Here is a 72,089-nt window from a genome sequence, read left to right as displayed (position 1 = left end):
CTTTCGTCAAAGAATCCTCCATTTGCAGCAATTACAGCATTGCAGACCTTTGGCATTCTAGCTGTTAATTTGTTGAGGTAATCTGGAGAAATTGCACCCCACGCTTCCAGAAGCAGCTCCCACAAGTTGGATTGGTTGGATGGGCACTTCTTTGAGCAGATTGAGTTTCTGGAGCATCACATTTGTGGGGTCAATTAAACGCTCAAATGGCCAGAAAAAGAGAACTTTCATCTGAAACTCGACAGTCTATTCTTGTTCTTAGAAATGAAGGCTATTCCATGCGAGAAATTGCTAAGAAATTGAAGATTTCCTACACCGGTGTGTACTACTCCCTTCAGAGGACAGCACAAACAGGCTCTAACAGGTACTATTTAATGAAGATGCCAGTTGGGGACCTGTGAGGCGTCTGTTTCTCAAACTAGAGACTCTAATGTACTTATCTTCTTGCTCAGTTGTGCAACGCGGCCTCCCACTTCTTTTTCTACTCTGGTTAGAGCCTGTTTGTGCTGTCCTCTGAAGGGAGTAGTACACACCGGTGTAGGAAATCTTCAATTTCTTAGCAATTTCTCGCATGGAATAGCCTTCATTTCTAAGAACAAGAATAGACTGTCGAGTTTCAGATGAAAGTTCTCTTTTTCTGGCCATTTTGAGCGTTTAATTGACCCCACAAATGTGATGCTCCAGAAACTCAATCTGCTCAAAGAAGTGCCCATCCAACCAATCCAACTTGTGGGAGCTGCTTCTGGAAGCGTGGGGTGCAATTTCTCCAGATTACCTCAACAAATTAACAGCTAGAATGCCAAAGGTCTGCAATGCTGTAATTGCTGCAAATGGAGGATTCTTTGACGAAAGCAAAGTTTGATGTAAAAAAAATCTTATTTCAAATACAAATCATTATTTCTAACCTTGTCAATGTCTTGACTCTATTTTCTATTCATTTCACAACATATGGTGGTGAATAAGTGTGACTTTTCATGGAAAAACACAAAATTGTTTGGGTGATCCCAAACTTTTTGAACGGTAGTGTATATATATATATACACACAGGAATCTTCCACGGTGGAGGGGAGTGATCATGTCAAGGTTGATAAAACCAGTTTAAACCAGTATAACAACCAGTAAGACACTCTGAGCTGCAGGACGCTGGTTCTACTCATGTGCAGTAAGACGTCTGGGTGTGGGATGTGATGGAGGCAGTAAGACGTCTGGGTGTGGGATGTGGAGGCAGTAAGACGTCTGGGTGTGGGATGTGATGGAGGCAGTAAGACGTCTGGGTGTGGGATGTGATGGAGGCAGTAAGACGTCTGGGTGTGGGATGTGATGGAGGCAGTAAGACGTCTGGGTGTGGGATGTGATGGAGGCAGTAAGACGTCTGGGTGTGGGATGTGATGGAGGCAGTAAGACGTCTGGGTGTGGGATGTGATGGAGGCAGTAAGACGTCTGGGTGTGGGATGTGATGGAGGCAGTAAGACGTCTGGGTGTGGGATGTGATGGAGGCAGTAAGATGTCTGGGTGCAGGATGTGATGGAGGCAGTAAGACGTCTGGGTGCGGGATGTGATGGAGGCAGTAAGACGTCTGGGTGCGGGATGTGATGGAGGCAGTAAGACGTCTGGGTGTGGGATGTGATGGAGGCAGTAAGACATCTGGGTGCGGGATGTGATGGCGGCAGTAAGACGTCTGGGTGTGGGATGTGATGGAGGCAGTAAGACGTCTGGGTGTGGGATGTGATGGAGGACAACTGCTCAGCTTCAGTGCAGGTTTGCATGTTATCCATGTCTTGCATGTTCCCTCCACTTGGTGCACAGATGGAGGGGGGAGGAGAATGGGGGGAGGTAGAGAGAGGTAGAGAGAAAGAGTGAGAGGTAGAAAGAGGTAGAGAGAGGAAGAGAGAGAAGATGTAGAGAGAGAGGTACAGAGGTAGAGAGAGAGAAAGAGGTAGAGAGAGAGAGAGAGAACGAGAGAGGTGGAGAGGTAGAGAGATAGAGAGAGAGCGAGAAAGGTTGAGAGAGAGAAAGAGGTAGAGAGAGGTGGAGGTAGAGAGAGAGAGATAGAGAGGTAGAGAGAGGTGGAGGTAGAGAGAGAGAGAGAGAGAGAGAGAGAAAGAGGTAGAGAGAGGTGGAGGTAGAGAGAGAGCGAGAGAACGAGAGAGGTGGAGAGAGATGGAGAGGTAGAGAGAGGTGGAGGTAGAGAGAGGTGGAGGTAGAGAGAGAGAGAGAGAGAAAGAGGTAGAGAGAGGTGGAGGTAGAGAGAGAGCGAGAGAACGAGAGAGGTGGAGAGAGATGGAGAGGTAGAGAGAGCGAGAAAGGTTGAGAGAGAGAAAGAGGTAGAGAGAGGTGGAGGTAGAGAGAGAGAGATAGAGAGGTAGAGAGAGGTGGAGGTAGAGAGAGAGAGAGAGAGAGAGAGAGAGAGAGGGAAAGAGGTAGAGAGAGAGAGATGGAGAGGTAGAGGTAGAGAGAGACAGCTCTGTCCACAGAGACCGGTGGAGACAAAGCAACAGTTCCTGCTACAATGTAACACATACGAAGTTCTAAAACAACGTTGTTTACAACAATGACATGTAAACTCCCAGATGTTGATACATTGTGTGAGCAGATTGAACACAACATGTCTGTGAATGAGAACATTCACAGACATTGAACACAACATGTACTTGGGGAAAAGAGTGTCAGCATCACAGAGGCAGCAAGCTATGTCAGGTGATGTCACATCCTGAGAGACAGCCAGCACAACACATGACAGCTGTAGTCTCCTCACAACTCATGCTCCACCTTCTGATCTACTTCTCTTTCTTTATTGTCGTTGCTGTTTTGATGTTTCTCTGTTGATCAGTGTGGTGTTGATGTTTATTATCAGTGTCATTGTGTACTGTCCATGTAGTTGAACAAACTTTGACACTTTGATGCTTTGGCAACATTGTTTGTAAAACTTTCATGCCAATAAAGCCCTTTGAATTTGAGTTTGAGTTTGAATTTGAGAGCGAGAGCGAGAGCGAGAGAGAGAGAGAGAGAGAGAGAGAGAGAGAGAGAGAGAGAGAGAGAGAGAGAGAGAGAGAGAAAAGAGAGAGAGCAGTCATGATTCAGATATCAGCTGCTCCTTCTGCCCACCCCAACTAATCCTTCACATGTCAATTACAAATGAACATCTGATGGTCACACACACACACACACACACACACACACACACACACACACACACACACACACACACACACAGATACACACACTGTGAGAGAAGGCCAATGGAGAGGCAGCCACCCTGGTTTCACAAAATGGCTGCTTTGTGTGCTTCACCTCTTGGACTCTGTCCAAAGGATCGGACAATTTCTCTTCAAATATGCAGAGTGTTCAACCCTTCCTGCACTCTGGGGGCTCTGGGATGGACTCTCTCTCTCTCTCTCTCTCTCTCTCTCTCTCTCTCTCTCTCTCTCTCTCTCTCTCTCTCTCTCTCTCTCTCCGTCTCATTCTTCTACTCTCACTCACTTTCTCTCTCTCCCACACACTCCCTGTCCCCTGAAAAAAGAACAGGCATCTGGTTCAAACTAATGATTACCATCCTCATCCCAAACAGCTTTTCCTCCCTCCTTCTCTCTCTCTCTCTCTCTCTCTCTCTCTCTCTCTCTCGCTATCTCTCTGAGCTGAGCTGAGGAGGTGCAGGGCATCCTAGAGGGAGAAACGGTGGAATATCCCTCAGAGAGGAGACAGATAGTTTTTTTTTGGGGGGGGGGGGATTTTCCCCCTCTTTTTCTCCCCACTTGTATGCGGCCAATCACACCACTCTTCTGAGCCGTCCCGGTCTCTGCTCCACCCTCTCTGCTGATCCAGGAGGACTGCAGACTACCACATGTCTCCTCCCATACATGTGGAGTCACCAGCCGCTTCTTTTCACCTGACAGTGAGGAGTTTCACCAGGGGGACGTAGCGCATGGGAGGGTCACACTATTCCCACTGAACAGGTGCCCCAACTGACCAGAGGAGGCGCTAGTGCAGCGACCACGACACATACCCACATCCGGCTTCCCACCCACAGACATGGCCAATTGTGTCTGTAGGGACGCCCGACCAAGCCGGAGATAACGGGGATTCGAACTAACAATCCCCGTGTTGGTAGGCAACAGAATAGACCGCCACGCCACCTGGACGCCCGGAGAGAGGAGGTTTAGTGGAGGAAACGGTGGGATCTCCCCCAGAGAGGAGGAGAGAGGACGTTTATGGGTGAAACTCATGAAGAGATCAGAGATTAGCTCACTGCAGCATCACTGCTTTATACCGCCCAACCATAGACCAGACCACAGTGCACACACACACACACACACACACACACACACACACACACACACACTCTCTGTGGAGGTGAGAAGAGAGGAGACCAGGAGAGGTAGGTAGACGTGAAGGAGGTAGAGGAGTAGCAGACCTCTGCCTGGTTCGCCCACCATTCACATGGGGTCCGGCTCACAGCAGCCCGGCTGTCGGTGTGAAGGCCGGGCGGGGAGCTGCAGCACAATGGGACTCTTGTTGACATGCGTACAAAGAGCTCTTTCTCCGTAGCTACCACAAGACAAGCCTCAACGGCCGGACGAGGAGACCGCCATCCCTGCCCAGCGGCCTCTGCCGGGTTCGACAGCAGAGGGCGGTGGCTCCTCTCGTGCTGCTGAACAAGGCCTGATGGGAAAACACAACGCTGTGTCTGCATCTGCCGCCTCACATCTTCCTGAGCAGGAATCACACCGACAACCCAGCACGGGAAGACCAAGCTGCTGTTGGTTTGCTTACCGCGTCACAACGCCTCCTAGAGCCGCAGCTGGTCTGACAGATTTAACTCTCGACAGGCAGAACGCCAGAAACGCCGCCCACCAAGACAAGACACAAAACCTTCTCTTCAAAGAACTCCATGCTGACCTCCTACTCCCCTTTCTCCTCGTCCTCTTCCTCTCTACAGACCTCCACTTGTTATCAGGTCATCAATGCAAATTAACGACCACCTCAACCATCAACACCGGCCCAAACCACCCGGCCCGACAGCGAGGAGCAGCCCAGCAACCAGGAGCCATCACATGAGGAGGACGCCAATCCTCAAACCTTTTTTATGATTTTTTTTTTAACTGAATTCTTTTTATTTTACTGTGAAACATCGAATATAAAAAAGATTTATGTCTAAATAAAGATTTATCCAACCTGAAGTGATGTTCCATCAGTCACATGGCAATGAAATCACCCAACCTTGTCCTAAAATACACATTTACCTACATGGACAGCAAGCGAGAGAGACAGAGAGAGAGATGTTTGACTTTTAAAATAACTTTTATTTACACCATATTATAAAAATTTTACATTCCCATCATTTCAATATAAACTGGTAAGACAATAAATTCTCAGGTATCCTTCCAGTGGCTCCATCAAGTCATTTCCACAAAAAACTTCCCTGTCACACACCGACACACACACACACGCGACCATGATAAATCTAGAACTAAGAACACGTGACCCATCTTGTCTTGGTGAACAGAAAACCTGTCCTAACCCCCACAGAGCCCTGACAGAGTCCAGGTTACTGGTCAGGGTGTAGAAAGCGTGCTCTATCCTCAGATGAGCCACCACCAAAACCTTCAGACTCTGCACCACATCAGTCCAGCCTGACCTAGCATCTGATTCTTCCTGGTCTTCCAGATCACTAGCTTAGCAGTTCCAAACAGAAAGTTCACTAGGACCAGAAGCAGTCTTTTTCTTGCCGTGTATTTGGGCCCAAAAACCAACAAGGGGGCAGAGAAATCCTCTCCCAAAGCTTCCACCCATCCCTGCAGTACCCTAAATAATCCCACTATTCGAGGACAAGAGACCACTAAATGCTCTAATGTTTCCCTTTGTGTACAGAAAGGACAGTCCTCCCCAGTGCTCGGATCCAGGTGAGCTCTGTGTTTGTCCGTAGCTATTGCTCCATGTATAATCATCCACTGGAGGTCAGCCACCCATTTCTCAACAGGAGGCTTACACAGGACCCTCCACCTACCTTTAGCGGTACAGTCTGAAGCAAAAACCTCAGTCCACCTCGACTGCTTGACTTCAGCCAGAGAGCGAAGGTTGAGCACCTTCATACAGCTGTAGTAAAGCTGCTTCTTCCCACAAGAGCTGGAACTACCCAGCACTGGTGTATTCAGGGAAAGAAGTAGTCCGCTCCCCCCTCGTCCCTCCTCAACAGCAGGACCGATGCTCAAGGAGGGGAAAACCTACTCATTGTCATCATTCCATTGGTCAGCTAGAGCGTGATTTTTGGTTAACGCTCTCAGTGGCCCAGACAAGGACTGGCAAACTTCCGCCACAACCCTCCTCAGCGCTCTGAAGTTGATGATGCCACCAAGTGTTTCCACTGATGTTTTTGTAAGATGGCCCAGTTTAGTGATGCCAGCCTCAACAAACTTAGTCCTTACTGCAGTGGAGGAAAAGGTGGTATTCACAAGGAAGTCATTATAAAACAGCAGCTCCCCAAAAAGCCACATCCCAGTCTAGGTTCAGGAGTCCATGTGACCTTCAGCATCTGCCGGGCATCAACTACCGAGTTGTAAAAGGTTGTAAGTCCAGTCAGGTCAGCTTCAGATGATCTCAGCAGAAATAGCTGTTTGTCCAACCCAAGCCAACCAGATTTCCTAAGAAGCAGCTGAGCAGGAGCCAACCAGCAGTGACCGCAGCTGTACAGCAGCCTCTGTGCTGTCTGTAGTCTGAAGGCCGCAGTTCTGGATAGAATGTCTATAAGTCCTTGTCCTCCCGCTTCTTTTTTTTATACAATGAAATGTTTGACAGTTTAAAAAAACAAACGGCTTGTTGCAACAGCTTTCCTTTCAAGAACCTAAATACAACATAGCTTACCAAGCAATTCAGTCCGTTTCTTCACAACAGGTGCTACAAACTAAATTCTTCACTTTTTTTCAACAGATATTGTAACACTTTCTTAAAGATCGTTATAAAACAAAAGCACAACACTCCAAGGCAAAATCAAAGTTAAAACTCAAACTTGATAGCACTGAAACAGGGCTATGTGGTATTGCCAACAGATCCACCCACCAAATCAAAGAAACCGAGCAAAAAATACTCACACACCATCCCCCCTACATCCTACTCCACACACCACACCATTCAACCAAAATCCAACATCTCCCTCCCTCCCAGATCACAATAAAAGTGCTCCCCTCCACAAATCCACTAATAACTCTTCTTCACTAACTATACAACACACTAACATCTCTTTCCATTATACTTTTAAAAGTATTCCACACCTCAGCTTTCCTCTTTCCTCTGCCACAGGGAGACACAGGGCCAACGCCCTCAGCCAGTGTTGATCAGACCAGAAAATATTCACCAGGAGCCTCTGCATCTCTTCCACAAGACCTAGCTTTGGCACTAAAACAATGAGTCTGTGCCATAGAGATGATGCAACCAGGTTATTAACTATCAGAGCTCGTCCCATGTAGGACAGCTGGGGTAGCAACCATTTACATTTAAGACAACTTGGATTGTACCTTCTTCAGCACTGCCTCCCAGTTCTACCTGTGAAAATCCTCACTTCCCAAGTATACTCCTAGGATTTTAACACCTCTTTCTCCTCACCTAAGGTTCCCAGGAAGACCAACAGTGCTCCCCAAGCCCCACTGACCCGCCAAAAAAGCCTCACTTTCCCCGCAGTTAACCTCGGCTGAAGAAGCAGTTCATATAGGACAAGGCTTTCTTTTAATTCCTGGACATCTCCCTGTCCCTGGACAAACACACTAACGTCATCAGCATATGCTGATACAACAACAGAAGGGTGCTGAGCTAGCTCTGGCAGAGAGAGACCCCTCAGGCTCCTCCTCAACCTGCACAGGAGAGACTCAATGGTGATGCTGTAAAGCTGGCCTGAGAAGGGGCAGCCCTGCCAGATCCCTCTCCTAACCAGCACAGGACAGCTTAACCCTCCCCCCACCTTCACTACACAACAAGCACCACTATACAACAGCTTTATCCAGGACAGGAACCCCTCCCCAACACCACAAGCCTACAAGGCAGAGAAAATAAAATGATGATCTACACGGTCAAAAGCCTTTTCTTGGTCAATGGAAAAAATAACATTTATATTATATAATTTACAGATATAAAAACGCATCTCTCATTAAAAACGAATTATCCAACATAGACCTGTCTGGAACACAATAAGATTGATCTACATCAATAAACAATTCAATAAATATTTTCAGTCTGTTTGATATAACTGTGGAGAGAATTTTATAGTTTGTGCATAAAAGAGCTACTGGTCTCCAGTTTTTTTAAAGGGCTAAATCTCCTTTCTCAGGTAGCAGAGAGAGAGAACTGCAAGCCTGCAAGAAGGTGGGAGTGTCCCTTTTTTAAACACTCTTTAAAAATGTCCGGAAGATCCTGTCCCAAAACACTCCAGGAGTGTTTCAAAAAGTCAGCTGGTAAGCTGTCTAATTCCTGGAGCCTTGCCTGATGCCACCTGAGACACAGCAGAGTCCATTCATTCAGAGTCATGTCCAAGCTCAAAGTATCCTGTTCTTCTGGACTCAACTGAGGAAGGCCATGTAGAAGCTCTGCAGCCGAGTGCACGTCACAGCTGTCTGCCCTGAACAAGTCTGTGTAGAAATCTACTGCATGTTTCCTCATCTCAGCTGAATCTGTGCTCTCTTTTCTATCAGGGAGATGAAGACGCACCATTTGTTTTTATTTTAAACACCGACTTCTCTAAATTAATAATCCTGGAGTCTGGTGAAGCGTACTTGGACTAAAGCTCCTTTAGCTGTCGTTAGCAGGAAGGAGCTCAGCTGCTGTATTTTACAGTGTAACATATAATTATTCTGCTGATCAGTTAGTTTGTGAGACAGACACATCTTCCACATCTCTTCTTCTAACTCCTGTACAGCCCTCTTAACATTAGCTGTGGAACTGTATGTGTATAAATGGCAAAACACACTCCCACCATAAGAGAAAGAAAATTGTCTTTCGTAGATCTCCAATAATCTGAAAACAATTTAAAAATTTCACCAAAATTTAATCATGTACCAAAACAATTTGGTATTCCAGTGGTGATAAAATCAGCTAAATGATGGTCTGTGAAAGCAACAGGGTGGCTCTGATCATTAAGAACTCGAGCAGTAAAAGAATTAGATATGTACAACTTGTCTAATCTAGCTGCACTAACTCTACTACTACTACTACTACTACCACCACCACTACTACTACTACTTTCGGCTGCTCCTGTTAGGGGGCGCCACAGCGGATCATCCGTTTCCATCTCTTCCTGTCCTCTGCATCTTCCTCTGTCACACCAGCCACCTGCATGTCCTCCCTCACCACCTCCATAAACCTCCTCTTTGGCCTTCCTCTTCTCCTCTTCCCTGGCAGCTCCATATTCAGCATCCTTCTCCCAGTATACCCAGCATCTCTCCTCCACACATGTCCAAACCATCTCAATCTTGTCCCCCTTGCTTTGTCTCCAAACCGTCCAACCTGAGCTGTCCCTCTAATATACTCGTTCCTAATCCTGTCCTTCTTCATCACTCCCAGTGAAAATCTTAGCACTAATTCTACCATCTGATATTCTGACCCAAGTGTACTGCCTACCTGAAGGGTGTTTCATCCTCCACACATCACCCAAACCAGATTTCTTTCAGACATGGGACGAGGCAGAGGATGACAGAAGGTGCGGCTCCTCTCCAGTCCTATCTAAAGTAAAATCAGTGTAAAAATTCCAGTCTCCACCCAATACAATGCACCCTCCTGGATCAATGCCACTTAATTTTTCTTTCAATATTTTAAAAAGCCCTTCATGCTCAGACACTTGGTTTGGTGCATAAACATTAATAAAACTGAACCTAAACTCTTCTATTTCAGCTGTCACCATAAGGACTCTGCCCTTCACAGTCTCTGTGCTGGATAAAATGTTTGCACTTAAGATAGAAGAAAATAAAATAGCAACTCTTGCACTAAAATGTGTCCCATGGCTAAGGACCTGCTGCCCTGCCCACCACAAGCCCCAGTCTATGTCATGTGTACTGTCACACAAACTACATCCGGTCTTTTCTGCTGGATTACCTCTGTTATTAAAGCTCTTTTCTGTGCACCTCGACCCACATTCATATTTAATGAAGCCACCCTTAAACCCGGTATATGAGGAGACGAGAGACAGACCAGTAAGAAGCCAGACAGAAAAAGACAGCAGAGATGAATCACCCAGTTTGTATGATCATGGTATGTTTAAAATAAGAGTTTCATTTTCTTCACCATTTTAGGCACTTTTGAATCTCTCCTTACACCAGTGACACGCTCCTGGAGACAATAAAAGTTTTTGCTGTCCGGCAAATCTAACCCAACAACTTTTTGAAGTGAAGTAACTGACCGAATAAATCTGTCAACATCAGGAAAGTAATCTTTGACATTAGCTGATTTACCAAATGTGTCATCCAGAAAACTATTCATCTCCTCCAGTGAATATAAGTTTCGATTCTGAGAAATACTGTCCGCTACAGAAACACTCTCAGGGTCTTCAGCTTCACACTCCATGTCAGTCACATTATCATGGCAACCAGAAGCCTTCATCTCCTGCTCCTCTGCCTCACTGTCCAGTCTGACCTGCAGCACCTCAGCTTCCTGTACTGCAAACTGCTCCGACCTCACCATGTCGTCCTCCCTCTGCACTGTCCTGACCACAGGTCCAGCCTCCACCTCCCCACCGGTGGCTCCAAGCCACCAGCCTCACTCCACACAGGGGAGCAGCCTCGGGCAACGTCCGTCACCTGCCCCTCCCCTCCCCGCTGTCACACACATCAGCCCCAGCAGACCCCGCTGAGTGCTGTCTATGTGGACAAGCAATCTACTTGTGACTTGCATCTCCACACTCACAACACTTCATACTGCCGGAGCCAGCATATACAATATAGAACCCCCTCCTCACACTCACAACACTTCATACTGCCAGAGTTAGCATATACCACATAGAAACCCTCCTCACACTCACAACACTTCATACTGCCAGAGCTAGCATATACCATATAGAACCCTCCTCACACTCACAAAACTCCATACTGCCAGAGCTAGCATATACCATATAGAACCCTCCTCACACTCACAACACTTCATACTGCCGGAGTTAGCATATACCATATACAAACCCTCCTCACACTCACAACACTCCATACTGCCGGAGCTAGCATATACCATATAGAACCCTCCTCACACTCACAACACTTCATACTGCCGGAGTTAGCATATACCATATAGAAACCCTCCTCACACTCACAACACTTCATACTGCCGGAGCTAGCATATACCATATAGAAACCCTCCTCACACACACGACACTTCATACTGCCAGAGTTAGCATATACCATATAGAACCCTCCTCACAATCACAACAAACACTTCATACTGCCAGAGCTAGCATATACCATATAGAACCCTCCTCACACTCACAACACTCCATACTGCCGGAGCTAGCATATACCATATAGAACCCCCTCCTCACACTCACAACACTTCATACTGCCAGAGCTAGCATATACCATATAGAAACCCTCCTCACACACACGACACTTCATACTGCCAGAGCTAGCATATACCATATAGAACCCCCCCTCACACTCACAACACTTCATACTGCCGGAGCTAGCATATACCATATAGAAACCCTCCTCACACTCACAACACTTCATACTGCCGGAGCTAGCATATACTATATAGAAACCCTCCTCACACTCACAACACTCCATACTGCCGGAGCTAGCATATACTATATAGAAACCCTCCTCACACTCACAACACTTCATACTGCCGGAGCTAGCATATACTATATAGAAACCCTCCTCACACTCACAACACTCCATACTGCCGGAGTTAGCATATACCATATAGAACCCCCTCCTCACACTCACAACACTTCATACTGCCGGAGCTAGCATATACCATATAGAACCCCCTCCTCACACTCACAACACTTCATACTGCCAGAGCTAGCATATACCATATAGAAACCCCCCTCACACACACGACACTTCATACTGCCAGAGCTAGCATATACCATATAGAACCCCCTCCTCACACTCACAACACTTCATACTGCCAGAGCTAGCATATACCATATAGAAACCCCCCTCACACACACGACACTTCATACTGCCAGAGCTAGCATATACCATATAGAACCCCCCCTCACACTCACAACAAACACTTCATACTGCCGGAGTTAGCATATACCATATAGAACCCCCTCCTCACACTCACAACACTCCATACTGCCGGAGCTAGCATATACCATATAGAAACCCTCCTCACACTCACAACAAACACTCCATACTGCCGGAGTTAGCATATACCATATAGAACCCCCTCCTCACACTCACAACACTCCATACTGCCGGAGCTAGCATATACCCCATAGAACCCTCCTCGTGCTTAACACGGAAAGACACATTCAGTGTTTGGGTCGGAGAGTCCAAATACATGAACACTTGTCTCCGCGGAGACTGAACATGCTTCATTTTGGTGTCCTCACAACCCAGATTCACCATCCAGAATCCACTCACAAACCTCCCGAAGCGCCTCAGTTCTTGGCCGAGGCCTCGTTGGAAGTAAAAGGAGGGGCCTCTGGACACGGTGATCCGGGTCGGAGGCACCACCAGCAGGGGAACCGAGTGTAAACTCATCGTTTACGAGCAAGCTGTTTTCTGTCAGCTGGTTAACAAACCCCTGGTCCTTCATAAACACCACCACCGCTTTATTCATTCTTGAGGCAAACGAGAGGTTTCCATGCCCCACCTGTTCTCCTACCACCACCCGCACCTGCTGCACTGTGGTACTGGGCCGCGGTGCGACCCTCCCTCTGTGCCTCAAAGGCAGGGACGGCGTCCCTATGGACGCCATGCCCCGCAAGAAGCACGGCTCACCCTCCACCAAACACAACCACCCGCCCCACACCAAACTACACTAAGAACAACCACAACTACACAACATCCATCCATCCATTATCCAAACGGCTGATCCTGCTCTCTGCTGGGATAGCATCCAGCATCCCCGCCACCCGAGAGCAACTGCAACGCAATCATACGCTACACACAGGAGGAAGAAAGAAGAACAATCGAGAAAAAGCCACAGACTCTCCACCACCAAACTCCCAGCATGCACTCAGAGAGGGAGAGGGAGAGAGAGGGGGAGGGAGAGAGAGGGAGAGAGAGAGGGAGAGAGAGAGGGAGAGAGAGAGAGAGAGTATGAGGAGGTCTTGGTGGTGGCGGTGGAAGTGATAGAGGTGTGGTGTGTGTGTGTCTGTGAGGCACTCGGTGGGTCGGTGGTGTCTGAACGCTCTCGCCACGCAGCAGGAAGTGGAGAGCGGCGTTCCAAATGGGAACATGTGAGGATTCCTTTGAGATACACGCACTTTAACCGGATTACCTGAGCACGCTGCGCGGAGGAGGCCAGCCTCAACCAAATGCCAACACACACAAACAACAGGATTCCCCACCACGCCGCTCCGCTCCGCGCCACACTAACACCGAACACACAAACACACACACACACACACACACACACACACACACACACACACACACGCTCAGGCTAGAAACAGGCCATCACACACCAGCAGGAGGGGCTGTCTGTAGTCTACCACAACGCACAATACATTCAGTTTTATGAGTGGCCCAAAACCTCATTTGTAATAAATGGTATAGTATGGTACATGTGTGTGTGTCTCACTATGACACACACACCGTCTCTCTCCATATATATATATACACACACACACACACACACACACACACACACATATTCATATAAATATACATTCATATATCATATTCTTATATATACTATATATATATATATATGCATATATATTATATATTATATTCATATGTGCATGTGTGTGTGTGTGCGTGTGTGGGTGTGTGTGTGTGTGTGGGTGTGTGTGCGGGGTCCCAGCGACAGTGTGGGCTCTAGTAACCACAACAAAGGCTGTGGTTTACCCACAATCTCCTTAAATAGCTCCAGACGATTGTTATTGGCCGGCCAGTGGAAGAGGGGGAAGCACAGTGTGTGTAACAGGAGACAGGCCAAAAGTCACCACACACATTCTGTTTCTCTCAGCACACACACACACACACACACACACACACACACACACACACACACACACACACACACACACACACACACACACACACTGGGCGGCTGGCATCTTTAGGTGTGTAGAGCAGGTTGGGCATTTCCTCATTCCTCACCTTTACCTATAACACATCTACTGACACATACTGCCGTGTGTGTTTGTTTGTTTGTTTGTTTATGTGTTTGTTTGTATGTGTGTGTGTTTGTGTGTGAGTATGTGACTTTGTGAGTGTGTGTGTCTGTGAGTGTTTGTGTGTTCATGTGTTTGTGTGTGTTTGTGTTTGTTTGTGTTTATGGGTTTTTGTGTGTGTGTGTGTGTGTTAGTGTGTGTGCACATGTGTGTGTGAGTGTGTGTTAGTGTGTGTGCATATGTGTGATAGAGAGAGTGTGTGTGAGTGTGTGTGTGTGTGCATATGTGTGTGTGAGAGAGTGTGTGTGTGTGTTTGTGAGTGTGTTTGTGAGCGTGTGTGTGTATTTGTGTGTTTGTCAGGGCGTGTGAGTGTGTTTGTGAGTGAGTGTGTGTCTGTGTGTGCATGAGCGTTTGTGACTGTGTGAGAGTGTGTGTGTGTGTATGTGCGTTTGTGAGCATGTGTTTGTGTGTGTTTGTGAGTGTGTGTGTGCGTTTTTGAGTGTGAGTGTGTGTGTTTGTTTTTGAGTGTGTGTTTGAGTGTGTTTGTTTATGAGTTTGGGTATGTGTGTGTTTGAGAGAGAGAGTGTGTGTGCGTGTGTGAGTGAGTGTGTGTGTTTGTGTTTGTGAGAGTGTGGGTGTGAGTGTGTGCGCGTTTGTGTTTGTGAGTGCGCGTGTGAGTGTGTGTGTGTGTGCGTGTTTGTGAGTGTATTTGTGAGTGTGTGTGAGTGTGTGTGTTTGTGTGTGTGTGTGTGTGAGTGTGTGTTTTTGTGAGAGTGTGAGTGTGTGTGTGTGTGAGTGTGTGTTTGTGAGTGCATGTGTGTGTGTGTGCGTGCATGTGTTTGTGAGTGTGAGTGTGTGTGATTGTGAGTGAGTGTGTGTGTGCGTGCGTGTGCGTATGTGTGTGTGCTCTCAGCAGCAGATGGTCAGTCAGTAAAAGAGGTAGCAGGACAGTAAAACAAGATGGCGTCAGTGTGGAGTTTCCTCAGCAGTGTAGGGGGGGGGGGGTGAGCAGCTCCCATCAGCGGTAACTGGTCTGGGGGGGTGAGGGTGAGGGTGAGGGGGTGAGGGGGGTGAGCAGCTCTCATCAGAGGTAACTGGTCTGGGGGGGGTGAGGGTGAGGGTGAGGGGGTGAGGAGGGGTGAGCAGCTCTCATCAGAGGTAACTGGTCTGGGGGGTGAGGGTGAGGGGGTGAGGGTGAGGGGGGTGAGCAGCTCTCATCAGAGGTAACTGGTCTGGGGGGGGTGAGGGTGAGGGTGAGGGGGTGAGGAGGGGGGTGAGCAGCTCTCATCAGAGGTAACTGGTCTGGGGGGTGAGGGTGAGGGGGTGAGGGGGGTGAGCAGCTCTCATCAGAGGTAACTGGTCTGGGGGGGTGAGGGTGAGGGGGTGAGGGGGGTGAGCAGCTCTCATCAGAGGTAACTGGTCTGGGGGGGTGAGGGTGAGGGGATGAGGGGGGTGAGCAGCTCTCATCAGAGGTAACTGGTCTGGGGGGGGTGAGGGTGAGGGTGAGGGGGTGAGGAGGGGGGTGAGCAGCTCTCATCAGAGGTAACTGGTCTGGGGGGTGAGGGTGAGGGGGTGAGGGGGGTGAGCAGCTCTCATCAGCGGTAACTGGTCTGGGGGGGTGAGGGTGAGGGGGTGAGGGGGGTGAGCAGCTCTCATCAGAGGTAACTGGTCTGGGGGGGTGAGGGTGAGGGGGTGAGGGGGGTGAGCAGCTCTCATCAGAGGTAACTGGTCTGGGGGGGTGAGGGTGAGGGTGAGGAGGGGGGTGAGCAGCTCTCATCAGAGGTAACTGGTCTGGGGGGTGAGGGTGAGGGGGTGAGGGGGGTGAGCAGCTCTCATCAGAGGTAACTGGTCTGGGGGGGTGAGGATGAGGGGGTGAGGGGGGTGAGCAGCTCTCATCAGAGGTAACTGGTCTGGGGGGGTGAGGGTGAGGGTGAGGGGGTGAGGAGGGGGGTGAGCAGCTCTCATCAGAGGTAACTGGTCTGGGGGGGTGAGGGTGAGGGGGTGAGGAGGGGGGTGAGCAGCTCTCATCAGAGGTAACTGGTCTGGGGGGGTGAGGGTGAGGGGGTGAGGAGGGGGATGAGCAGCTCTCATCAGAGGTAACTGGTCTGGGGGGGTGAGGTTGAGGGGGTGAGGAGGGGGGTGAGCAGCTCTCATCAGAGGTAACTGGTCTGGGGGGGTGAGGGTGAGGGTGAGGGGGTGAGGAGGGGGGTGAGCAGCTCTCATCAGCGGTAACTGGTCTGGGGGGGTGAGGGTGAGGGTGAGGGGGTGAGGGGGGTGAGCAGCTCTCATCAGAGGTAACTGGTCTGGGGGGGTGAGGGTGAGGGGGTGAGGGGGGTGAGCAGCTCTCATCAGAGGTAACTGGTCTGGGGGGGTGAGGGTGAGGGGGTGAGGAGGGGGGTGAGCAGCTCTCATCAGAGGTAACTGGTCTGGGGGGGTGAGGGTGAGGGGGTGAGGAGGGGGGTGAGCAGCTCTCATCAGAGGTAACTGGTCTGGGGGGGTGAGGGTGAGGGGGTGAGGAGGGGGATGAGCAGCTCTCATCAGAGGTAACTGGTCTGGGGGGGTGAGGGTGAGGGGGTGAGGAGGGGGGTGAGCAGCTCTCATCAGAGGTAACTGGTCTGGGGGGGTGAGGGTGAGGGTGAGGGGGTGAGGAGGGGGGTGAGCAGCTCTCATCAGAGGTAACTGGTCTGGGGGGGTGAGGGTGAGGGTGAGGGGGTGAGGAGGGGGGTGAGCAGCTCTCATCAGAGGTAACTGGTCTGGGGGGGTGAGGGTGAGGGGGTGAGGAGGGGGGTGAGCAGCTCTCATCAGCGGTAACTGGTCTGGGGGGGTGAGGGTGAGGGGGTGAGGGGGGTGAGCAGCTCTCATCAGAGGTAACTGGTCTGGGGGGGTGAGGGTGAGGGTGAGGGGGTGAGGAGGGGGGTGAGCAGCTCTCATCAGAGGTAACTGGTCTGGGGGGGTGAGGCTGAGGGGGTGAGGAGGGGGGTGAGCAGCTCTCATCAGAGGTAACTGGTCTGGGGGGGTGAGGGTGAGGGTGAGGGGGTGAGGAGGGGGGTGAGCAGCTCTCATCAGAGGTAACTGGTCTGGGGGGGTGAGGGTGAGGGGGTGAGGAGGGGGGTGAGCAGCTCTCATCAGAGGTAACTGGTCTGGGGGGGTGAGGGTGAGGGTGAGGGGGTGAGGAGGGGGGTGAGCAGCTCTCATCAGAGGTAACTGGTCTGGGGGGGTGAGGGTGAGGGTGAGGGTGAGGGGGTGAGGACGGGGGTGAGCAGCTCTCATCAGAGGTAACTGGTCTGGGGGGGTGAGGGTGAGGGGATGAGGGGGGTGAGCAGCTCTCATCAGAGGTAACTGGTCTGGGGGGGTGAGGGTGAGGGTGAGGGGGTGAGGAGGGGGGTGAGCAGCTCTCATCAGAGGTAACTGGTCTGGGGGGGTGAGGGTGAGGGGGTGAGGGGGGTGAGCAGCTCTCATCAGAGGTAACTGGTCTGGGGGGGTGAGGGTGAGGGGGTGAGGGGGGTGAGCAGCTCTCATCAGAGGTAACTGGTCTGGGGGGGTGAGGGTGAGGGGGTGAGGAGGGGGGTGAGCAGCTCTCATCAGAGGTAACTGGTCTGGGGGGATGAGGGTGAGGGTGAGGGGGTGAGGAGGGGGGTGAGCAGCTCTCATCAGAGGTAACTGGTCTGGGGGGGTGAGGGTGAGGGTGAGGGTGAGGGTGAGGGGGGTGAGCAGCTCTCATCAGAGGTAACTGGTCTGGGGGGGTGAGGGTGAGGGTGAGGGTGAGGGGGTGAGGGGGTGAGGAGGGGGGTGAGCAGCTCTCATCAGAGGTAACTGGTCTGGAGAGCAAATCTCTTTAAGAGCTCAGGGGGAACTGGGTCACACGTCTTTCCAGACATTCGACACACGCACACTGTTTGTTGGTGTGGGCAGCAGGGTCGTATAAGGTAAGAGGCATATAAATATCTACCGGCAGACACCCTGGAACCTGTCCCCTCTCTCACCACTGCCCCTTATCTGCCCCACGCAGAGATATCCTCCAATTGTACTGCGAGCGGCTCCTCGCATTCTGTGCATGTGACTGGAGGCCCTGACTGGAGGAGCTGAATGGAGGACCTGACTGGAGGCCCTGACTGGAGGACCTGACTGGAGGAGCTGACTGGAGGAGCTGACTGGAGGCCCTGACTGGAGGAGCTGACTGGAGGAGCTGACTGGAGGACCTGACTGGAGGAGCTGAATGGAGGACCTGACTGGAGGCCCTGACTGGAGGAGCTGACTGGAGGAGCTGACTGGAGGCCCTGACTGGAGGAGCTGACTGGAGGAGCTGACTGGAGGCCCTGACTGGAGGCCCTGACTGGAGGAGCTGACTGGAGGCCCTGACTGGAGGCCCTGACTGGAGGAGCTGACTGGAGGCGCTGACTGGAGGCCCTGACTGGAGGACCTGACTGGAGGAGCTGACTGGAGGCCCTGACTGGAGGCCCTGACTGGAGGCCCTGACTGGAGGAGCTGACTGGAGGCGCTGACTGGAGGCCCTGACTGGAGGACCTGACTGGAGGAGCTGACTGGAGGCCCTGACTGGAGGAGCTGACTGGAGGCCCTGACTGGAGGCCCTGACTGGAGGCCCTGACTGGAGGAGCTGACTGGAGGCGCTGACTGGAGGACCCGAGAGCGGGTTTATTTTTCCTTAAATCAAGAACTTAGTGGGTGACACAGATTCAGTAGTTTCCTTTAACACGATGCTGCAGTGAGGACTACAGCTTAAATGGCTCAAGAACACAGGAAGTCTCCACCGACATACAGGAAGCAGTGATGCTGCTGTTGACAGACCCAGCTGTCTGTCTCACATCCCAAACAACTTCAACACACCGTCCTCCTACCCGTCTGTCTGTCTCACATCCCAAACAACTTCAACACACCGTCCTCCTACCCGTCTGTCTGTCTCACATCCCAAACAACTTCAACACACCGTCCTCCTACCTGTCTGTCTGTCTCACATCCCAAACAACTTCAACACACCGCCCTCCTACCTGTCTGTCTGTCTCACATCCCAAACAACTTCAACACACCGTCCTCCTACCCGTCTGTCTGTCTCACATCCCAAACAACTTCAACACACCGTCCTCCTACCTGTCTGTCTGTCTCACATCCCAAACAACTTCAACACACCGCCCTCCTACCTGTCTGTCTGTCTCACATCCCAAACAACTTCAACACACCGCCCTCCTACCTGTCTGTCTGTCTCACATCCCAAACAACTTCAACACACCGCCCTCCTACCTGTCTGTCTGTCTCACATACCAAACAACTTCAACACACCGTCCTCCTACCTGTCTGTCTGTCTCACATCCCAAACAACGTCAACACACCGCCCTCCTACCTGTCTGTCTGTCTCACATCCCAAACAACTTCAACACACCGCCCTCCTACCTGTCTGTCTGTCTCACATCCCAAACAACTTCAACACACCGTCCTCCTACCCGTCTGTCTGTCTCACATCCCAAACAACTTCAACACACCGCCCTCCTACCTGTCTGTCTGTCTCCTCTCTCAGTCACTTCCGTCATTGGTGTCCTAAACTGTCCATCTTCATGGTTTGTCGATCAAACGGCTTTGTTGTGACTCTTCAGTAAGGAAGAGACTGTTGACACCACCCGTGCTGCCAGCAGCCTGCAGCCTGCAGCCTACCGGAAATCAGGGGAAGATGTGCTCACAGCTTTCTGCTGACTTACGTCACACGGGCAGCACGGTGGCCCGGTGGTCTACATGCAGTGGAGTGGAGCTAGGGTTACAGCTCCTGCAGGCCATGTGACTGGACTACTGTCCTTGTCCCAGTATACAAGAACCGGGGGACAATCCATTTATTGACGGAAGTATGTCTGACCCCGGTACAGTAGGTGGCGATATGCCCTCTTTCAGCTGGTTGCTATTGGACCGCGGGAACTATGGATCATGGGCAGAACGCCTAGGCCAGTTCGGGGCTGACTGATGAAGGGTATACATGCCAGAGCAAACTGATCCCCGGGTGTGTTAGTCCGACTCCAAGAAACTGGGTTTAGCAGGATTTCAGTGGGACTAACACCTTTACATGTGTTTTAAAAGTCCAGTTTTAGTGGCAATAACACAATAAATCCACTTTTCCAACATCATGTAAATGTACTGAATGTTCCTCACAACAAGAAGGTCCTGGGTTCCAACCCCAGGCCATCCAGGTCCTTGCTGTGTGGGGTTTGCATGTTCTCCCCGTGTCTGCGTGGGTTTCCTCCCACCATCAAAAAGACGTGCATGTTAGGGTTAATACTGCTGCCTGTGCCCCTGAGCAAGGCAACGGAAAGAAGAACTGGAGTTGGTCCCCGGTGCTGCAGCTGCCCCCTGCTGCTGTACAACAGCATGGTTACATGCAGACAACACACCTCATCTGTACGCATGTACAATGACAATGACGTATTCTATCCTATCCTATCCTATCCTATCCTATCCTATCCTATCCTATCCTATCCCATCCTATTCTATTCTATTTTATCCTATCCTATCCTATCCTATCCTATCCTATCCTATCCTATCCTATCCTATCCTATCCTATCCTATCCCATCCTATTCTATTCTATTTTATCCTATCCTATCCTATCCTATCCTATCCTATCCTATCCTATCCTATCCTATCCTATCCTATCCTATCCTATCCTATCCTATCCCGTCCTATTCTATTCTATTTTATCCTATCCTACCCTATCCTATCCTATCCTATCCTATCCTATCCTATCCTATCCTATTCTATCCTATCCTATCCTATCCTATTCTATCCTGTCCTATCCTATCCTATTTTATTCTATTCTATTCTATTCTATCCAATCTGGCCCGGCGGAGCCACTAACTGTCATGCAAAATTAATTGTGTTGAGTTTTATGATTCCTTCACCGTAATTATTCTAATTGCCTTTACTGCCAACTTATAAATATTATCTCATCTCCAGTAAATGTTAACTACTTTTTCAAACAGTAACGTTTCCAAATAATGGACGAGAGGGGCCATATTCATCCGAGGTTCTCCCAAATGACCTTATTCTTCTGACTGGCTGCTCGCTCGCTCGCTCGCTAGCAGACCGCTGACAAGTGGCGAGCGTGCGTCTGTGGCGGCGGTGTTTTAACAAGAGGGCGGGGAGCCTCTCAGAGCGGCAGAATCCCCACCCTCGGCCCGCCGCTGCTAATGAGAGGGGAGATGTTTATCCCGCAGGTCAAATGCCTGGATGATGGGGTCGTGCCCTCAACATCTTGACTCCTGACCTCTTCCACGTGCTGCGTGTTCCTGGGAGAGCGACCCCCTCGTTAATCAGGCACAGTCAAAGGGAGGGAGAGGCAGATGTTTGACCTTTGACCCCGGCTTGTTCCTAAAGATGACACGCCATGCCAGGCATGTGATAGAGTGGAAGCAGGTCATCACTTAGAAAACCGAGTAATGCAGAAAACCAGAGGGACACCGGTTGGACAGACGCATCATGTCAGCCAGCCTTCCTCCTCTAGCAGACAGCACACTCTTCCTCCTCTAGCAGACTGATCACTCTTCCTCCTCTAGCAGACAGCACACTCTTCCTCCTCTAGCAGACAGCACACTCTTCCTCCTCTAGCAGACAGCACACTCTTCCTCCTCTAGCAGACTGATCACTCTTCCTCCTCTAGCAGACAGCACACTCTTCCTCCTCTAGCAGACAGCACACTCTTCCTCCTCTAGCAGACAGCACACTCTTCCTCCTCTAGCAGACTGATCACTCTTCCTCCTCTAGCAGACTGATCACTCTTCCTCCTCTAGCAGACAGCACACTCTTCCTCCTCTAGCAGACAGCACACTCTTCCTCCTCTAGCAGACAGCACACTCTTCCTCCTCTAGCAGACAGCACACTCTTCCTCCTCTAGCAGACAGCACACTCTTCCTCCTCTAGCAGACTGATCACTCTTCCTCCTCTAGCACACTGCTCACTCTTCCTCCTCTAGCAGACTGATCACTCTTCCTCCTCTAGCAGACAGCACACTCTTCCTCCTCTAGCAGACTGATCACTCTTCCTCCTCTAGCAGACAGCACACTCTTCCTCCTCTAGCAGACTGATCACTCTTCCTCCTCTAGCAGACAGCACACTCTTCCTCCTCTAGCAGACAGCACACTCTTCCTCCTCTAGCACACAGCACACTCTTCCTCCTCTAGCAGACAGCACACTCTTCCTCCTCTAGCAGACTGATCACTCTTCCTCCTCTAGCAGACTGATCACTCTTCCTCCTCTAGGAGACAGCACACTCTTCCTCCTCTAGCAGACAGCGCACTCTTCCTCCTCTAGCAGACTGATCACTCTCCCTCCTCCAGCAGACAGCGCACTCTTCCTCCTCTAGCAGACTGATCACTCTTCCTCCTCTAGCAGACAGCGCACTCTTCCTCCTCTAGCAGACAGCGCACTCTTTCTCCTCTAGCAGACAGCGCACTCTTCCTCCTCCAGCAGACAGCACACTCTTCCTCCTCTAGCAGACAGCGCACTCTTCCTCCTCTAGCAGACAGCGCACTCTTCGTCCTCTAGCAGACAGCGCACTCTTCCTCCTCTAGCAGACAGCACACTCTTCCTCCTCTAGCAGACAGCACACTCTTCCTCCTCTAGCAGACAGCGCACTCTTCCTCCTCTAGCAGACAGCACACTCTTCCTCCTCTAGCAGACAGCACACTCTTCCTCCTCTAGCAGACAGCGCACTCTTCCTCCTCCAGCAGACAGCACACTCTTCCTCCTCTAGCAGACAGCACACTCTTCCTCCTCTAGCAGACAGCGCACTCTTCCTCCTCCAGCAGACAGCGCACTCTTCCTCCTCCAGCAGACAGCACACTCTTCCTCCTCTAGCAGACAGCGCACTCTTCCTCCTCCAGCAGACAGCACACTCTTCCTCCTCTAGCAGACAGCGCACTCTTCCTCCTCTAGCAGACAGCACACTCTTTCTCCTCTAGCAGACAGCGCACTCTTCCTCCTCTAGCAGACAGCGCACTCTTCCTCCTCCAGCAGACAGCGCACTCTTCCTCCTCCAGCAGACAGCACACTCTTCCTCCTCTAGCAGACAGCGCACTCTTCCTCCTCCAGCAGACAGCACACTCTTCCTCCTCTAGCAGACAGCGCACTCTTCCTCCTCTAGCAGACAGCACACTCTTTCTCCTCTAGCAGACAGCGCACTCTTCCTCCTCCAGCAGACAGCACACTCTTCCTCCTCTAGCAGACAGCGCACTCTTCCTCCTCTAGCAGACAGCACACTCTTCCTCCTCTAGCAGACAGCACACTCTTCCTCCTCTAGCAGACTGCTCACTCTTCCTCCTCCAGCAGACAGCACACTCTTCCTCCTCTAGCAGACAGCGCACTCTTCCTCCTCTAGCAGACAGCGCACTCTTTCTCCTCTAGCAGACAGCTCACTCTTCCTCCTCTAGCAGACAGCGCACTCTTCCTCCTCTAGCAGACTGCTCACTCTTCCTCCTCTAGCAGACTGCTCACTCTTCCTCCTCTAGCAGACAGCGCACTCTTCCTCCTCTACAAGACAGCGCACTCTTCCTCCTCTAGCAGACTGCTCACTCTTCCTCCTCTAGCAGACTGATCACTCTTCCTCCTCTAGCAGACTGATCACTCTTCCTCCTCTAGCAGACAGCGCACTCTTCCTCCTCTAGCAGACTGCTCACTCTTCCTCCTCTAGCAGACAGCGCACTCTTCCTCCTCTAGCAGATTGCTCACTCTTCCTCCTCTAGCAGACAGCGCACTCTTCCTCCTCTAGCAGACTGCTCACTCTTCCTCCTCTAGCAGACAGCGCACTCTTCCTCCTCTAGCAGACTGATCACTCTTCCTCCTCTAGCAGACTGCTCACTCTTCCTCCTCTAGCAGACTGCTCACTCTTCCTCCTCTAGCAGACTGCTCACTCTTCCTCCTCTAGTAGACTGCACACTCTTCACCAAAGTCTTTCCATGACTTCTCTAACTTCTACCTTCATCTCCAAAACCAAAAGAAACTATTTTTTACCGCTGCCACTGAAAAGATGTGTTCTCACAGAACGTATGCTGTGGAAGTCCGTCTGTATTTCTAATACTGGATACGAGACGCTTCACTCAACAACTTTTACAACTTGTGCATCTGAAGACATGGACTGTTGAAACTCACCCAGCAGGCTGTCAGCACAACAGCCAGCTGAGAGGACCTCATGCCAGGTTTTCTCATGAGCCCTGGCACGAGAAAAGGTTAGAAAAATAAATGAATCAAGTTAAGAATCAGAAAGTGGGTGAAAAACAGGCGTTTGGTTTGGTTTTGTGGTTACCAACGGCAACAGAAGTTCTGCCTCTCTGCCCCCTCAGCGCCCCCGGCCTTCACTATGAGGATGAATTTAATTACCAACTTCAGCTGCCCTCAAAAGCCCCACCGTCAGCCAGCCGCCATGCATGAGGTCAGCCTCTCCACTCCTGGCTTTTAATCAAACCCACCACCTCCACCTCCACCCAGAGCCAGAGCCAGAGCCAGAGCCAGGACACAACCTAACCCGCTGCACCCAACCCAGAGAGAGGGAGGCAGAGACAGAGATAGACAGAGAGAGAGAGAGAGAGAGAGACAGAGACAGAGAAACAGAGACAGACATAGAAAGAGAGAGACAGAGACAGACAGACAGAGCGAGAGAAAGAGACATAGAAAGACAGACAGACAGACATAGAAAGAGAGAGAGAGTGAGAGAGACATAGAAAGAGAGAGACAGAAAGAGAGACAGACAGACTGTCAGACAGACATAGAAAGCGAGAGGGAGGGAGACAGACAGACAGACAGACAGACAGACAGAAAGAGAGACAGACAGACATAGAAAAAGAGACGGACATAGAAAGAGACAGAGACAGACAGACAGACAGACATAGAAAGAGAGAGACAGACAGACAGACAGACAGACAGACAGACATGCTTTGGCAATATGTACACAAACATATGTCATGCCAATAAAGCACATATTGAACTGAATTGACAGACAGACAAACAGACAGACATAGAAAGAAAGAGAGAGAGACAGACCGACAGAGCGAGCGAGAGACATAGAAAGAGAGAGTGCACATGAGAGAGAGACAGAGACAGAAAGACAGAGAGATGGAGAGATAGAGAGCGAGAAAGAGCGTAAGACAGAGAGACAGACATAGAGAGAGAGACAGACAGACAGAGAGAGAGAGAGAGAGAGAGAGAGAGAGAGAGAGAGAGAGACAGACAGACAGAGAGAGAGAGAGAGAGAGAGAGAGCAAGCGTGTGAGAAACAGAGACAGAGAGACAGAGAGATGGAGAGATAGAGAGCAAGAAAGAGCGTAAGACAGAGAGACAGACATAGAGAGAGAGAGAGAGAGAGAGACAGACAGACAGAGAGAGAGAGAGAGAGAGAGAGAGAGAGAGACAGACAGAGAGAGAGAGAGAGAGAGAGAGAGAGAGCAAGCGTGTGAGAAACAGAGACAGAGAGACAGAGAGATGGAGAGATAGAGAGCAAGAAAGAGCGTAAGACAGAGAGACAGACATAGAGAGAGAGACTAGGACTGTTGGTTCTTCTCCTTCCTCTACTTCCTTCTTGCTGACACCTCCTTCAGGAGCATAGTGAGAAGGGCCTCCTGTGTCAGTTCTGCAGAGCCACTGTCATGGCTGCCATCCTGAACACACTCAACCTCGCTGTCTGGGTGGGGGTGTTGGGGGTGCGCTGAAATCAAACCTCGCTTTAAACCGGGCGGGTGGGTGTTAGACTCACAGGAACTGCCAACGGGTGTACTCCAGTTTAACGCTGTGGTTTCCACCGTCCGCATCAACAAGCAACAGGAAGTGTCGATGGAAATGAGAAGCAGACCCGGTGAACTTTGACCCTCCCCCCCGACCACTTCAACAGAACTTACCAGTCATTTGTCACTGCAAGCCACACAAGTCGGAGCTGATAGGACGGGACGAGCTGTGAGTATGAAAGCCTCCGGGAAGGCTGCAGTGCTGCCTGGCAGTGTGGGAGGGGCTCGTGGCTGTCCTGACGGAGCCGGGCCGGTCGGAGAGTGTTTGTTTCTGCTGTCAGGACAGGAAGGAGCCCCCGCTGCCTTCAGCCAATTAACGGCTTCTACAACTCTTTAAAAACACTCCGCAGAAAAGCTATGACAGCAGCTCATCTTTCAAACACGTTTACAATCACACGTCTGTATTGCACACATCGCGGGCCTCCCGTCAACTGTCCGTGCCACGTCTCTGGGCTTTGAATAAACATGTTGAGCCACAATCCACCAGTGATCCGCCACCAAAGAAACCGTCAAGCAGAGGATTTGGCACCTTGTGGCTAATTTAGCCAGCTATCAGGGAGCGCTCCTTCGTTTCCAGAAAACTTTACAGCTTTGGGAAACTTCATAATTACATGCCAAGTGTTGAACCAGTGTGCCAAACGCCACCGCTGTGCATCTCAGCTGCACAACACTTCTGCTGCACAACACTTCTGCTGCACAACACTTCTGCTGCACACACTTCTGCTGCACAACACTTCTGCTGCACAACACTTCTGCTGCACACACTTCTGCTGCACAACACTTGTGCTGCACACACTTCTGCTGCACACACTTCTGCTGCACAACACTTCTGCTGCACACACTTCTGCTGCATAACACTTCTGCTGCACACACTTCTGCTGCATAACACTTCTGCTGCACACACTTCTGCTGCACACACTTCTGCTGCATAACACTTCTGCTGCACAACACTTCTGCTGCACACACTTCTGCTGCACAACACTTCTGCTGCACACACTTCTGCTGCACAACACTTCTGCTGCACACACTTCTGCTGCACAACACTTCTGCTGCACAACACTTCTGCTGCACACACTTCTGCTGCACAACACTTCTGCTGCACACACTTCTGCTGCACAACACTTCTGCTGCACAACACTTCTGCTGCACAACACTTGTGCTTCACACACTTCTGCTGCACAACACTTGTGCTTCACACACTTCTGCTGCACAACACTTGTGCTTCACACACTTCTGCTGCATAACACTTCTGCTGCACACACTTCTGCTGCACACACTTCTGCTGCACAACACTTGTGCTTCACACACTTCTGCTGCACAACACTTGTGCTTCACACACTTCTGCTGCATAACACTTCTGCTGCACACACTTCTGCTGCACACACTTCTGCTGCACAACACTTGTGCTTCACACACTTCTGCTGCACAACACTTGTGCTTCACACACTTCTGCTGCACACACTTCTGCTGCACAACACTTTTGCTGCACAACACTTCTGCTGCACACACTTCTGCTGCACAACACTTCTGCTGCACAACACTTCTGCTGCACAACACTTCTGCTGCACAACACTTCTGCTGCACACACTTCTGCTGCACACACTTCTGCTGCACAACACTTCTGCTGCACAACACTTCTGCTGCACAACACTTCTGCTGCACACACTTCTGCTGCACAACACTTCTGCCAAACTATCAAATCTGTCGCAAACTGAGAAACATGCTGAGCAATCGCAACCGCGGTAATTATGGCTTTTTTTTTTTAACGTGATGTGAGGAGGAAAGTCGTCCTGCTGCGTGCCAGCTCCCCTGACAAAAAACCCTGGCCTGCTCCTGCTGAGCAGAGGCCAGCCGGCGTGAGGCCTCTGCCAGAGCTCTTCCCCAGACCACAGACCAGCGCTTTACTGACCACTGATGAAATCCCAGCTGGCTGCAGCAGATAAGTTTGTCTCCATCCAAAATAAAAGAGGAGGTAAACAGGAAGGCGGGATGAGTGTGTGTGTGTAGGGCAGATGATCGTCTTCTAACACCTACATTAAAAATTACAGAAGAGAACTTCCCTCAATTTTCCCTTTACTGCCTCTCTTGACTGGCGGCTCGACACTCATCTGAGCCAGTTCTTATTCGATGAGTCTGATGAGGTGAATCAGACCCTTCATCCCAATCATGAATCACAACAGCAGCAGCAGCATCATCATCATCATCATCATCATTATCATCATCATCACCATCATCGTCACCACCAGCAACACATGGAGTACTTTGCTGTCAGACAGAAAATACATGGGGACTTACCTGCATGCACAAAGTAGGCCAGGTAGAGATCGAGCTCCTTGACTGAAACTCCAATGTGATGAGGCTGCACGCACAGACCAGGATTCGAACACTGTGGAGACTTAACCAGCCGCTCGCCGTCCGTACTTTCCAGAGGAATACCTTTGAATAAAATCACCATGACCAGGTCCAGCCTCCAGACCTTGTCTGCTTGGCGGAGGCAGTCGATCCTCCTCATCTTGCCCTTCTGGTCGGGGTTGGACAGGACGCAGCATGGGGGCTTCTTCCCAGTGACAGTGAGCACAAAGTCCTCCCGAAACTCTGGCCGGATGTCCTTCCGCAGCTTGGCCAGGAGCCGCGAGGCCCACTTCTGTTTGACCTCTGGCTTCTCACTGAGGAGCTCGTCCTTAACGGCACGCTCCTCCTCCTTGGACATACGCTTCTCGTGCTTTTTGAAGTACTTCCTCTTGCGGGCCTGCAGGTTGAACCAGGTGTAGGCGAAAGCCCGGACGTGGGGCAGCAGGGCTTCAATGAAAGGATGGAATTCATCCTGGGGAGGAATGAAGAAAGAGTAGAGAATTCAGAGCATCAGTGAGGAGAACCAAGGAGACAGTGTTGTCACAAAAACTGCATTTAAGGAAGGGCTCATGCATGACGAGGCTCAGTCATTAGTCTTTGATGGACCAACACCTCGTCATGAATTATCTTCCTTATCACACGGCCTCATCGCACAAACTCATGCACACCGATTCTGACCAGACTTCTTTGTGTCGTTAGCTTGTTAGCATTAGCCTACAAAGGCGCGTTAAGTTGGAGCAGAGCAGGAATGGTGACGAGGCCGCAGCATGACGATGGGCTGCACAATGCTCTGACTGACCAATCAGAGGCAAGCACTCAACACAGCCGTGTGATCAACACCAATAAACACCAACAGGAATAAACATTTTAAAGTGACCCAAAGAATTTACTTCTGAGATCTACTGCCAAGCACTGATTAGACGCACATCCTGACAACTACTCAGGTTAAAGCAGAACCAGAACCAGAATCAGAACCAGAACACGTCATTCAGCCCCGAGGGGAAACTGGGTTCTATTACAGACACTCACGCTGTAACAAGAAAAAAGTAAAAACTAACAAGGCACAATATAACAGGAAGACAGAAACAAATAGAAACAAGAAAACCAGGAACAAATAGAAATAAAAGAGAAACCAGGAACAAATAGAAATAAAAGAGAAACCAGGAACTGGAAATCAGAACCAACTGTATCAGCAAGCGTGGGACGCGTGTTCCTGATGCTGCTCAGTAACCAGGGAGGAAGAGCACAGGGAGACGGACACAGCGTTTCATCATCATCGTCATCATCAAGAGGGCATCGGGTGAAGAGGAAGGTCTGTCAGTACACGTTGTGGCCACATGAAGTGATCACGTGTCTGTGAGCAGCACAGACCATCTGCACAACATGCAGGTCTTAAACGCAGCTTCAGGGTTTCTGCGAGTTCGAGTTTTCCTCGCCTCCCTCGCCGAGCAGCGAGGCCGGCAGGCGGGGGGGGGGGAAGGGGGGACACAGTGAATTAAAGCCTGTCCGACTCGGATCTTGGCTCTCTGGCAAGAATGTGGGTCTGTGGGGGTCTGTGGGGGTCTGTGGGGGTCTGCCAGGCCACAGCAACAGCAACACACGAGAGAGAAAGCCGCACGTCTTTTTTCAACCTTTAACACACAAACGCGCACACATACACGCACACATGCACGCGCATGCACGCACACACACATTCACACACAAACCCACACATACACACACGCACACGTGCGTACATGCATACGCACACACATACAAGGGAGCGCACATACACACACACACATCATTGAGGATGTGCAAAAAAGTCAGCTGTAAGGACAAAAGCAGTCCTGCTGAGCATTAGAAAGGTATTAATTACAAGTGTACACATGTAATTACATGTGTACACTTGTAATTACAGGAATACTAACTTAATTACAAATGTATAAATGTAATTACAGGAATATTAATATAAACACAAGTGTATAAATGTAATTACAGGTATATAAATGTAATTACAGGAATATTAATATAATTACAGGTATATAAATGTAATTACAAGTGTATAAATGTAATTACAAGTGTATAAATGTAATTACAGTAATATTAATGTAATTACAAGTGTATAAATGTAATTACAGGAATATTAATGTAATTACAAGTGTATAAATGTAATTACAGGAACATTAATGTAATTACAAGTGTATAAATGTTATTACAGGAATATTAATATAATTACAGGTATATAAATGTAATTACAAGTGTATAAATGTAATTACAGTAATATTAATGTAATTACAAGTGTATAAATGTAATTACAGGAACATTAATGTAATTACAAGTGTATAAATGTAATTACAGGAATATTAATGTAATCACAGATGTATACATGTAATTACAGGTATACAAATGAGGTGTATAAATGTAATTACATGTTTATAAATGTGATTACATATGTAATTACACGTTTATTAATTAATTACAGGTGTATACATGTAATTACGGGTGTATAATCGTAATTACAGGAATATTAATGTAAGCACAGATGTATACATGTAATTACAGGAATGTTGATGTAATTACAGGTGTGTAAATGAGGTGTATAAATGTAACTACAGGTGAATAAATGCAATCACAGGAATATTGATGTAATTACAGGTGTATACCTGTTATTACAGGTTTATAACTGTAATTACAGGACTATTGATTGTGCATTGTGTGGTTTTTACTGGTGCAGGCGGGGGGACTGGGAGGGTGGGGTTACGGTTAACTAGCATGTTGTGGATCCAGCCGGAGGTCTCCTGCACCTGCTGGAGAACCCGGTTCACCTGAGTGAGCCAGGTTCCAGCTAAGCCCGACCTAGCCGGGTCAACGTTAAACCAGACACGAGACAGACTTCTCAACACCACCCAAACAATGTGGGTTAAATACAAACACGGGAGGAAAACAAGACATATGCAAGTCCCAGTCATACTTCCAAAATCCAGTAAAACCAGATATATAAAGACAAAAACGAATCTTAATGTAAACACTATAGCGGAAACGCTTTTCAGTCAGTAATGAAACCATAGCAACGCAATGAACACTGTGTTAATAACGGTCACGTGACTGCTGGTCACACACGCCAGCCCTGAAAACCACTTCACCCCTTTCTCTGATGGCTCACTGGTGACTCTAACGACACACCACCCAGATCAGAGAAAACCAGGCGTTCATCCCATCGCTCTAACCAACACACACACACACACACACACACACACACACACACACACACCAGCCTGCTCACACACACACACACACACACACACACACCAGCCTGCTCTCACACACACACACACACACAGACACACACACACACACACACACACTCAAACCCTTACTCATCACTGTAAAACAACAGAGAAATCGGCGGCAGCAAATTAACCATGTAACACACCTATAACACACACACCTATAACACACATGTAACACACCTATAACACACACACCTATAACACATACGTAACACACCTATAACACACACACCTATAACAAACCTATAACACACATATAACACTGTTATGACGCACATAACACTGTTATAACATGCCTATAACACAGGCCGTGCTGGGTTAGGGTCCTTATTTTGATAAAGCCCCTCTGTGAAGGAGGCCAAGGGCGGTGGGGTGGGTGGGTGGGGGAGGCCCACCTCCACCTCCGCCATCCACGCAAACACAGACTCAACTATTCACAGACATAAGAGGCTTTAGGCCCGTCTTGATAGGCGGTGAAGCCTCTGAGCGGACTAGTGTGTGTGTGTGTGTGTGTGTGTGTGTGTGTGCGCGCACGCGCGCGTGTGAGCAGGCTGCTGTGTGTGAGTGGGTTGGTGTGTGTGAGTGGGTTGGTGTGTGTATGAGTGGGTTGTGTGTGTGTGAGTGGGTTGTGTGTGAGCGGGCTGGTGTGTGTGTGTGTGTGAGTGAGTTGGTGTGTGTGAGTGGGTTGGTGTATGTATGAGTGGGTTGGTGTGTGTATGAGTGGGTTGTGTGTGTATGAGCGGGCTGGTGTGTGTGTGTGTGTGTGTGAGTGTGTGTGTGTGTGTGAGTGGGTTGGTGTGTGTGAGTGGGTTGGTGTGTGTATGAGTGGGTTGTGTGTGAGCGGGCTGGTGTGTGTGTGTGAGCGGGTTGTGTGTGAGTGAGTGGGTTGGTGTGTGTATGAGTGGGTTGTGTGTGTGTGAGTGGGTTGTGTGTGTATGAGCGGGCTGGTGTGTGTGTGTGTGTGAGTGTGTGTGTGTGTGTGAGTGGGTTGGTGTGTGTGAGTGGGTTGGTGTGTGTATGAGTGGGTTGTGTGTGAGCGGGCTGGTGTGTGTGTGTGAGCGGGTTGTGTGTGAGTGAGTGGGTTGGTGTGTGTATGAGTGGGTTGTGTGTGTGTGAGTAGGTTCTGTGTGAGCGGGCTGGTGTGTGTGTGTGTGTGTGTGTGTGAGTGGGTTGTGTGTGAGCGGGCTGGTGTGTGTGTGAGCGGGTTGTGTGTGTGTGAGTGGGTTGGTGTGTGTGTGTGTGTGTGTGTGTGTGAGTGGGTTGTGTGTGTGTGAGTGGGTTGTGTGTGTATAAGTGGGTTGGTGTGTGTGTGTGTGTGTGTGAGTGGGCTTTTGTGTGTGTGAGTGGGCTGGTGTGTGTGAGTGGGCTGATGTGTGTGTCTGTGTGTGTGTGAGTGGGCTGGTGTGTGTGTGTGTGTGTGTGTGTGTGTGTGTGTGTGTGTGTGTGTGTGTGTGTGTGTGTGTGTGTGTGAGTGGGTTGGTGTGTGTATAAGTGGGTTGTGTGTGTGTGAGTGGGTTGGTGTGTGTGTGTGTGTGTGTGTGTGAGTGGGCTTTTGTGTGTGTGAGTGGGCTGGTGTGTGTGAGTGGGCTGATGTGTGTGTCTGTGTGTGTGTGAGTGGGCTGGTGTGTGTGTGAGTGGGTTGGTGTGTGTGTGTGAGTGGGCTGGTGTGTGTGAGTTTGTTGGTGTGTGTGTGTGTGTGAGTGGGTTGGTGTGTGTGTCTGTGTGTGTGTGAGTGGGTTTGTTGGTGGGTGTGTCTGTGTGTGTGTGAGTGGGTTGGTGTGTGTGTCTGTGTGTGTGTGAGTGGGTTTGTTGGTGGGTGTGTCTGTGTGTGTGTGAGTGGGTTGGTGTGTGTGTGTGAGTGGGCTGGTGTGTGTGAGTTTGTTGGTGTGTGTGTGTGTCTGTGTGTGTGTGAGTGGGCTGGTGTGTGTGAGTTTGTTGGTGTGTGTGTGTGTCTGTGTGTGTGTGAGTGGGTTGGTGTGTGTGTCTGGTGTGTGGACATGTGGACGGTGCTTCTGCAGCTGCAGACACACTCATTTGTACAGGCAGCCTGCATGTAGTTTCACATCCACGTAGCGCACTAACACACACCTCACTAACACACACCTCACTAACACACACCTCACTAACACACAACTCACTAACACACACCTCACTAACACACACCTCACTAACACACACCTCACTAACACACAACTCACTAACACACACCTCACTAACACACAACTCACTAACACAAACCTCACTAACACACAGCTCACTAACACACAACTCACTAACACACAACTCACTAACACACACCTCACTAACACACAACTCACTAACACACACCTCACTAACACACAACTCACTAACACACACCTCACTAACACACATCTCACTAACACACACCTCACTAACACACAACTCACTAACACACACCTCACTAACACACACCTCACTAACACACACCTCACTAACACACACCTCACTAACACACAACTCACTAACACACACCTCACTAACACACAGCTCACTAACACACAACTCACTAACACACACCTCACTAACACACACCTCACTAACACACAACTCACTAACACACACCTCACTAACACACAACTCACTAACACAAACCTCACTAACACACAGCTCACTAACACACAACTCACTAACACACACCTCACTAACACACACCTCACTAACACACAACTCACTAACACACACCTCACTAACACACACCTCACTAACACACACCTCACTAACACACAGCTCACTAACACAAACCTCACTAACACACAGCTCACTAACACACAGCTCACTAACACAAACCTCACTAACACACAGCTCACTAACACACAACTCACTAACACACACCTCACTAACACACACCTCACTAACACACAACTCACTAACACACACCTCACTAACACACACCTCACTAACACACAGCTCACTAACACAAACCTCACTAACACACAGCTCACTAACACACAGCTCACTAACACACAGCTCACTTACACACACCTCACTAACACACAGCTCACTAACACACACCTCACTAACACACAGCTCACTTACACACAACTCACTAACACACAGCTCACTAACACACACAGCTCACTAACACACAGCTCACTAACACACACAGCTCACTAACACACAGCTCACTAACACACAACTCACTAACACACAGCTCACTTACACACAACTCACTAACACACAGCTCACTAACACACACAGCTCACTAACACACACAGCTCACTAACACACAGCTCACTAACACACACAACTCACTAACACACACCTCACTAACACACACCTCACTAACACACAACTCACTTACACACACCTCACTAACACACACCTCACTAACACACACCTCACTAACACACACCTCACTAACACACAACTCACTAACACACACCTCACTAACACACAGCTCACTAACACACACCTCACTAACACACAACTCACTAACACACAACTCACTAACACACAACTCACTAACACACAGCTCACTAACACACAGCTCACTAACACACACCTCACTAACACACAACTCACTAACACACACCTCACTAACACACAACTCACTAAAACACACCTCACTAACACACAACTCACTAACACACAGCTCACTAACACACAACTCACTAACACACAACTCACTAACACACAACTCACTAACACACAGCTCACTAACACACAGCTCACTAACACACACCTCACTAACACACAACTCACTAACACACAGCTCACTAACACACAACTCACTAACACACACCTCACTAACACACAGCTCACTAACACACACCTCACTAACACACACCTCACTAACACACAGCTCACTCACACACGACTCACAGACACACACAGCTCACAGACACACACAGCTCACTGACACACACAGCCCACAGACACACACGCCAGGCTAGTTACATGAGAGGTATCTGAGGTGTGTGTGTTTATGCAGGCCTGCTCCCCGGTGTGGAAACTGGATCTGCACCATGTGGCCTGTGCCGTGGGATCCAGCCGGCCGGTTCAGGCGGTCCCGCCACAGCGGTGTGAATACAGCATTGTCTGGGCTTGGAGGAGGTCCAGAGAGGAGGCCTCCTCTGCAGACCTCCTCCAGCAGGCAGCAGCACGGCTTGCTAGCTGCAGCTCCTGTGCCGGGCTGCTGGACCGCTGCTGTGTGTGGTTTCTGCACAGAGCTGGTGCACAGAGGTGGTGCACAGAGGCGGTGCACAGAGGCGGTGCAGATGGTGCGGCGCTCCGTGTCCCGGGGCAGTTATTATGACACCGGTGTGGGATATGTTAGCTTCTCCGCGCATTCCACAGAGGATCTGCACACACACACTCCAAGACGCCGTGTGTGCCGAGGCACATACCACATTCCACAGCCGGCGCCAGGTCCACGTCCAGCACCACCACCACCACCACCACCACCACCACCACCGCCACCACCGCCGCCGCCGCTGCTGCTGCTGCTGCTGCGTCCTGACACCTTCCCACTCCCACCACGACTTCCTGCCCCGAGCCAGATGCCCATGTTCTGTCACTCCACACCCAACCCCAGACCGCCGTCCCCTCCATCTGCTCACCGCTTTGCTTCTGCTCTGTCTGTTTGTGAGTCGGTGTGTGTGTGTGTGTGTGTGTGTGTGTGTGTGTGTGTGTGTGTGTGTGTGTGTGTGTGCTCAGAGGAAGGGGGACCGGGGGTTTCTGGTGCTCAGCAGGTCTGTATGGGGACTTTCAGTGGGTTTAAAGAAAGGTCAGAGGTTTTCCTCAGTGGCTCCGTATTACAAACTGGTCACAAGTACCGGACCAGACTCGTCTCTGATGACAGTGATGTTAACGACGGTAGTAATAATTAATAATGACACTAACGTTAACGACAGGAACGGTAATCCTCCATCTGGCCAGCCACGGCAGCAGCGTGCGGCACACAGGGCCTCTGCAGGTAGAGTCTCCGAGATCCTAACAAGACCTCCCGGGGCACAAACACAATACGGCCTTTGCTGAACCACGTCGTGAAGAGACGTACTGACGGGAGTCTCGCTAGGACGCACCGCTGTCACCAGCGTGTCCCCTTACACACCACAGCCACTCACCCGACGGGGGCTCTGCCCTTTAAGTCCGGTTCTGCTGAACACTGACTGACCCCGGTCTACCCTGACTCTGTGTGCAGGACTGCCAGCGTGGTCTCACATGGACCACAGACCAGCATGGTCTCACATGGACCACAGACCAGCATGGTCTCACATGCAGCACAGACCAGCATGGTCTCACATGCAGCACAGACCAGCATGGTCTCACATGGACCACAGACCAGCATGGTCTCACATGGACCACAGACCAGCATGGTCTCATATGGACCACAGATCAGCATGGTCTCACATGCAGCACAGACCAGCATGGTCTCACATGGACCACAGACCAGCATGGTCTCACATGGACCACAGACCAGCATGGTCTCACATGGACCACAGACCAGCATGGTCTCATATGGACCACAGACCAGCATGGTCTCACATGCAGCACAGACCAGTATGGTCTCACATGCAGCACAGACCAGCATGGTCTCACATGGACCACAGACCAGTGCGGTCTCACATGGACCACAGACCAGCATGGTCTCACATGGACCACAGACCAGCATGGTCTCACATGGACCACAGACCAGCATGGTCTCACATGCAGCACAGACCAGCGTGGTCTCACATGGACCACAGACCAGCATGGTCTCACATGGACCACAGACCAGCATGGTCTCACATGGACCACAGACCAGCATGGTCTCACATGGACCACAGACCAACGTGGTCTCACATGCAGCACAGACCAGTGAGCCTCCTGCACCGCAGCCTGGCGTAGCAGCTCAGGACGAAGACTCTGAGGTGGGACCACATGTCCAGAGGCAGACTCGCACCTCCGGTGGTCCATATCAAATGTCAGCAAAGAACAAGGCCCTCGTGTGCCTGCAGCCTCCACCCTGACTACGTCCCCACACCCTCCATCCACCCTGACTACGTCTCCATACCCTCCATCCACCCTGACTATGTCCCCACACCGTCCATCCACCCCGACTACGTCCCCACACCCTCCATCCACACCCTCCATCCACCCTGACTACATCCCCACACCCTCCATTCACCCTGACTACATCTCCATACCCTCCATTCACACCCTCCATCCACCCTGGCTACGTCCCCACACCCTCCATCCAAACTCTCCATCCACCGTCCTCGGCACCCCTTGGTCAGCAGGGAGGAGGAGTGTGTGTCAGATGAATTCCTACTACAGCAGCATCAGACGGAGATGAAGAGCGTGCTCCAGCCGTCTGACACCATCTGCTCCAAACCAGTACCAGATCCACACCACCCCGAGACCCACACCACCCTAACGACGCCACGGTTACACTGAAGTCCTTATTCTAGTGCATCACACTGGTGTACCACACCTTCGCTTGAAAGAAGCTAATTAGAATAAAACAGCAGTAAATAAAACCACTGCACTTTAGCTCTCTGACCCCAAGCGGCAAACCCTCCAAGGAAACAGGCCGCCGACTGTTCCTCCGCTCCTCCACTTCTCCGCTCCTCCACTTCTCCGCTCCTCCGCTCCTCCGCTGTTCAGGTGTTAAGGTGACAACACGACGTGACTCACACGGAACGACGCGGAGCGTCCCGTGTGGTGTGCGGAGGGGAGCAGCCCTTCCTCACAGGTTGCTTTATATTCTCCTGGCGTGTCGGTCACCTCAGCTAACCTCCCACAGCGGCGTGAAATGTGGGCCGTGCGCGTCCCCGACACACGCACGCCGCCCGGTCACACCTACACACCGCCCGTCCGCAGCACACACACCGGGGCCGTGTTCAGAAAGGAGCTATTGTCCGTGTGAGCGGAGCGGCCGCGGGGCGGCGGGGCTGCAGGACCGCCGGGCTGCAGGACCGCCGGGCTGCAGGACCGCCGGACCGCCGGGCCGCAGGACCGCCGGGCCGCAGGACCGCCGGACCGCCGGGCCGCAGGACCGCCGGTCTGCAGGGGCACGGGGAGCCGCTCCTGTGTGAGTCGGCAAACAAAGTTCTGCAGGGATTGAATAAAGTTCAGCAGTCCGGACTGACCCCGCGGCGTGCCTGAGCTGCACCACTCAAGGCGTCTCGCGGACTCCGTTAAATAAACGCGGCGGATCCGCACGTGTGCGCGTCCGCATGCACATCACACTTTACGGTTCGGTCCGGGATCCGGCGTTGAGGGAAGCTCGTGAAGCCGATTTAAAACCACCTCCGCACGTAAGGGGAACTCTGGAGCACGGGGACCGTAAGTTTAGCGGGAGGAAAAGGGAGAACACGCAGACCGCCACAGCAGCAGATCCGTTGCAGACCGGGACTCGGTACTTCTACACGGACCGGCAGGTCTTCTGCAGCCCGTTTAAAACCCACACGAGTCAGAAAAGCACAAGGCGAAGTGGCGGACAACCAGCACACACTTCTCCGTGAAAACAACAAACAAGAAAGAAAGACGCTCTTTTAGCGGAGTTGGGTTGGTTTGGGGGGGGGGGCAGAAATTAGGAAGCGGCGCTCCAGAGGACCCGGACTACTCGCCGGTCCCGGGGATCGTGCAGACCAGATGCACAAATGTGGGCTTGTTAAAGGACGGGCGCCATCCGCCATGTGCCGCGTGCACAACTCCAACTTTGTGCCGCTGCGCGGCGACAGTCCGGTCCGCGGAGACCCGCACGGAGACCCGCACGGAGACCCCCCCCCCCACACACACACACACACAAGCCGCCTGCAAGGAAGGAGGTTAGCGGCGGTAGGAGAGAGAGGAGGCCACTTACCTGCGTCAGGCATAGCGGGGAGTACATAGTATCTGTTGCTCTATCTGACGTGAGGAAGGTGTCTTACTACCGGAGCCACACGCCGCCTGCCTGCCTGCGTGCGTGTGCGCGCGCGCGTCCGTGTGTGTCTGTGTATGCGCAACAGCCGTGGTTGTGAGTAGAGAGGGGGAAATGGAGAGACAGAGGGGGAGAGAGGGAGAGAGGGGGGAGAGAGGGAGAGAGGGGGGGAGAGAGAGAGAGAGAGAGAGAGAGAGAGAGAGAGAGGAAAAAAAAACAGGACCCGGCTTCTTGATTCACATTTCCAGCTCCGCGAGCCGCGGCCGAGGCTTCGGCAGCTGAACTTTAACCCCGCCTCGAGTTGCGCGGCGTCTCCGCGCCGCGGACATCTACTGGGCCGAGCCGTGCGCGCCGTGCGTCCGATGCCGCCCAACTTTAGGCTCGGACATGCTCCCCGAAGAAAAGGTCCCCGCGCGAGCAGGCGGCTCGAAAGTCACAGGAGCGCGCGAGCGGCCAGAGTGCGGACGGTGCAAGTTGTGCGAGCGAGCCGCCCTCCGGTGAGCAGCGTGTACATAAAACACGGTACACTCTGTCAGGCTGCTGGCGGGGCTCCCTGCACGCGGGGCTGCCTCCTCATCCCGTGCGCCGCGCGGGGCGGCGGAACCGGACAACTCCGAAACGAGCGCGCGGGCTGGATGCTGCCGGGCGGCGGCGGCGGCGGGCGGCGGCGGCAGGGATGGGCAGAGCGGAAGCCGGGCGGCGGGCTGGGAAGAGTCGGTGTGCGGACCGGCGGCTGCGCTCCGTCCACTTGGTGTCAGCCGGCAGACGAGGAGGAGGAGAAGGAGGAGGAGGCTCCGCTGGCTCCGGCACGCAGCGGGGAGGAGCGCCACACTTCTGCAGCCTCCGCTTCACTTTCGGCCGCTGTGCACGGGCGGCTGCTCCCTCCCCACGGCTCTTTCTGGACGGACCCACACCGCAGGACCACCGCACGCAGCTCCGCAACAGTCCACAACCGCACACTTGGATTTCGGGGCGATTCTGAGGCGAACCAACTTCCTCACAAACAACACGACTTTACACGCAGGCCAGCGGCTCCAGCTTAAAGTCGCTGCTCCGCCAATGTAACGTAACGTAACGCAACGCAACGTAACGCAACGTAACGCAACGTAACGCAACGCGTGAAGCCTCGCGCCTCAGTAGAGCGACGGGAGGCGACAGGAGAGAGAGTCCTGTTTAACTTCCGAACCCCCTCAGAGCTCCTGCCCCACAACCCTCCGCAAGAACCTGCCGAACAACATATGACGTTGTTGTTATCATGATGATTCCTGCTCTCATTGTTATTACTGCTCTTGCTGATGACGACGACGACGACGACGGCGGCGGCGGTGGTGGTGGTGGTGGTGGTGGTGGTGATTGGCTGATGGAAGCACCAGTCTAACGTGGGAAGCCTCCTGTTGCAGACTGCAGGGCATCAGATGGCCGGGCCTCTGTACTGAGAGCTGTGTTTACACCAGACTGGGAGGACTGGGAGGACTGGGCCGAAGCGGAGCGGCTCTGAATCCCAATCAAGTTCACTCAGCTTTACATAACTACCCCCCCCACACACACACACACATACACACAACTTATATAATGTCAATGAGAGGCATATGAGACGCAGACTGCCGAGCCAGCGGACTCTTCCTCAGCGGGACGGAACTTATGCAAGTGTGTAGCACCGCCCCGCTGAGCTGACCCACACCACACCGATACGAACCTCAACACACCACCGCAAACCTGTTGGCACCGAGCTGACCGTTTGTGTGCAGTGTGTGTGTGCAGTGTGTGTGTAGTGTAGTGTGTATAGTGAGTGTGTGGGGGGGGTCCGGGCCACGTGTACAGTACGTGTTCCTACACAGGCCTGAGACCAGTACGGGGAGGGGGCTTGCTGCTGGGTACAGCGGTTCATGTGAACGTTTCCAACACCGGGCTCTTGATGCAGGACCCCGACACCGTGCACGGCTTGCCGCAGATCCCGTGGGGTACCGCGGAAGGTTACCGCGGCCGGGGGCTGTGCGTGAAGCCGCGGCGGTGGGAAACCCTCGCCGGGCAGAAAGTTTCCCGAGAAAGTGCAGGAGGTGTCGCGCCCTCCGCCGACTCTCTCGCGTCACGCTGCTGGAACGCGCACGGAGGCTTCGGAGTGGAGCACGGCGCACCGAGGGTCGGGAGAGCGGCGGAGGGGGACCGGCCTCGCTCGGCGGCTCCCGTACTACTTCCCCGACTAACTTCGCTCCTCGTCCCCGCACGTCCGGCCCGGCGGAGGGACTCCGGCTCCTGCGCGCCGCACAGCACCGCTGCCGAGCAACGCAACCTGCTGTCTGTCCGGACGGGCCGGCGCCGCCCCCCTTCCCCGCCCCCCTCCGATTGGACGAGAACGCCGGCGTTTGAAAGCAAGCCTTCCTTCTGATTGGACCGCGCCCACGTCACGCACGAGCCGTCGGGAACGCGTTTGACTGCATTCGCCCGGTCGCCCTGCAGGAGGAGGAGAAGAAAGTAGTGACAGAGAGCCAGAGAGAATATGAGGCAGCACAAAGCCACAGACACAGGAAGTGAGCAGCCCCCCCAGCACGTCAGAAGCCCCCCAGCACGTCAGAAGCCCCCCGCCACAGTCCGGCGGCGGGGAGGCAGAGTGTCCTGGTGCGGAGCCGCCGCCACACCAGGACCATGCACCCTCCCCAGGCCGCACAACGCCTCCCTCCACACACACACTTGCGCCTACCATTGCAATGATAAGGTGAAGGTGAGAAACTTTAGGCAGCGCAGACCGGATGATGCTTCATTCTAGAACCCCGCCGGCTTCATTCTAGAACCCCGCCGGCCGGCCGGCTGCAGAGCGTCTGTCGGAATTGCGGAGCAGAGAAATGACACATGTCTTAACGGCAAGCAGCCCAAGTTGAAGCGCTCGTAAAAAAACCAAAACAACAAATCCAGAGAGAAAGATAAAACTGCAGTGATCCTCTCCTCCTCCTCCTCCTCCTCCTCCTCCTCCTCCTCCTCGGATGTTTGACTTCGGTCCAATAATCTTGGCAAAGCTCGGCTCAGCCGCTCCGGACGGTCCGGCTCGGTTCGGTCAGACTCGCTGCTGCACAAGTTGCGATCGATCCGCTGTGTTATTTCCGCAGTCGCTGTTGTTTTGCACCGGAACCGCGCGGGACCCGGACGGCTGGAGTCCGCTCCCCTCTCCTCCCATCCCGGATCCACAAACACACACGGGCACCGCAGATCCGGACAGCGAATCAGCGCCGGAGGGGGACCGCAGACGGCGTTGGGGCTGCTTGCCGTGTGGCCGGGATGCGCCGCAGACGGACCGCAGTCCCCTCGCAGCCCGGACGGGACGGACGGGACGGACGGAGGAGGGAGGCGCTGCACCTCCGCTGCTTCAGGACACCTGAACATACAGGGGGGCTTTAAATAGTCTCTGAACCGATGCTGCTGTTTTGGGACAATGCGGAACGGGTGCAGGTCTGTCTGCAGCAGAGTCTGCTGGACAGACCTGTGCGGGTTTTGCACAGCAGCTCTGTTCGTGTGTGCCATGCATTATTACAGACACGGCCAGGGTGTCGGTCTCGGTGCTGACCGGATGTGAGAGCTGCCGTGGACACTCAGCTGCTACCTTGTCACGGTGTGCCGGAAGTTGGCTGATAGTTTGTCCCATTTGTCCCAGCAGGGCCCGTGACTGTACAATGTCCGGATTTACTCTAATTTCGTAAATGCTTCCACCGAGACTGGATAAGGCTCATGACCCAGAACAGCACCCCGTGTCCCTGACTGAGGTCCAGTACACGTCAGGCCCATGTTCAGGACCAGGACCGACACGACCACAGTACTACGACAGAACCACCAGCCGGCTGATAAAACAGCGCCGAATAACTTTACTGTACACGCCGTCGTGTATGTGACGTCACAGCCGCACGTGTGTTCGGGGGGGGGGGTGAGGAAGAGCCCCTCCATACAGAAACACAGTTCACATTCATGTTGGTCCACTAAACACAAGTCATCCCAGCAGCCAAACACTCGACATGCGTCTGCCTGTTGTGGTGACTGATGGATGGGTGGATCTACCGATTGGCTGATTGACTGACTGGGGCTGAGCTGTCAGTCACGGAGTTTTGTGAGGAGCACCAGAGAGGATGAGGAGAGTTTAACAAGCAGTCTTCATCTGGTTCATGGTTGACATATGAAGGGGCAGAAACACCTGATTAGATGACCAGATGTTTAACACTGATCGATACTCGGTATGGGGACGCCACACACAGCCGCTAACATGAAGGGTGACTTCATTCAGCAGTGTAGAGAACACGCAGGAGGTAGATGACATGTGTGTGTAGTCCATATGTCACACACACACACACACACACACACACACACACACACACACACACACACACACACACACACACACACACACACACGGACTTAACCTTCTGCCTGCGCACACACGTGCACCGTACACATCATCAATATCAACCTGTTTGATAGAAGAACCCGTCCACATCCTAATCCACATCAAACATCCTCATCCACATCCTAATCCACATCCACATCCTAATCCACATCAAACATCCACATCCTAATCCACATCCACATCAAACATCCTCATCCACATCAAACATCCACATCCTCATCCACATCCACATCAAACGTAGACATTCACATCCACATCAAACATCCACATCAAACATCCACATCAAACATCCACATCGAACATCCACATCGAACATCCACATTTAAGATCCACATCGAACAGCCACATCCACCTCAAACATCCACATCCACATCCACATCAAACATCCACATCCACCTCAAACATCCACATCAACCTCAAACATCCACATCAAACATCCACATCCACCTCAAACATCGACATTAAACATCCACATCCACCTCAAACGTCCACATCCCCATCAAACATCCACATCAACCTCAAATATCCACATCAAACATCCACATCCACATCAAACGTCCACATCCCCATCAAACATCCACATCAACCTCAAATATCCACCTCAAACATCCACATCCACATCAAACATCCACATCCGTATCAAACATCCACCTCAAACATCCACATCCACCTCAAACATCCACAAACATCCACATCCACCTCAAACATCCACATCCACATCAAACAGCATCAGTTCCTTCTCTGTTTGTTTCTCTGTTCTGAGATGCTTTCTGACCACAGCAACATACACACATACTAATATAACAAGAAAATAATAACATAACAATGTAATAATACCATAATAATATAAGTCAATAATATAATAATAATAATGTGATAGTAATAATAATTAATATAATAATAGTAACAATAATATACTAATAGTGTAACAATAATGCAACTAATAATAATAACGTAGATATTATTGTTATTAATATGTAATAACAATAAAATAATGTCATAGTAATAATATAATGTAACAGTACAGTGTTTCATGGTATTTCACATGTGAACCAACAGCGACTAAACACAAGAATCTTTGTGAGATCTGTGATGAATTTAATTAATTAATTACGACGAACTCCTTTCAGCTGCTATGATGGACATGCTCACCCAGTCCAGTCCGGTCCGGTCCAGTCTCGTACCGGCACTACTGAAAACGGGTTGCTTCTGTTGAAGACTGTTTTTAGGCAGTTCAACAGAATGTGTGCAGTGTGAGTCAGTGTTGTGTTAACTTGCAGTGTGTTGAGCAACACAATGCGAAGCTGCAGGAGGACAAGTGAATCAGTGTGTTGTAAAGTTGTTATAAATAATGAAACACAAAGCCAGTAGTGAAGTCAGAAGTGTGTGTGTGTGTGTGTGTGTGTGTGTGTGTGTGTGTGTGTGTGTGTGTGTGATGTTTATAAACCCGTTACACACACACCTCTGGTTCTTCTGCTGACACAGTCGGAATAAAGGCTTCGCCCCCACAACACACACACATCACACACACATCACACACACATCACACGACAACACACACACATCACACGACAACACACACATCACACACACACATCACAAACATCAGACTGATTTGTAAAGACACGAAGACACATCCGGTACAAAACAATGTTAATTAATCCCGTTTTCACCTGGTTCTCTTTTGCACAACCCAACTTGTGTTTCTACACATCTACCAAAAATAAATTAAAACATATATATTATATATATATATATATATATATATATATATTTAAATAAACTTGCCTAAACTGATTCTCCGATCAAGTTAGACGTCTGTGTATGATTGCACACACAAACACACGTTTCTACCGTGTGAATGTGAGCACAGCGTCAGTGCTGGACTTTGTGCAGCCAGAGGAGCCAGAGGAGCTCAGAGGAGCCAGAGGAGCTCAGAGGAGCTCAGAGGAGCTCAGAGGAGAACACGAGTCCATCGCAGCAGCTCCGCATCAGCAGCCTCAGCCCCCCTGCTGCACGTCAGCCTCACACAGCGCTCCCGGCTCACGCCGACCAACACCGTCCTGCACAGCGGAGGCCTGAGGCGCCACCCAGCGGCCACGCCACACACACACACACACACACACACACACACACACACACACACACACACACACACACACACACACACACACAGTACAGGCAGCTCGCGTGGCTTCACTGTAGTACTACTGCATGTGTTTTGTTTTTGCTCTCATAGTGACCCCAAAAGTACTCCCAAAAGTACTCTCATACTATCTATTTGGTGTAATAATAATAATAATAATAATAATAATGATAGTAATAATTACAATAATAATGATAGTAACAATGATATTAATAATGATAGTAATAATGATAATAATTATAACAATAATGATAGGAATAATAACAATTATAATGATAGTAACAATGATAATAATAATAATAATAATAATAACAATAATAATGATAATAATTGTAACAATAATGATAGGAATAATAACAATAATAATGGTACTAATAATAATGATAATAATAACAATAATGATAATAATGACAATAATAATGATAGTAATAATGATAACAATGATAGTAATAATAATAATAACAATAATTATAGTAATAATAATAACAATAATAATGATAGCAATAATGATAATAATAATAATGATAATGACAATAATAATGATCGTTATAATGATGATGATGATGACAATGATAGTAATAATAATAACAACAATAATAATGATGATGATAATGACAATTATGACAGTAATAATGATAATAATAATAATGATAGTAATAATAATAACAACAATTACAGTAATAATAATAATAACAATAACAGTAATGATCATGATGATGATAATAATAATAATAATGACAATAATAATAGTAATCATGATAATAACAATAGTATTGATGATAATAATAGTAATAATAAAAATAATAATTATAGCAATAATAATAATGATAGTAATAATAACAATAATAATGATAGTAATAATAACAACAATATAGTAATGATGATGATAATAATAATGACAATAATAATAGTAATCACGATAATAACAATGTTATTGATAATAACAATAATAGTAATAATGATAACAACAATAATTATAGCAATAATAATGACAATAATAACCTGTTTGTTATGATTTATTAGTTTTATTCAAAATGAGATGCCCATAAAAACCATAACTTGATCCATAACGCAACGTGTTATTTGTCAACTGTTTTTGCATGCAAAGATTAATTATTGAAATTATTTACTGTTTATTGTGAAATGGGTCCAGTCAGCCTCACCGATATGAGATGTGTGAGTTTTAAATGAAACGGAAATACAACAACACGCGGCCAACGCAGACTACTGACACACAACGCTGTCAGACCGACGTCCTGTGGGCGGTCTGTCTTCACCACAACACACTCTTAACCACACACTCCGGTCAGGCTGGACTGCACACACACACACACACACACACACACACACACACACGTCCTCCATGTCTTCACCACAACACACTCTTAACCACACACTCCGGTCAGGCTGGACTGCACACACACACACACACACACACACACACACACACACACACACACACACACACACACACACACACGTCCTCCATGTCTTCACCACAACACACTCTTAACCACACACTCCGGTCAGGCTGGACTGCACACACACACACACACACACACACACACACACACACACACACACACACACACACACACACACACGTCCTCCATGTCTTCACCACAACACACTCTTAACCACACACTCCGGTCAGGCTGGACTGCACACACACACACACACACACACACACACACACACACACACACACACACACACACACACACACTCACACACACACACACACACACACACGTCCTCCATGTCCTCCATGTCTTCATCACAACACACTCTTAACCACACACTCCGGGTCAGGCTGGACTGCACACACACACACACACACACACACACACGTCCTCCATGTCCTCCATGTCTTCATCACAACACACTCTTAACCACACACTCCGGGTCAGGCTGGACTGCACACACACACACACACACACACACACACACACGTCCTCCATGTCTTCACCACAACACACTCTTAACCACACACTCCGGTCAGGCTGGACTGCACACACACACACACACACACACACACACACACACACACACACACACACACACACACACACACACACACACACACACGTCCTCCATGTCTTCACCACAACACACTCTTAACCACACACTCCGGTCAGGCTGGACTGCACCCACACACACACACACACACACACACACACGTCCTCCATGTCCTCCTGGCTGCTCCACACCTTCTCCTTTCTATTGCTCCTGCACGCAGCGCAGCCTACTGGCCGCCCCCCCCCCCCGTGCATGTTTGTGTGCTGTACTGTGTGTGTGTGTGTGCATGTCTGTGTGTTGTACTGTGTGTGTGTGTGTGTGTGTGTGTGTGTGTGTATATATATATATATAATTTCTTTATATTTAACAGCAAAATCACAGTTCTCTATGTTTAAGTTAAATGTATCTATTTTCATTAATATATTTACTACAACGTTACAATGTGACACTTTGTGTTTACGTATTTCTCTATTCTAGGAGATGTGTACTTGTTGTAAATCCATGTTTTCTTACTTCACACTGGCACTGCTAATATAAATGTGTGTTTAACAGGACAGCCTTGTGAGAATGGGAATATGAGAGAAGGTATGAACGACTACAGCAGGGTTCCTGTGCGTGGCAGAGAGGAACAGACAGGAACAGACACTGAGATGTGGCAAAAATATGGACGGTGAGAAAACTGTCGTAATGTGTGTGTCGGAATGTGTGTGTGTGTGTGTGTGTGTGTCGGTGTGTGTGTGTGTGTGTTACGCAAATGGCATAGCGTACTATAGTAAATAGCCACCCCCCACACACACATATACACACAGTAACTAAGCTGTAGTCAGAAACTGTCCGTTTACAGCTGTCATACATGGAGATTATCACCACCACTATCAGCACTAACAGTACTAATGATAGTAGCTAACAGCAGCACTAACAGTACTAATGATAGTAGCTAACAGCAGCACTAACAGTACTAATGACAGTAGCTAACAGCAGCACTAACAGTACTAATGATAGTAGCTAACAGCAGCACTAACAGTACTAATGACAGTAGCTAACAGCAGCACTAACAGTACTAATGACAGTAGCTAACAGCAGCACTAACAGTACTAATGATAGTAGCTAACAGCAGCACTAACAGTACTAATGATAGTAGCTAACAGCAGCACTAACAGTACTAATGACAGTAGCTAACAGCAGCACTAACAGTACTAATGATAGTAGCTAACAGCAGCACTAACAGTACTAATGATAGTAGCTAACAGCAGCACTAACAGTACTAATGATAGTAGCTAACAGCAGCACTAACAGTACTAATGACAGTAGCTAACAGCAGCACTAACAGTACTAATGACAGTAGCTAACAGCAGCACTAACAGTACTAATGATAGTAGCTAACAGCAGCACTAACAGTACTAATGATAGTAGCTAACAGCAGCACTAACAGTCCTAATGACAGTAGCTAACAGCAGCACTAACAGTACTAATGACAGTAGCTAACAGCAGCACTAACAGTGCTAATGACAGTAGCTAACAGCAGCACTAACAGTACTAATGACAGTAGCTAACAGCAGCACTGACAGTACTAATGATAGTAGCTAACAGCAGCACTAACAGTACTAATGACAGTAGCTAACAGCAGCACTAACAGTACTAATGACAGTAGCTAACAGCAGCACTAACAGTACTAATGACAGTAGCTAACAGCAGCACTAACAGTCCTAATGACAGTAGCTAACAGCAGCACTAACAGTCCTAATGACAGTAGCTAACAGCAGCACTAACAGTGCTAATGACAGTAGCTAACAGCAGCACTGACAGTCCTAATGATAGTAGCTAACAGCAGCACTGACAGTACTAATGATAGTAGCTAACAGCAGCACTAACAGTACTAATGATAGTAGCTAACAGCAGCACTAACAGTACTAATGACAGTAGCTAACAGCAGCACTAACAGTCCTAATGACAGTAGCTAACAGCAGCCCTAACAGTACTAATGACAGTAGCTAACAGCAGCACTGACAGTACTAATGATAGTAGCTAACAGCAGCACTGACAGTCCTAATGACAGTAGCTAACAGCAGCACTGACAGTACTAATGATAGTAGCTAACAGCAGCACTGACAGTACTAATGATAGTAGCTAAAAGCAGCACTAACAGTCCTAATGACAGTAGCTAACAGCAGCACTGACAGTACTAATGACAGTAGCTAACAGCAGCACTAACAGTCCTAATGACAGTAGCTAACAGCAGCACTGACAGTACTAATGATAGTAGCTAACAGCAGCACTAACAGTACTAATGATAGTAGCTAACAGCAGCACTAACAGTCCTAATGATAGTAGCTAACAGCAGCACTAACAGTACTAATGATAGTAGCTAACAGCAGCACTAACAGTGCTAATGACAGTAGCTAACAGCAGCACTAACAGTACTAATGACAGTAGCTAACAGCAGCACTAACAGTACTAATGACAGTAGCTAACAGCAGCACTAACAGTGCTAATGACAGTAGCTAACAGCAGCACTAACAGTGCTAATGACAGTAGCTAACAGCAGCACTAACAGTGCTAATGACAGTAGCTAACAGCAGCACTAACAGTACTAATGACAGTAGCTAACAGCAGCACTAACAGTACTAATGATAGTAGCTAACAGCAGCACTAACAGTCCTAATGATAGTAGCTAACAGCAGCACTAACAGTGCTAATGACAGTAGCTAACAGCAGCACTAACAGTGCTAATGACAGTAGCTAACAGCAGCACTAACAGTACTAATGACAGTAGCTAACAGCAGCACTGACAGTACTAATGACAGTAGCTAACAGCAGCACTGACAGTACTAATGATAGTAGCTAACAGCAGCACTAACAGTACTAATGATAGTAGCTAACAGCAGCACTAACAGTACTAATGATAGTAGCTAACAGCAGCACTAAAAGTACTAATGACAGTAGCTAACAGCAGCACTAACAGTACTAATGATAGTAGCTAACAGCAGCACTGACAGTACTAATGACAGTAGCTAACAGCAGCACTAACAGTACTAATGATAGTAGCTAACAGCAGCACTGACAGTACTAATGACAGTAGCTAACAGCAGCACTAACAGTCCTAATGACAGTAGCTAACAGCAGCACTAACAGTGCTAATGACAGTAGCTAACAGCAGCACTAACAGTACTAATGATAGTAGCTAACAGCAGCACTAACAGTCCTAATGACAGTAGCTAACAGCAGCACTGACAGTACTAACGACAGCAGCTAACAGCAGCACTAACAGTGCTAATGACAGCAGCTAACAGCAGCACTAACAGTGCTAACGACAGCAGCTAACAGCAGCACTAAAAGTGCTAATGACAGTAGCTAACAGCAGCACTAACAGTCCTAATGACAGTAGCTAACAGCAGCACTAACAGTCCTAATGACAGTAGCTAACAGCAGCACTAACAGTGCTAATGACAGTAGCTAACAGCAGCACTAACAGTCCTAATGACAGTAGCTAACAGCAGCACTAACAGTCCTAATGACAGTAGCTAACAGCAGCACTAACAGTACTAATGACAGTAGCTAACAGCAGCACTAACAGTGCTAATGACAGTAGCTAACAGCAGCACTAACAGTGCTAATGACAGTAGCTAACAGCAGCACTAACAGTACTAATGACAGTAGCTAACAGCAGCACTGACAGTACTAATGATAGTAGCTAACAGCAGCACTAACAGTACTAATGATAGTAGCTAACAGCAGCACTAACAGTACTAATGATAGTAGCTAACAGCAGCACTAACAGTACTAATGATAGTAGCTAACAGCAGCACTAACAGTACTAATGACAGTAGCTAACAGCAGCACTAACAGTACTAATGACAGTAGCTAACAGCAGCACTAACAGTACTAATGATAGTAGCTAACAGCAGCACTAACAGTACTAATGATAGTAGCTAACAGCAGCACTAACAGTCCTAATGACAGTAGCTAACAGCAGCACTAACAGTACTAATGACAGTAGCTAACAGCAGCACTAACAGTGCTAATGACAGTAGCTAACAGCAGCACTAACAGTACTAATGACAGTAGCTAACAGCAGCACTGACAGTACTAATGATAGTAGCTAACAGCAGCACTAACAGTACTAATGACAGTAGCTAACAGCAGCACTAACAGTACTAATGACAGTAGCTAACAGCAGCACTAACAGTACTAATGACAGTAGCTAACAGCAGCACTAACAGTCCTAATGACAGTAGCTAACAGCAGCACTAACAGTCCTAATGACAGTAGCTAACAGCAGCACTAACAGTGCTAATGACAGTAGCTAACAGCAGCACTGACAGTCCTAATGATAGTAGCTAACAGCAGCACTGACAGTACTAATGATAGTAGCTAACAGCAGCACTAACAGTACTAATGATAGTAGCTAACAGCAGCACTAACAGTACTAATGACAGTAGCTAACAGCAGCACTAACAGTCCTAATGACAGTAGCTAACAGCAGCCCTAACAGTACTAATGACAGTAGCTAACAGCAGCACTGACAGTACTAATGATAGTAGCTAACAGCAGCACTGACAGTCCTAATGACAGTAGCTAACAGCAGCACTGACAGTACTAATGATAGTAGCTAACAGCAGCACTGACAGTACTAATGATAGTAGCTAAAAGCAGCACTAACAGTCCTAATGACAGTAGCTAACAGCAGCACTGACAGTACTAATGACAGTAGCTAACAGCAGCACTAACAGTCCTAATGACAGTAGCTAACAGCAGCACTGACAGTACTAATGATAGTAGCTAACAGCAGCACTAACAGTACTAATGATAGTAGCTAACAGCAGCACTAACAGTCCTAATGATAGTAGCTAACAGCAGCACTAACAGTACTAATGATAGTAGCTAACAGCAGCACTAACAGTGCTAATGACAGTAGCTAACAGCAGCACTAAAAGTACTAATGACAGTAGCTAACAGCAGCACTAACAGTACTAATGACAGTAGCTAACAGCAGCACTAACAGTGCTAATGACAGTAGCTAACAGCAGCACTAACAGTGCTAATGACAGTAGCTAACAGCAGCACTAACAGTGCTAATGACAGTAGCTAACAGCAGCACTAACAGTACTAATGACAGTAGCTAACAGCAGCACTAACAGTACTAATGATAGTAGCTAACAGCAGCACTAACAGTCCTAATGATAGTAGCTAACAGCAGCACTAACAGTGCTAATGACAGTAGCTAACAGCAGCACTAACAGTGCTAATGACAGTAGCTAACAGCAGCACTAACAGTACTAATGACAGTAGCTAACAGCAGCACTGACAGTACTAATGACAGTAGCTAACAGCAGCACTGACAGTACTAATGATAGTAGCTAACAGCAGCACTAACAGTACTAATGATAGTAGCTAACAGCAGCACTAACAGTACTAATGATAGTAGCTAACAGCAGCACTAAAAGTACTAATGACAGTAGCTAACAGCAGCACTAACAGTACTAATGATAGTAGCTAACAGCAGCACTGACAGTACTAATGACAGTAGCTAACAGCAGCACTAACAGTACTAATGATAGTAGCTAACAGCAGCACTGACAGTACTAATGACAGTAGCTAACAGCAGCACTAACAGTCCTAATGACAGTAGCTAACAGCAGCACTAACAGTGCTAATGACAGTAGCTAACAGCAGCACTAACAGTACTAATGATAGTAGCTAACAGCAGCACTAACAGTCCTAATGACAGTAGCTAACAGCAGCACTGACAGTACTAACGACAGCAGCTAACAGCAGCACTAACAGTGCTAATGACAGCAGCTAACAGCAGCACTAACAGTGCTAACGACAGCAGCTAACAGCAGCACTAACAGTGCTAATGACAGTAGCTAACAGCAGCACTAACAGTCCTAATGACAGTAGCTAACAGCAGCACTAACAGTCCTAATGACAGTAGCTAACAGCAGCACTAACAGTGCTAATGACAGTAGCTAACAGCAGCACTAACAGTCCTAATGACAGTAGCTAACAGCAGCACTAACAGTCCTAATGACAGTAGCTAACAGCAGCACTAACAGTACTAATGACAGTAGCTAACAGCAGCACTAACAGTGCTAATGACAGTAGCTAACAGCAGCACTAACAGTGCTAATGACAGTAGCTAACAGCAGCACTAACAGTACTAATGACAGTAGCTAACAGCAGCACTGACAGTACTAATGATAGTAGCTAACAGCAGCACTAACAGTACTAATGACAGTAGCTAACAGCAGCACTAACAGTACTAATGACAGTAGCTAACAGCAGCACTAACAGTGCTAATGACAGTAGCTAACAGCAGCACTAACAGTACTAATGACAGTAGCTAACAGCAGCACTAACAGTCCTAATGACAGTAGCTAACAGCAGCACTAACAGTACTAATGACAGTAGCTAACAGCAGCACTGACAGTACTAATGATAGTAGCTAACAGCAGCACTAACAGTACTAATGATAGTAGCTAACAGCAGCACTAACAGTACTAATGACAGTAGCTAACAGCAGCACTAACAGTACTAATGATAGTAGCTAACAGCAGCACTAACAGTCCTAATGACAGTAGCTAACAGCAGCACTAACAGTACTAATGACAGTAGCTAACAGCAGCACTAACAGTCCTAATGACAGTAGCTAACAGCAGCACTAACAGTGCTAATGACAGTAGCTAACAGCAGCACTAACAGTACTAATGACAGTAGCTAACAGCAGCACTAACAGTCCTAATGACAGTAGCTAACAGCAGCACTAACAGTCCTAATGACAGTAGCTAACAGCAGCACTAACAGTACTAATGACAGTAGCTAACAGCAGCACTAACAGTACTAATGACAGTAGCTAACAGCAGCACTAACAGTCCTAATGACAGTAGCTAACAGCAGCACTAACAGTGCTAATGACAGTAGCTAACAGCAGCACTGACAGTCCTAATGATAGTAGCTAACAGCAGCACTGACAGTACTAATGATAGTAGCTAACAGCAGCACTAAGTACTAACGACAGCAGCTAACAGCAGCACTAACAGTCCTAATGACAGTAGCTAACAGCAGCACTAACAGTGCTAATGACAGTAGCTAACAGCAGCACTAACAGTCCTAATGACAGTAGCTAACAGCAGCACTAACAGTGCTAATGACAGTAGCTAACAGCAGCACTAACAGTGCTAATGACAGTAGCTAACAGCAGCACTAACAGTCCTAATGACAGTAGCTAACAGCAGCACTAACATTCCTAACGACAGCAGCTAACAGCAGCACTAACAGTGCTAATGACAGTAGCTAACAGCAGCACTAACAGTCCTAATGACAGTAGCTAACAGCAGCACTAACAGTGCTAATGACAGTAGCTAACAGCAGCACTAACAGTCCTAATGACAGTAGCTAACAGCAGCACTAACAGTGCTAATGACAGTAGCTAACAGCAGCACTAACAGTCCTAATGACAGTAGCTAACAGCAGCACTAACAGTCCTAATGACAGTAGCTAACAGCAGCACTAACAGTGCTAATGACAGTAGCTAACAGCAGCACTAACAGTGCTAATGACAGTAGCTAACAGCAGCACTAACAGTCCTAATGACAGTAGCTAACAGCAGCACTAACAGTGCTAATGACAGTAGCTAACAGCAGCACTAACAGTGCTAATGACAGTAGCTAACAGCAGCACTAACAGTCCTAATGACAGTAGCTAACAGCAGCACTAACAGTGCTAATGACAGTAGCTAACAGCAGCACTAACAGTGCTAATGACAGTAGCTAACAGCAGCACTAACAGTCCTAATGACAGTAGCTAACAGCAGCACTAACAGTGCTAATGACAGTAGCTAACAGCAGCACTAACAGTGCTAATGACAGTAGCTAACAGCAGCACTAACAGTCCTAATGACAGTAGCTAACAGCAGCACTAACAGTGCTAATGACAGTAGCTAACAGCAGCACTAACAGTGCTAATGACAGTAGCTAACAGCAGCACTAACAGTACTAACGACAGTAGCTAACGGCACTAATGATAGTAGCTAACAGCAGCACTAACGGCACTAACGACAGTAGCTAACAGCAGCACTAACGGCACTAACGACAGTAGCTAACAGCAGCACTAACGGCACTAACGACAGTAGCTAACAGCAGCACTAACGGCACTAACGACAGTAGCTAACAGCAGCACTAACGGCACTAACGACAGCAGCTAACAGCAGCACTAACGGTACTAACGACAGCAGCTAACAGCAGCACTAACGGTACTAACGACAGCAGCTAACAGCAGCACTAACGGTACTAACGACAGCAGCTAACAGCAGCACTAACGGTACTAACGACAGCAGCTAACAGCAGCACTAACGGTACTAACGACAGCAGCTAACAGCAGCACTAACGGTACTAACGACAGCAGCTAACAGCAGCACTAACAGTACTAACGACAGCAGCTAACAGCAGCACTAACAGTACTAACGACAGCAGCTACCAGCAGCACTAACAGTACTAACGACAGCAGCTAACAGCAGCACTAACGGTACTAACGACAGCAGCTAACAGCAGCACTAACAGTACTAACGACAGCAGCTAACAGCAGCACTAACAGTACTAACGACAGCAGCTACCAGCAGCACTAACAGTACTAACGACAGCAGCTACCAGCAGCACTAACAGTACTAACGACAGCAGCTAACAGCAGCACTAACAGCAGTACTGATAGTAGCTAACTGCAGCACTAACAGCAGTACTGATGCCAGCTAACAGCAGCACTAACAGCAGTACTGATGCCAGCTAACAGCAGCACTAACAGTAGTACTGATAGCAGCTAACAGCAGCACTAACACTAGTACTGATAATAGCTAACAGCAGCAGTAACAGTAGTACTGATAGTAGCTAACAGTAGTACTGATAGCAGCTAACTGGTAGCATTGACTTCACACATCATGAAGACTCCGGAAAGACTCATCCTGGAGCAGCTTCGGCCCACAGTCAAGCCACACTTAGACCCCCTCCAGTTCGCCTTCCAACCCCGACTGAGAGTTGAGGATGCCACCATTTTCCTGCTTAGCCATGCCTACGCCCACCTGGATAAACCAGCAAGCACTGTGAGGGTCATGTTCTTTGGCTTTTCCAATACCTCCAACATCATCCGGCCAGCTCTACTGGGTGAGAAGCTGACAGCAATGCAGGTAGATGCCCCCCTTGTGTCCTGGATTGTTGACTACCTTACTGGTAGACCACAGTATGTGCGCTTGCAACAGTGTGTCAGACAGAGTGGTCAGCAACACTGGGGCTCTGCAAGAGACAGTCCTGTCTCCCTTCCTTTTCACCCTCTACACCACAGACTTCAACTACCACACAGAGTCCTGCCATCTTCAGAAGTTCTCTGATGACTCTGCTATAGTCAGTTGCATCAGTAAGGGCGAGGAGGCTGAGTACAGGGCTGTGGTGGGAAACTTTGTCACGTGGTGTGAGCAGAACCATCTGCAGCTCAACGTGACTAAGACAAAGGAGCTGGTTGTTGATCTGACGAGGGACATGACACCAGTGACCTCTGTATCCATCCAGGGGGTCAGTGTGGACACTGTGGAATACTATAAGTACTTGGGGGTGTATACAGACAATGAACTGGACTGGGCTAAGGACACTGATGCCCTCTCCAAGAAGGGACAGAGCCGTCTCTACTTTTTGAGGAGGCTGAGGTCCTTCAACATCTGCCAGACAATGCTCAGAATGTGGTATGAGTCTGTGGTGGCCAGTGCTCTCCTGTTTGCTGTTCTATGTTGGGGCAGCAGGTTGAGGGTAGCAGATGCAATAGGCTCAATAAACTGATCCGTACAGCCGGTGACGTTGTGAGGGTGGAACTGGATTCTCTGGCGGCGGTTTCTGAGAGGAGGAAGCTGTTGAAATTACATGCCATTATGGACATTGTCTCCCACCGACTCCATGACATGCTGTTTGGGCACAGGAGTACTTTTAGTAACAGTCTCATTCTGCCGAAAAGCACCACAGAGCACCACAGGAGGTCATGATGGTAGCTAAAAGCAGCACTAACCGCAGGACTGACAGTAGCTAACAGCAGCAGTAACAGTAGTACTGATAGCAGCTAACAGCAGCACCAACAGTAGTACTGATAGTAGCTAACAGCAGCACTAACAGTCCTAATGATAGTAGCTAACAGCAGCACTAACAGTACTAATGATAGTAGCTAACAGCAGCACTAACAGTGCTAATGACAGTAGCTAACAGCAGCACTAACAGTGCTAATGACAGTAGCTAACAGCAGCACTAACAGTACTAATGACAGTAGCTAACAGCAGCACTAACAGTACTAATGACAGTAGCTAACAGCAGCACTGACAGTACTAATGATAGTAGCTAACAGCAGCACTAACAGTACTAATGATAGTAGCTAACAGCAGCACTAACAGTACTAATGATAGTAGCTAACAGCAGCACTAAAAGTACTAATGACAGTAGCTAACAGCAGCACTAACAGTACTAATGATAGTAGCTAACAGCAGCACTGACAGTACTAATGACAGTAGCTAACAGCAGCACTAACAGTACTAATGATAGTAGCTAACAGCAGCACTGACAGTACTAATGACAGTAGCTAACAGCAGCACTAACAGTCCTAATGACAGTAGCTAACAGCAGCACTAACAGTGCTAATGACAGTAGCTAACAGCAGCACTAACAGTACTAATGATAGTAGCTAACAGCAGCACTAACAGTCCTAATGACAGTAGCTAACAGCAGCACTGACAGTACTAACGACAGCAGCTAACAGCAGCACTAACAGTGCTAATGACAGCAGCTAACAGCAGCACTAACAGTGCTAACGACAGTAGCTAACAGCAGCACTAACAGTGCTAATGACAGTAGCTAACAGCAGCACTAACAGTCCTAATGACAGTAGCTAACAGCAGCACTAACAGTGCTAATGACAGTAGCTAACAGCAGCACTAACAGTCCTAATGACAGTAGCTAACAGCAGCACTAACAGTGCTAATGACAGTAGCTAACAGCAGCACTAACAGTCCTAATGACAGTAGCTAACAGCAGCACAAACAGTACTAATGATAGTAGCTAACAGCAGCACTAACAGTCCTAATGACAGTAGCTAACAGCAGCACTAACAGTGCTAATGACAGTAGCTAACAGCAGCACTAACAGTACTAATGATAGTAGTTAACAGCAGCACTAACAGTACTAATGATAGTAGCTAACAGCAGCACTAACAGTCCTAATGACAGTAGCTAACAGCAGCACTAACAGTCCTAATGACAGTAGCTAACAGCAGCACTAACAGTGCTAATGACAGTAGCTAACAGCAGCACTAACAGTGCTAATGACAGTAGCTAACAGCAGCACTAACAGTCCTAATGACAGTAGCTAACAGCAGCACTAACAGTGCTAATGACAGTAGCTAACAGCAGCACTAACAGTCCTAATGACAGTAGCTAACAGCAGCACTAACAGTGCTAATGACAGTAGCTAACAGCAGCACTAACAGTGCTAATGACAGTAGCTAACAGCAGCACTAACAGTCCTAATGACAGTAGCTAACAGCAGCACTAACAGTGCTAATGACAGTAGCTAACAGCAGCACTAACAGTGCTAATGACAGTAGCTAACAGCAGCACTAACAGTCCTAATGACAGTAGCTAACAGCAGCACTAACAGTGCTAATGACAGTAGCTAACAGCAGCACTAACAGTGCTAATGACAGTAGCTAACAGCAGCACTAACAGTACTAACGACAGTAGCTAACGGCACTAATGATAGTAGCTAACAGCAGCACTAACGGCACTAACGACAGTAGCTAACAGCAGCACTAACGGCACTAACGACAGTAGCTAACAGCAGCACTAACGGCACTAACGACAGTAGCTAACAGCAGCACTAACGGCACTAACGACAGTAGCTAACAGCAGCACTAACGGCACTAACGACAGCAGCTAACAGCAGCACTAACGGTACTAACGACAGCAGCTAACAGCAGCACTAACGGTACTAACGACAGCAGCTAACAGCAGCACTAACGGTACTAACGACAGCAGCTAACAGCAGCACTAACGGTACTAACGACAGCAGCTAACAGCAGCACTAACGGTACTAACGACAGCAGCTAACAGCAGCACTAACGGTACTAACGACAGCAGCTAACAGCAGCACTAACAGTACTAACGACAGCAGCTAACAGCAGCACTAACAGTACTAACGACAGCAGCTACCAGCAGCACTAACAGTACTAACGACAGCAGCTACCAGCAGCACTAACAGTACTAACGACAGCAGCTAACAGCAGCACTAACAGCAGTACTGATAGTAGCTAACTGCAGCACTAACAGCAGTACTGATGCCAGCTAACAGCAGCACTAACAGCAGTACTGATGCCAGCTAACAGCAGCACTAACAGTAGTACTGATAGCAGCTAACAGCAGCACTAACACTAGTACTGATAATAGCTAACAGCAGCAGTAACAGTAGTACTGATAGTAGCTAACAGTAGTACTGATAGCAGCTAACTGGTAGCATTGACTTCACACATCATGAAGACTCCGGAAAGACTCATCCTGGAGCAGCTTCGGCCCACAGTCAAGCCACACTTAGACCCCCTCCAGTTCGCCTTCCAACCCCGACTGAGAGTTGAGGATGCCACCATTTTCCTGCTTAGCCATGCCTACGCCCACCTGGATAAACCAGCAAGCACTGTGAGGGTCATGTTCTTTGGCTTTTCCAATACCTCCAACATCATCCGGCCAGCTCTACTGGGTGAGAAGCTGACAGCAATGCAGGTAGATGCCCCCCTTGTGTCCTGGATTGTTGACTACCTTACTGGTAGACCACAGTATGTGCGCTTGCAACAGTGTGTCAGACAGAGTGGTCAGCAACACTGGGGCTCTGCAAGAGACAGTCCTGTCTCCCTTCCTTTTCACCCTCTACACCACAGACTTCAACTACCACACAGAGTCCTGCCATCTTCAGAAGTTCTCTGATGACTCTGCTATAGTCAGTTGCATCAGTAAGGGCGAGGAGGCTGAGTACAGGGCTGTGGTGGGAAACTTTGTCACGTGGTGTGAGCAGAACCATCTGCAGCTCAACGTGACTAAGACAAAGGAGCTGGTTGTTGATCTGACGAGGGACATGACACCAGTGACCTCTGTATCCATCCAGGGGGTCAGTGTGGACACTGTGGAATACTATAAGTACTTGGGGGTGTATACAGACAATGAACTGGACTGGGCTAAGGACACTGATGCCCTCTCCAAGAAGGGACAGAGCCGTCTCTACTTTTTGAGGAGGCTGAGGTCCTTCAACATCTGCCAGACAATGCTCAGAATGTGGTATGAGTCTGTGGTGGCCAGTGCTCTCCTGTTTGCTGTTCTATGTTGGGGCAGCAGGTTGAGGGTAGCAGATGCAATAGGCTCAATAAACTGATCCGTACAGCCGGTGACGTTGTGAGGGTGGAACTGGATTCTCTGGTGGCGGTTTCTGAGAGGAGGAAGCTGTTGAAATTACATGCCATTATGGACATTGTCTCCCACCGACTCCATGACATGCTGTTTGGGCACAGGAGTACTTTTAGTAACAGTCTCATTCTGCCGAAAAGCACCACAGAGCACCACAGGAGGTCATGATGGTAGCTAAAAGCAGCACTAACCGCAGGACTGACAGTAGCTAACAGCAGCAGTAACAGTAGTACTGATAGCAGCTAACAGCAGCACCAACAGTAGTACTGATAGTAGCTAACGGCAGCACTAACAGTCGTGATGATAGCAACTAACAGCAGCACTAGCAGTAGTACTGAAAGCAGCTAACTGCAGCAGTAATAGTAGTACTGATAGTAGCTAACAGCAGCACTAACAGTAATACTGATAGTAGCTAACTGCAGCAGTAACAGTAGGACTGATAGTAGCCAACGGCAGCAGTAACCGTAGTACTGATAGTAGCTAACAGCAGCAATAACAGCAGTAATGATAGTAGCTAACAGCAGCAGTAACAGTAGGACTGATAGTAGCCAACGGCAGCAGTAACCGTAGTACTGATAGTAGCTAACAGCAGCAATAACAGCAGTACTGATAGTCGCTAACAGTAACAGTAGTACTAATAGTAGCTACGGGCAGCAGTAACAGTAGTACTCGTAGTAGTTAACGGCAGCGGTAACAGTATTACTGATAGTGGCTAACAGCAGCGGTAACGGTAGTACTGATAGTAGCTAACAGCAGCGGTAACGGTAGTACTGATAGTAGCTAACAGCAGCAGTAATAGTTGTAATGATAGCAGCTAACAGCAGCACTAACAGTAGTACTGATAGTAGCTAACAGCAGTAGTAATGGTAGTACTGATATTAGCTAACAGCAGCAGTAACGGTAGTACTGATAGTAGCTAACAGCAGCAGTAACGGTAGTACTGATAGTAGCTCACAGCAGTAGTAACGGTAGTACTGATAGTAGCTAACAGCAGTAGTAACGGTAGTACTGATAGCAGCTAACAGGAGCACTAACGGTAGTACTGATAGTAGCTAACAGCAGTACTAACGGTAGTACTGATAGTAGCTAACAGCAGCAGTAACGGTAGTACTGATAGTAGCTAACAGCAGCAGTAACGGTAGTACTGATAGTAGCTAACAGCAGCAGTAACGGTAGTACTGATATTAGCTAACAGCAGCACTAACGGTAGTACTGATAGCAGCTAACAGCAGCAGTAACGGTAGTACTGATATTAGCTAACAGCAGCAGTAACGGTAGTACTGATAGTAGCTAACAGCAGCAGTAACGGTAGTACTGATAGTAGCTAACAGCAGCAGTAACGGTAGTACTGATATTAGCTAACAGCAGCAGTAACGGTAGTACTGATAGTAGCTAACAGCAGCAGTAACGGTAGTACTGATAGTAGCTAACAGCAGCAGTAACCGTAGTACTGATAGTAGCTAACAGCAGCAGTAACGGTAGTACTGATAGTAGCTAACGGCAAAGAACCACATCCAAGGATGTAGGGTAGCACTCACCAATTTAAAAAAGGACAGGGACAGTGCCTCATTTCCACCATGTAGCAATAGGCCGAAACGTTAGCATGTTTTGATGGCCAAAATAAATTGGTGGAAATGAGGCACCGTCCCTGGCCTTTTTGAAATTGGTGACTGCTACCCTACATCCTTGGATGTTGTTTTTTGAAGTATTAGTGTAACGTACACGAATAAGTAGACACGTTAGCCCTTGGCTAATGGGTCGGACCCTTTAGTCGACTGGTTAACGTTGTCGCCGCGGTGAGGGAGATACAGGTTCGCGTTCCGGCTGTGGCGACGGTTGGCGACTGCCCCCCTGGATTCGCTGCAATTTGGGTTTTTTTTTGTTTTGGTTTTGGTTTTGCACCACAGTAAGAGTTTCTTTTTGGGAAGGTGCATCCAACTCCTCCATTCCAACAGTAGCTAACGGCAGCAGTAACAGTAGTACTGATATTAGCCAACGGCAGCAGTAACAGTAGTACTGATAGTAGCTAACGGCAGCAGTAACAGTAGTACTGATAGTAGCTAACGGCAGCAGTAACAGTAGTACTGATAGTAGCCAACGGCAGCAGTAACAGTAGTACTGATAGTAGCTAGCTAACGGCAGCAGTAACAGTAGTACTCATAGTAGCTAAAGGCACCAGTAACAGTAGTACTGATAGTAGCTAACGGCAGCAGTAAAAGTAGCACTGATAGTAGCTAACGACAGTAGTAACAGTAGTACTGACAGTAGCTAACGACAGTAGTGACAGTAGTACTGATAGCAGCTAACTGCAGCAGTAACAGTAGTACTGATAGTAGCTAACGACAGCAGTAACAGTAGTACTGATAGCAGCTAACGGCAGCAGTAACAGTAGTATTGATAGTAGCTAATGGCAGTACACAGTAAAATCCTGAGTGCTAATTTAACTTCCTGAGTGTTAATTTAACTGTGAGAGTGTAAAAGTGGACCCAAAAGGATCCATTTGTTTTTACTGTGTAGTAACAGTAGTACTGATAGTAACTAACAGCATAAGTAACAGTAGTACTGATAGTAGCTAACGGCAGCAGTAACAGTAGTACTCATAGTAGCTAAGGGCAGCAGTAACAGTAGTATTGACAGTATCTAACAGCAGTAGTAACAGTAGTACTGATAGTAGCTAATGGCAGCAGTAACAGTAGTACTGGCAGTAACTAACGGTAGCAGTCACAGTTCCAGTAGGGTAAAACTGCAGTAAGACGTGTATTGCATTGTTTGTAATAGGGTAAAATGTATTTACCACCATCCGGTTAGCGCTCCTTGCACTAGCCCATCTTCTGCACCCTCCATCACCTCTCCACATCCCACCCTATCCCACCTCGCTCCCCTGACGAGGTTCTCAACCTCATCACATCCAGTCGCCCCACCATATGCTGCCTTGACCCGGTCCCCTCCCCTCTTCTTCAGTCTATAGCACCTTAACTGCTTCCCTTTCTAACCCACCTCATCAACACCCCCCGTCCAGGTAGGATACTTTCCATCTGCCTTCAAGACTGCTAGAGTCACCCCCCCCCCTTCTCAAGAAACCATCACTTAACCCCTCTGGCGTCAAAAACTACATACCAGTTTCCCTTCTACCCTTTCTATCCAAAACTCTTGAACGTGCTGTCTTTAACCAACTTTCTTTGTACCTCCACTAGAACAACCTCCTGGACCCCAACCAGTCTGGGTTCAAGGTGGGTCACTCGACAGAGACGGCCCTCCTTGCAGTGACAGAATCACTGCACTCTGCAAGAGCAAACTCTCTCTCCTCTGTCCTGATACTCCTGGACCTGTCAGCTGCGTTCGACACAGTGAACCACCAGATCCTCCTCTCTACCCTCGAGGGGCTGGGTGTCACAGGCTCTGCACTCTCAATGTTTGCAACCTACCTGACGAGTTGCTTCTACCAGGTGACATGGAGGGGATCTGTGTCGGAGCCTCGCAGACTGACTACAGGCGTTCCACAGGGTTCGGTTCTGGGTCCTCTCCTTTTCTCCCTGTACACCAGTGTTTCTCAACCCAGTCCTCAAGGACCCCCTATCCTGCAGATTTTCATTGTAACCCTGCATAGGTAGACCTGCTTGTACTTACTCGACCAATCATCTCGCAGCACTTAATTATGCAAGGTATGCAACATCTGACTAAATTCATTGCTTATTGGTTGAATAACTACAAACAGGTACCTATTCAGGGTTGCAAAGAAAATATGCAGGATAGGGGGTCCTTGAGGACTGGTTTGAGAAACACTGCTGTACACGACGTCCCTGGGTTCTGTTATCCGCTCGCATGACTTCTCTTACCATTGTTATGCTGATGACACCCAGCTGATCTTGTCCTTTCCTCCCTCTGACACACAAGTAGAGACACACATTGCAGCGTGCTTGACTGACATCTCGGAGTGGATGGCGACACACCACCTGAAGCTCAATCTGGACAAGACAGAGCTGATGTTCCGCGGAGAAAGGTTGCCCGCACCGAGACCTGGCCATCACCATGACAACACCGTGGTGACGCCAACTCGGACTGCGAGGAATCTGAGTGTGATCCTGGACAACCAACTGTCGTTTGCTGCAAACGTTGCATCGGTTGCTCGCTCCTGCAGATTTCTCCTCTATAACATCAGGAAGATTCGCCCATTCCTCACCGACGAGACGGCACAGGTGCTCATCCAGGTTCTGGTCATCTCCCGGCTGGACTACAGCAACTCCCTCCTTGCTGGCGCCCCTGCGTCGGCCATCAGACCTCTGGAGCTTGTTCAGAAAGCTGCAGCTCGTCTGGTGTTCAACCGCCCTAAGTTCTCCCACACACCTCCCCTTCTCATGTCCCTACTCTGGCTCCCAGTAGCTGCTCGCATCCAGTTTAAGACTCTGGTGCTAGCCTACAGGGCAGTGAAAGGAACAGCTCCTTCCTATCTCCAGGCCATGGTCAAGCCCTACACCCCCGCCCCACCACTTGGCTCTGCTGCCTCGGGACGCCTGGTTGCCCCGTCACTCAGAGGCCCCTGCTGCCGATCGACCTGGTCCTGGCTCTGTTCTGTCCTGGCCCCACAGTGGTGGAATGAACTCCCCACTGATGTCAGGACAGCGGAGTCGCTGCCCATCTTTCAGCACAAGTTGAAAACTCACCTCTTCAAGAACTACTACCCTGTTACTTGTTCTCAGCACTTATTGTATTCACTCATTTAAAAAACACAAATCTCTTTCTTGCTCTTTTACTGTAGCACTGGCTTTGCTCTTAGATGCTTGTTTAGAGAGAAGATGCACTTATGACCTCTGATGACTAGTAGTTCTCCTGACTTCCTCCTTCCTAAATGACGCAGTTATTGTAAGTCGCTTTGGATAAAAGCGTCGACTAAATGACTGTAATGCCATGTCATGTCATGTAATGTTATGGAAAAATGTATTTACTGACGATGTATTCGGAGTGTTGGACTGGGAACAATAGTTAAAGTGTTATTGGTGACTTTCGCTGGATGAGTAGGCCTATTTTTATTTCTGGACTTTAGTCCGCTTCCCCCACTATTCAAATATTTCAGTGACTCGTTCAGACCCAACCCTATTCCCACTGACTGAGTCTGCTGAGCTGTCTGAGGTCTGCCACATCATCTACAATGAAGGACATCAGTGAATTCAGTACGAATCACTGGAGAGTCGATTCGTGTTGGAGGAGAAAACGAACCTTCAAACACGATTCGTTGGTTCAGCTGTACCCGCTACCACTGAGTGGACCAGATGGATGGATGGGAGGAGGAAGAGGAGGGCAGGAGGAAAGAGAAAGAGAGTACTGGAGGAGTCAAACATACACCAACACTTCTCTGATGTGTCTCCCTCCCCTGACCTTTGACCTCCCTGAGGGTGGGTGGAAGTGAGGGGGTGGGAGGTGTGTGTGTGTGTGTGTTGTGGGGTATGTTGTGTGGAAGGCTCTTTGTAAAGTAAATTCTCTGTTCTGGATCTGGAGGCAGCCTCAGTTTAGACACGTTACACAATCGCTCTAAAATACCCTGCAGTGCTGAAGTCAGGAGGTCAAAGGTCATTGCTGTGGCAGAGCCTGAATAGACCTTACATTCACTTCCTCCTTCGTAGATGTCTAAACTGAGGAGGAGCGGGCACCATGTGCACACACACACTCACTCACTCTCCGTCTCGCTCTCACACACGCACACACACACACACACACACACACACACACACACACAGCCTGTATTAATGCCTTCAAAAATCCTTCTAATCCCCCCCAGCAGATGCCCACGCACACCAGGTTTACCAGCACCAACCTGACGAGGCGCCCAAAAAATATTTTGTCTTTAAAACTCAGCCTGCAGGGTGGTGTGTGTGTGTGTGTGTGTGTGTGTGTGTGTGTGTGTGTGTGTGTGTGTATGTGTGTGTCTGAGGGGAGGGATTGGAACGTAGGCAAGCTGTCAGTGTGGCCAGGCATATGCTGGGCCCAGTACCCCCCCCACACACACACACACACACACTCCGTCTCTGCTTTGCCAGCCAACCAGTCGGGCTGTGAGCTCGGCATCCATCCAGACGGCCAGCCCATCAGATGAGGCGGTCTAGAAAAGAGATGGACCGCCCAGCCAAACCAGCAGGCAACAATCTCTCTCTCTCTCTCCTCTGTGATGACAAAATGAGATGCAGGGCCATTTGAGTTTTTACACCTGAATTCCTCTTAATGAGAAGAAAATCTTTCTTTTCTGTCTACTGCTTCCTCTTTTTACCACACTTCAAAACATGAAATATCAGAGAGAGAGAGAGAGAGAGAGAGAGAGAGAGAGAGAGAGAGAGAGAGAGAGAGAGAGAGAGAGAGAGAGAGAGAGAGAGAGAGAGAGAGAGAGAACAGAGCCCTCAGCTGTAGCAGTAGGGTGGAATGACTGACAGGTACCAGGCAGGATCAGAGTCCATCGGATTGTAAAATGTCTGGAGAAATGTTTGGTGTGCCTGCTGCTTGGTGGCTATCCAGGATGAACAGCTGCCCTCACAGCTCAAAAAGCACAAATCGTACCGATAAACTGCTTTCAAAAGGAGCATCACAAGGCTTCGCTGAAGACGCTGGTGTGTTGTATGTGTATCCGCGTTTTACAAACTGCCATCAACTCTGACCCTCAAAACTCTGACCTCCAGAACTCTGAACTCAGAACTCTGACCTCGTAACTCTGAACTCAAAACTCTGACCTTCAAAACTCTGACCTTCACAACTCTGAACTCAGAACTCTGACCTCCAGAACTCTGAACTCAGAACTCTGACCTCCAGAACTCTGAACTCAGAACTCTGACCTCGTAACTCTGAACTCAAAACTCTGACCTTCAAAACTCTGACCTTCACAACTCTGAACTCAGAACTCTGACCTTCAGAACTTCAGAACTCGAAACTCTGACTTTCACAACTCTGAACTCAAAACTCTGACCTCCAGAACTCAGAACTCTGACCTTCACAACTCTGAACTCAGAACTTCAGAACTTAGTTTAACATGGCGGTCTATGGGCGTGTTGGGCAGCTCTCTCTGTGCTTTGGGCGATTTATTAAACAACTGTAAGTCAGCTGACAATGGGAGTCACATCGGGCGAGAGAGGACACATTTCTCTACGTCTCGATGTATAAACTGTCCCTGATGGTTGCAAATTTCGGGAATCAAAGGTTGAAATAGTTTTTTCCGGGAATGTTTCAGGGCTGGCGGTTAGAGTGCGGATCACGTGACACACGATTCCGCCCAATACACACCCGTTATGAACTCTGACGGGCTGAAAAAGCATTAAACTGAGATGTGGCTGAAACCGTTCTACAGATCAGAACATCGATTTAGCTCAACGAATTCTGAATTCCTGTGACCTGTTTAAAGTTTCAACCATGTTTCTACGTTAAACTATGACGAAGTAACGTGGCACCAAATAGAGGCGGTTTGGATCATTTTCACGACTCCCCGTTGTGTTCTATGGGGCACTCTTCGCATTTTTTGCGATTGTCGTCACCACGGTTACACCGTGTCCTAACTGTCCTAACTGAACGCGATGCGAGCGAGCGTCAGCGGCGACATGAGTCTGACCGCTTTATTCTCCATTAGAACGTCCCAATGTTGAGCCGAACCGCCGCCGGACGCCCTGCTGCAATCTACTTCCGGATGCTGCATCGAACAGAACAGCCTGCTCATGCACGAGGAAAGTCTCCAGGCGGACCTGATCTGATAGGTACGTGGTTTGTTTACATGACGTTTCAGGGGGCAGCCGGGAACCGCCGCGAACCCGGGTCTCCCGCACCACGGGCGACTACGTTAACCAGTCGACTAAAGGGCCCGACCCTTAGCCAGGGGCTAGCGAGTCTACTCATCCGTGGTCGTTACACTACCCCCCCCCCCCCCCGCGCTTCAGCGTACCAGCTACCTGACGCCTCTGGGCGCACGCGCTACCAATGGCCTCACGGTCTCACCATCCCACTTTTGACACCAGTGTAGAGAAGTCAGGGGGTCTCCCGCACCCCTTTAGTCAATGATTAATGGGAAAGCAGGTCTCCATTCACATTCACAGGTATTTGTGAGGGCAAACTGATAGACGACAATGTATCTGTTGACGACCACAGTGGATTGGTTAGTCATTGTAGTCGACACAATTTTATTCAAGACATTTACAGTGAACTCCTGGATGTAGCCGTCCACTAATACTGTACGCTGTACAGTATGTCGCTTAAGGAACAGTCCTTGGCTTATGTCGCCATCTAGTGGTTACTTGTGGTATTGTTATGTGAGGCGACCAGAAATAACACATTGTACAATACAACATGACAATGTCTCAAGTTAGCTAACTGACTTGGGTTAATATACCCATTGAAAGGGTCACCTTAGCCATCATCACAACAATTGCCCCCCCTGAGAGATTTGGCAGGAGCCGCCTCTGGACATAAACCGGTTTTAATTAATCTCCATCATTCGCCACAGTAGCCGGCCGGTCTGTCTGCAGGTCTGCAGGTCACCGTTCTCCACCGAGGGGCCGGACGTGGCATCTAATGCAGCGCAGTAATGCTTTTTTAATTGAACGCCAGTATTCCAGTATTCCCACCGCCACAGCAGACGGATCCGGCCGCACATCCATCTCTGTCTCTTCTTCGGCTGGCGGCTGGCGGCTGCCGCTGAGACGCAGACAGGAGCTCGGCGGCGGGCCTTTGAGGCCCTCGGCGGCCGTCGGGAGGCCGCAGCTCTCCCGCGGTGTGACTAACGCGAGACGACAGCGCCCGCCGAGGCGGCGGAGGAGCGGGACGCTGCCGGGGAGCTGCAGCCGCCCGGCTCGGCTTTGTTGCCGCTGCTGCTGTCTTCCCACAGCATGTGCTGGTGTCAGGGCCCGGCGCTGGTCTAGTCCCCCTTATACAGAGAAAGCCTGCAAATCCTCTTGATGCACTCTAGCTCTCGCCTTTAATGTCTTCATTTTCGTGGCCACTGGTCTTGTACTGGTTTGAGGTGCAGGCGGGTAACGGGGGGGGGGGGGGATTCAGGGATTCAGTGCTGGGACACAGATGATCATTAGAGTTGCCGTGAGGAATGGCTAACGGAACAGATTTCTATCGTTATTATTATCATCATCATTATCATTACATATCAGTATATTTTATTATTATAGATTATAGACATTATTATATTATCATTATATTATATTATTAGAGTTAAAATAATGTTATATTAGAGTACGGCTGGCAAAGTTTGGTGCAGATGAATTCTCACACAAACTTGGACAAAATAATAAGATAAGATAAGATGAGATAAGACAAGACGAGACAAGACTAGATGAGATGAGATAAGATGAGATAAGATGAGATAAGATAAGATGAGACGGGACAAGATGAGACGAGATAAGATCAGATGAGACAGGATAAGATGAGATAAGATAAAGATAAGAAAGATGAGATGAGATAAGAAAAATAAGATGAGATGAGATAAGATAAGAAAGGAAAGATGAGATGAGATAAAGATAAGATAAGAAAGATAAGATGAGACAAGATAAGAAAGATGAGATGAGATAAGAAAGATGAGATGAGATAAGATAAGAAAGATGAGATGAGACAAGATAAGAAAGATAAGATGAGATGAGATGAGATAAGAAAGATGAGATGAGATGAGATAAGAAAGATGAGATGAGATGAGATAAGATAAGAAAGATGAGATGAGACAAGATAAGAAAGATAAGAAAGATGAGATGAGATGAGATAATATAAGAAAGATAAGATGAGATAAGAAAGATGAGATGAGATGAGATAAGAAAGATGAGATGAGATGAGAAAGATGAGATGAGACAAGATAAGAAAGATAAGATGAGATAAGATAAGAAAGATGAGATGAGATGAGATAAGATAAGATACTTTATTGTCATTGTGTACACAACGACAGTTTGTTTGGTGACTCTCAGACCAGCAACACTAGACAAGGTAAAGGATTCAGAACAAAACAAAACAAGAACAAAGAACATTTAGCATCAATAGGTGAGGCAGTAAAAATGATGATGACACAATAAAAGACAGCAGCGGCTGGTAAGGACCAGAACAGTGCATGGGGTTACTGAACACGTCCATACCGCAGCGGCTTCAGTAGCACTTAGTCCTCAGCGGCTATAGGCCGGGGGTGTGTGTGTGTGGGGGGGGGTGATGGAGGCTACAGCTCTGGGGAAGAAGCTCTTCCTCCTCAGCCTGTTAGTCCGGGGTTCGATGGTGCTGTATTGGCAAGGGAAGGAACAGACGGTGACCTGGGTGTGTTGTGTCTTTGCTGCTGTTGTTGCCTTTCCCCTGTAGGCGGCGAGCACACGCAGCACCTGTAGTAAGGGCAGATAGTACTGTATTTGTAGTAAGGCCAGATAGTACTGTATTTGTAGTAAGGCCAGATAGTACTGTATTTGTAGTAAGGGCGGATAGTACTGTATTTGTAGTAAGGCCAGATAGTACTGTGTTTGTAGTAAGGGCGGATAGTACTGTGTTTGTAGTAAGGGCGGATAGTACTGTATTTGTAGTAAGGGCGGATAGTACTGTATTTGTAGTAAGGGCGGATAGT

General features: G+C 49.0%; 1 protein-coding gene across 1 annotated transcript; it reads right to left on the bottom strand.

Moving 5' to 3' along the window:
• Positions 1-18,205: 18,205 nt before the first annotated feature.
• Positions 18,206-39,515, bottom strand: LOC130132824 (nuclear factor 1-like). The gene is made up of 4 exons (XM_056301847.1): positions 39,458-39,515; positions 28,319-28,847; positions 24,399-24,460; positions 18,206-18,892 (listed from the first exon to the last, which is right to left on the bottom strand). Exons 1-4 carry the CDS (start codon positions 39,482-39,484, stop codon positions 18,206-18,208), a joined length of 1,305 nt encoding a protein of 434 aa, XP_056157822.1. The 5' UTR covers positions 39,485-39,515.
• Between the last annotated feature and the right edge of the window lie 32,574 nt (positions 39,516-72,089).

This window comes from Lampris incognitus, unplaced genomic scaffold (genome assembly GCF_029633865.1).
Source record: "Lampris incognitus isolate fLamInc1 unplaced genomic scaffold, fLamInc1.hap2 scaffold_177, whole genome shotgun sequence".
NCBI classification, from domain to species: domain Eukaryota; kingdom Metazoa; phylum Chordata; class Actinopteri; order Lampriformes; family Lampridae; genus Lampris; species Lampris incognitus.
The sequence above is the reverse complement of the archived record's forward strand: the minus strand, read 5'-3'. Positions and strand labels throughout refer to the sequence as shown.

Coding starts and splice junctions, on each gene's coding strand:
- LOC130132824 (XM_056301847.1), bottom strand. CDS start 39,484: ATGTACTCCCCGCTATGCCTGACGCAG. Junction 28,848..39,457: donor CCCCGCTATGCCTGACGCAG/GTAAGTGGCCTC, acceptor ATTCCTCCCCAG/GATGAATTCCATCCTTTCAT. Junction 24,461..28,318: donor GGCCTACTTTGTGCATGCAG/GTAAGTCCCCAT, acceptor TTCTCGTGCCAG/GGCTCATGAGAAAACCTGGC.